At 47.1% G+C, this 72089-nt stretch overlaps 1 pseudogene; it reads left to right on the plus strand.

Annotated features, from left to right (window-relative positions):
• Positions 1–34081: 34081 nt before the first annotated feature.
• On the plus strand, positions 34082–35010 carry LOC131479289 (transcription factor SOX-2-like; annotated as a pseudogene).
• Positions 35011–72089: the final 37079 nt, after the last annotated feature.

The raw sequence follows: 72089 nt of genomic DNA on the forward strand, positions 1-72089 counted from the left end.
TTTCAGAAAATCCTCTCATAATCTTGTGAACGATTACAAGTTTTATGAAGAATTGTGTTTATATTCCAGAAATTGATTATTTACATGGCATTTCTTTCTTAATGACTTCCAATAATTTATTTTGATATTTAGTTATTTAGTGGAAAGACAGATTTACATAGAGAAGGAGAGACAGAGAGCAAAGGCTTGAATCTGCTTGTTCCCTTCACAAGTGGACACAACAGCCAGAACTGAGCTGATGAGAAGCCAGGAGCCTCATCCAGGTACTCCATGTGTGTGCAGGGTCCCAAGGCTTGGTACCATCCTCAACTGCTTTCCCAGGCCACAGCAGGGAGCTAGGTGGGAAGTGGAGCAGCTGGGTATGAACAGGCACCATTATGGGATCCCAGCACATAGGCAAGCCGAGGATTTAGCAGCTGAGCCATCATGCCAGACCCCTAATTTTGATAATTTTGTTAATGGATTGCCTCAATGGCTGGTTTTCACTAAATACAACACAAACTTGAGACTATAAATGGATCCCCACCTACTGTGCTGGTTTATGTGACATGTTCTGCATTTCTTCCTGTGTTTTAGAAACTTATCCAAGCCTTGTCTGCCTCCTCATGTCTCGAGCCCTATATGCCTGTAGCTGGGCCTAGATGTGTATATCTCTGACCTTGTTCCTGGGACTTCAGGTTTTCTGCAGGTTCAACACCTCACATGAATGTGACCTGTGCTCATCCTTGCAGTTTGTCATTAAAGAAATCTATCATTTGTGCCTGGCACAGTAGCCTAGTGGTTAGAAGTCCTTGCCTTACACTAGCAAAGATCCCATCTGAGCAATGGTTCCAGTTCTGGTTCCCCCACTTCCCATCCAGCTCCCTGCTTGTGGCCTGTGAATGCAGTTGAGGATGGCCCAAAGTCTTGGGACCATGCACCTACGTGGGAGACATGGAAGAAGTTCCAGGCACCTAGCTTCGGAATGGTGCAGTCCAACCATTGCGGTCACTTGCGGAGTGAATCATCAGACAAATCTCTGTGTTTCCTCCTCTCTGTATATTTTAGTTGCTATAAAAATAAAATAAGTCTTTAAACATTTTTTATTTGAGATAAATATTGTCTAAATAAAAACATAAGAATAACTAGCCTCTTGTGACCTATGAATAATGTTTGTTCATGATTAAATACAATTCTATGCTTTTTTGTAAAACATTGATTTATTTTTATTGCTAAGTAAGATACAGAGACAGGGGAATCTAATCTGTACCCTTTTATGTAAACAGATTCTATTGCAATCAGATAATTTCTGCCTTCAAGGCATTCTTGACAGGCATTCAGAAATCCATAAGCTTCAAACTCTGGCACTTTATTTAACTTCTGTAACAAGATAAATATTGGAATTAGCACTTGTTATTTTTTTTAAAGATTTATTTGTTTTTTTTACAAAGTCAGATATACAGAGAGGAGGAGAGACAGACAGGAAGATCTTCCATCCAATGATTCACTCCCCAAGTGACCGCAATTGCTGATGTTGTGTTGATCCAAAGCCAGGAGCCAGAAACCTCCTCTGGGTCTCCCACATGGGTGCAGGGTCCCAAAGGCTTTTTGCCATCCTCGACTGCTTTCCCAGGCCACAGCATGGAGCTGGATGGGAAGTGGAGAGGCTGGGATTAGAACCAGTGCTCATATGGGATCCTGGCTCATTCAAGGTGAGGACTTTAGCCACTAGGCCACGCAGCCAAGCCCTTGGAATTAGCACTTGTAAAAATAGTTTAGGCAAGTTGTGAAAGCCAAGTGCAAATGTCCTTTCCTTGCACATGCTGGGATCCCATATGGGTGTCAGTTCATATCCCAGCTGCTCCACTTCGCTTCCATCTTCCTGTTTGTGGCCTGGGAAAGCAGTAGAGGATGGCCCGAGGCCTTGGGACCATGCACTCATATGGGAAACCTGGTGAAGGCTCCTGGCTCCTAGCTTTGGATCATCTCAGCTCCAGTGGAGGCTGCCACTTGGGGAGTGAACCAGCAGATGGAAGACCTTCCTCCATATTTCTTATTATCTCTGAAATCTGACTCTCTAATAGGAAGCAAATAAATCTTTTTTAAAAATAATCTTTTTATAATGCACTTTGAAGCATGTATAAATCTCTGTGATGTTGAAATCATGTGAAACAAAAATCTGTACATGTATAAAATATGCGTTTAAATTAACTTCAAAGGGCTGAGGTAATATATACACCTATTCAATGTAAATTTTGAAAGGTTTATTGACAGGTACACTTTTAGACAAGTATGATGAGTCTCTATATAAAGCCCAATAAACCAACCAGAAACACAATTGTGTTCTCAGTGCTGACTGAATGACTGGGCTAATTCTCAACTCCAACTGAGAAGTATGCCTGTGGCTCTGACAGAACCCAGTATTAGCTCACAGCTCTGCTGTGGAATCAGTCAGCACACAGCTGGGTCGCCAGACCAGACGCTGCCCTGCCCACATCTTACCATTGATGCTGAACAAGCAAGGCAGTGGTCCAATGATGGCCAGTCAAGTGAAAGGCCAGGGGCGGGAGGAGGGGAATCCAGGAGATCCCTGACACTGATGGAATTAGAAGTTTGGACATCCTGTTCTGGATGTAATAAGATATATCCTAAATGTAATTATAAGCAGCAGTCGGGCCTGGCGGCGTGGCCTAGCGGCTAAAGTCCTCACCTTGAATGTGCCAGGATCCCATATGAGCACTGGTTCTAATCCCAGCCTCTCCACTTCCCATCCAGCTCCATGCTGTGGCCTGGGAAAGCAGTCGAGGATGGCAAAAAGTCTTTGGGACCCTGCACCCATGTGGGAGACCCAGAAGAGGTTCCTGGTTCCTGGCTTTGGATCGACACAGCATCAGCAATTGCAGTCACTTGGGGAATGAATCATTGGATGGAAGATCTTCCTGTCTGTCTCTCCTCCTCTCTGTATATCTGACTTTGTAATAAGAACAAATAAATCTTTACAAAACAATAAGCAGCAGTCAAGTGAATGATTTTCACCACAGCCTCTGCCTCTTTTTGATGCAAGGCTGTCTCTGCCAGTGTCACTGTCCTGGTAGCTGGTTTCCTCTGGAAAGTACTAGCAACATCAGCCCCCAGTGACCATGCCAGTCACTTCATGTGCAGCCTTGCTCAGCACCTGAGCGGCTCACCTCTAGGTTGCGGTCCCTACATGCCACTCCAGGATAAGTGTTTGTGCCTAGGTCCCCAATGACCATAACCTGAAGGTCAGCCCTTCCAGGCAGAGCTTGGCTGTGCTGGCCCAGTGAGTCTCTACAATGACCCCTCCCACAAGCCATCTGCAACATGGCTAGTAGTTTTTTTTTTTTTTTTTTGGATTATTAAATTTTTTTATTGTATTTTTGTTGACAATATTTACATAGTTAATTACGGTAAAAAAAAAACTGTTCAGGGGGTATAGGGAAGTGGGTAATAGTATTATGTCCATATTGTTTCCATCATGTATCTGAGGTAAAGGGGGGTATTGACGGAGAAGCCCCACCCAGTTTCCCACCCACCCCAAGTCCCGGATGTGGGGTATGCTCTGAGATCCTTGTTCAAATGGTTTTAATAGTTCTCCAGTTATGAATCGCTGCCAGTTTCACTCGATGAGGTCATCCACTGATTGACACAGTCCATCATAGAGTCTTCATTTGCCCAGTATTTCGCTGCCAACATATAGCTGAGATGGTTGATTGACTTGCTCTGTCCTCTGTCTTTTCTTGGCTAGGGTTCTGAGTCCTGCAGTTCGATTGGGGAGATCTCCAAAGAAACTTTGAGGTATTCCCAGATTAGTTTCTTGTATGTTCTTAGCAAGCACAGGGCCCGGCACAGTCCATCACCCCGATCAGCTGGTGGTTTCAATTGCTGGGTTGGTTCTGTTTTCAGTCCTGATTTCCACTGGAACCAATGGGTGTTGCAGTCCAGCCTGGTTCTGCCCAGCACACACTCGGCCCTTGCATCAACCAGTGAGAGCTGCAGCCTAGTCGGGGCGACCCACAATAACCCCCACCAGGCCCGCCCCCTACCCTGGTTTGCCAGTATGTATAGCAGACTAGTCCAGTCTGTTCCACATCCTATTTGGCTCTTGTACTTGTCAGTGGGTATTAAAGCTTAGTTCCATCTAACCAACTCAATTCTCCAGCCCTCACAGATGTTGTTGAGTGCCTCTCTGTCTAGCCACCCCAGCCCCCACCTTAGTTTTCATGCCCTCCCTTGGCAGTAGTGACCCAAGAGGGGGGAACCCACTATTTCCCTCTCAGGTCTCTCTCAGTCCCGGTTTATGCACACTTCGGGTGGTTCTGTGATTTGACTTGACAGAATTAGTCCCCAGTGCCAGCTTCTGCCAGTTGATGCTGTGGCTAGGCCCAAACATCCCTCACCCACTCTAATTTATGCTTGCACCAGCAGGAATCATCCACCCAGCCTGGCTTTTCCCTGATCTAGTCCACGTGCAGCGCACAGGTGTTGCCGCCTTGCTTAGTCTGGTCTGTCCCCATCCCAGCTCAAGTTCTCCAGTGGGAGTAGCTGTCTGGCGAGGGGACCAGCCCCTTAATCCTCCCGCTGGCTCTGCACCTCCCTTCCTGGATCTTGCGCATGCTGGATGGGTGCTGCAGTCAAATCCAGTACAGGCAATCTCACGCTAGCGTTCCATAGTGTGCACTGGTTTTGTCGCGACCAGTCCCAGCTCAACCCACACTCTGTTCTGGTGTTCGGATTTACCAGTTTATGACATGAACTGACTCAGCCCGGTCTGCCCCTGACCTATGCCAGATGTATGCCAGTGGGAAACTTTCCATGGCCTATTCTGGGCTGTTTCCTATCATGCTTCTTGCACTTACCTGCAGGGACTGTGTCCTGCCAGAGGAGTTGCCCAAGCTCCTCCATCAGAACCTCTCCCAATGCCAGATTTTGCACATACCAGGGGGTCCTTGAGCCAGCCCTTTTCAGCTCACTCATGTCCTAGCAGGAACAGTGGCTTTTCCTGACTGGCTTTCACCCCATTCTGGTTCTTGTTGTTGGACGTTTCAGCCCAGCCATGGATCGTCCATACCCACGTACAGCTCACACATGGCTCAGTACGGGGTTGCGACCCAGCCTAGTCAGTCCCACATCCACCCTGGTTCTCCAGGACACCAGATGATGTTGGGGTCTGGCCTGGCCTAGTGCATCCAATCCCAGTCCACACTAGTGCCTCAGGAGATTGCAACTGTTTCCTAGATAGAACGCAACCCCATTCCAGCACACGCGCCCCTTGGTGGGAACCTCAACCCAGTTAAGGTGTCCCCTTACCTCCCAAACTGGGCCTGTTCCTAGCCATAGATCATGCGCCTGCCAGTGGTTGCTCTGACTCAGCTTGTCTCAGTCCCTCACTTGTCCTGGCCTCTGCCTTAGACTGTGTGGCTTAGTATCCTTGACACAAATAGACCAGTAGGTGTGGGGAGCCATGCAGTTGGGTCGGATGGCATGGGTGTGTGATGAGCACTGCTCCTTGGTTAGCAAGGCTACGAGGAGTTTCTAGCAGCGAGGCAAGGCCCGGCGGAATGTCTCTGGTCACCTCATTGCTGCCTCACCCCGTTGTATGGACACTCAATTACCTCTCTGATGTTTCATAGAATTCTCCTGAGGGTGTTGTTGCTGTTTTTCTACTAATGGGAAGTGATTCCTGTAACTAGTATGACACCTCAAATTGATCAATCATGTTATGATAAAAACATCTTTAGCGACGTAAGGCTATGACACACAGCTAAAAGTATACAATAGTACAATTGAGCCCACAATGTCTCCAAACATCCTGTTATGTGCCCACTTTTGTCCTGGAATTTGCCCTAGTATAAGTAATGTTTTCCTTAAGAAATGGCTTGATAATATCTTGCAACTGATGGCAATAATGGAGGAACAAAGAGTTTGTTTACCATGCGCCTCGAACTGTTACAACACATGATATGACGCATTCTAGTTTCTCACCATAGAAAGCAAAAGTATATGTGGCATCTCCTAAAGGGAAACAAATGTGAACCCCCTCAAAGTGGCTTAAAATCTCTATCTTATATTGGCACTTATGTTTAGGGAAAGAAATCAGTTTATAAAAACTTTTGTCTTATATTGGCACTTATATTAAGGGAAAGAAAGCAGTTTATATAGATAAAAGGAAGTTTTTTGTAAAGGCCCTCTGTAGATTGGCTGAGCTGCCTTGATCCCCTTCACTGCCGTTTAACAAAAGAACAAAAAACAATTGAATCATTACTAGGTGAAGGTGACGGTAATTAATGCATGACTTGATTATAAGATTTAGCAAAGAATCTATGTTATATGCTTTTATAAGATCCTTTTATGATCTTTTAATTCTGTACTCTTAATATTCTAAGCAATATTAGTTTGTTTGTGTTTAGTAAAAATTGATTTTAAGTATAAGTAAATCATTTGTCACTATGTAACCACATGCACTGCCATCTGTGGAGTTCCTGGCTTTAGCCAGGTGATTACAGGTTTCAGTGAGTAATGATTGTTGAAAATGTTTTTCTTAGGATTGTTTTTTGTATTCTCTTAATCATGATGTAAAAATGAAAGAAGTGGATATTGTGCAAAAGCTTGTGATGATTTGTGTATAAATAAAGAAGGCAGCTTTTCTGAGTTGTCCATTATGAGCATCAAGCCATAGTGGTCCGTGTCTTATCTTTTCCTCTTACAGTCTCGCCGATCCACGCATCCTTTGCAAGCTCTCAGTCAGCTGGAGCTGGTCTCCGGCAAGTAGGTGCCAGAGCATGGCTCGGCATGACCTGTGCTCCATGCTGGTTTCTAGTTTTGCTTGTAGGCTAAGGTTTGCTCAGTCCTACCCAGTACATTCTGTTCCGTTACCAATTTCTTCAAAGGAGGAGTTACCGCCATTGGGAACTTTAAGGATTGACTGAGATCCCAGAAGCACAGTGGGATCAACCTGGAGCTACCCAAGCAGCGATTCAGACAACCAATACCCCAGAGCTCCCTGGCCGGGCGGCCAGCAGGCAGAGCCTGGCACCACATGGTGCACTGGCCGCCTTGGGGGAGGCCGAGGACTCGTTCACTGCCTTGTGACAGTGTCTTTGGCGTGAGCCCCCAGCATTGGGTCCGACCCGGCAGGGGCACCCCCCACAGCCGCAACACTGTGAGGAGCTTCACTTGCCCCCGTCTCCAAGGCCCGCGGCCAGGTAGTCTTAGCCAGCACCTCAAGTGCTCACAGCCACTGCTGCACCTCTCTTGGGCCAGGACAGTTTTGCCAAAGTCCGTAGCACCGCTTCTCAGCCTACACTGACTCCCCACATGCTGCTCTAGGGCCAGGTTGGCTTGGCCACTGCCACCCCTACAGAAGAATAGGTGAACCCGGCGGACATGACTGGCACTCCAGGGCCCAGCGGCCTTGGCCATGCACCTCTTTTTCCGCTTCCACTATGAACCCATAACATGTCTGCCAGGTCCACAGCTGGGCGAGCTGGGCCACGATCCTGTTCATTCACACAGCTGCTCCTGGGTCGGCTATGCTGGGCTGGCCACTGGCCCTGGGTTCCCATCACTATGCCCACTGCTCCAGGGTGGAACCAGTCTCTCTCAGCCCTCCTGCATGATACTCTGCCTGCATTCCAGGGGCAGATTCCTCCACCCACCTACAATGGCTCTAGCACTCCTGCCCTGTCCCTTGATGCAGGTACAGGCCTACTTGGAAGGAGACCCCTAACTTCCAGTCCTCCCAGTCCCCTTGCCCCTCAGGTGGATTTGAAGGCAAGCACAATCAGTCAGCACTGCCTGCTTACCCTGAACCTCTAGCGCCCATCAGGATGGCACTCCGGGGTCAGGCCAGTGTACATGGAGCCCACGCTCCCCTAGCCTGCCTGCTGAGTGCTCCAGAGCTTCAAGGACTAGGTTGATGATCTCCGTGCCTCTAACCCTCCCACTATGCCCACTGCTCTAGGGTCAGGCAAATTCTGCCTGCAATCCATCACCACCCACCAACACACACACACACACACACACACACACACACACACACACACAGAGCAGGCTTCTCTGCTTGCTGCAGCAGAACCAGGTAGGCACTGCCAGTCATCCAGTGCCTCCAGCAGGCTGCTTTCCCACCTGCCACTCCAGGAACTTGCCATGCTCAGGCAGCCCATACACCACTGCTGAAATGACCTGCTGTTTCAGACGGAGTCCCCTGTACCCCCAGCCTGCCTGCTGCCCATTTCACCAACAACCAATCCTCCAGCCCCCTCTTCCTGGTTTGTCTGTAAGTCACTCCAGGTTCAGGTGGACTCAGCTGGTGCCTCACACCCATCTAGGTCTTCCTCCTCCATAGCCTCCTCCTGAGGTTCTAAGGTTAGGCCTATTCAGAGGTTGTTTCATGGGCCTCCGCAAGCACGCCATCCACTTTAGGGTCACATCATCCAAGCCACCTAGGCCAGTGCATCCTGCACAGCACCCTTAGCTCACAGGCCATGCAGCCCCAACCACTGTTTGCTCCAGGGTTAGCCAAGCTCACCTAGCATCACACATCCCGTGGCTCTTCTCTGGGCTTTTGCTTGCGCCCTATCAGACACCATGCCACGCAACCCCAGTCCTCCCACTGTGCCAGCTGCTCACTCAGACCACACTCTGTGAGTCCCCAGACTGCCCGCCATCCAATGTCTCTTCCAGGGCCATGCCATCCTGATTACCACTGAAAAACCAGGCTGAGGACAAACCCCATCAGCTGCAACCCATCTGCCAGGCGCTCCAGGGCCACGTGTGCTTAAACAGGGACTCCACCCTGCCCGCTGTCCACTCCTGGGCCAAAAGGGCTTAGCTGGTACCCCCATGTGTGCCGGGCACACACACTGTTGTGCTCCAGGGACAAGGGGTCAAGACAACAAGCCAAGAACCAAAGTCGCCCACTGACCACTTGTTCCAGGGCCAGGCCAGACAAGCCAGTACACTCTATACCTGCTGCCCTCCCACCATCTACTTCAGAATCAAGTCATTCTGCCCAGTGTCCCTGCTCCCACAGCACTGTAGCTGTCTACTTCAGGGCCAAATTGTGCTGGGGGAAGGCTGCACCTCTAACACGCTTCCTCCATTGCCCACTTGCCCATCCAGGGCCAGGCTTGTAGAGCCAGCGCCAGTGCACCTCTGGCTCAAGCGCACTGTCACACTGTCTGCCATCTGTTGCTGAGAGCCAGTTGGGCTCAGACAGTGATCTTGTTCCCTCAGTGCTCGGTCCCTTCTGCCAGCCACCCTGCATGCCTTGAGTCCCCCACCCCACAACATGCCCACCCTGTCACCTTATTTATCTTTCTAGTGGCTTCTCCCACATTAATAGCCCTCCTGCCAGCTGCTCCAGGCCCAGGCCAGAAGGGCAGCCCCAACATTCAACTCTAGCCTGTCTGCCCAGGAGGACTTGCTGCTGCCCCAGGACAAGGTGGGTTAGAGCTGCAAGGAATTTGAAGCAAAACACTGCAGAAACAACCTTGTTTCTTGTCTCACATGACACACTTTTCATACAGACAACTCTAGATTGCAAAGCAGGATTTATTTAATAAGAGGAAGGAGAACAGTTGCTGTCCTAGTGGCAGGACAGGCTCCAAAGGAGGAAAGCCCTGAAGAAAATGGTGGAAATAGTGTCTTTTATGCACCGTTGAGGGGAGGGTTTCACGTGAGTCACCCACAATGGGCAGTAATGTCTACCACCTAGCCCAGAAAAAAGAGGGTCAGACTTGTGGCTTCCTTCTTGTAGCTAGGGTAGGCAGCCAGTTCAGGATCACCAGCTTGGAAGACACAGCCCCACTCCATCTAGGCTTTCCCTTCTGCCCACCTGGGACACTCACCTATCATCACCTGGAACCTGAGAGGGCTGCGGTTTTTTGTAACCACTCCCCTCACAAACCCAAATAAAGGCTCCTGACCGGGTGTGGCACACTCTTTTGGTCATGTGCTTCCGTTGCTCCAACACTCTGACTCTTAGTCTTCCCAGAACCTGCTTGCTCTATGTCTTCCTGCAGACAATCTCTGAGGACAGGTAGCCCCTGTGCATGGCCTCTGTATGTCTGTGTTCCTCATTTTCCGTTCACTGTTTGAACATGACTGTAAAGATGTTAATTCCAAGATGCATTGTATTACTAACTTGTCTACTTTCCAAAGTTCCAGGAGAGGTGAGACCTAGCAGTAATGGAATGTGGGCAAAAAAGGCAGGGAAATGTGAATGTCTACAGCCTTGTAAGCCTGTTCAGGCTGTTCGCTGTATGTCTCTTAGGATAACTTATATTGATGGGGAAGCTGAGACATAAGTCTTCAGAGTAACAGACAGATTTGTGAGTAATGACCATTTCTGCCTCTTGGGGTTTCCATTCAGACTGGATTGTCACATGGACTTGGCATTTGTTAATTTCTAGTAGGCCCTGTTATCACCAAACTTGGTTAACAAAGACTCCTTAATACACCCTAGACTTGTCTGGCATGATCTTGCTTGCACCGCACAACACCATCCTGAAGATAAGCTGAAATCTTAGCACAGTTACTTTGGCCGTAACCCAGAGATGAGGTTAGTGTGACCCACATCTCACTGCGTTTGATATGGCAACAGCTGTGAGGGATGATTAATATGCTGATTCTATCCCTGTGTTCCCTCCCCAGAGGAAGGGAACAGGAAGGAACATGGAAATAGGGGAGGACCCTGTTCTCACATTTTAAAGGATAATTTTACTAGGGACTGGAGATTCAGTCTGACTTCTGACACACTACTCCAGAACCTTCATGTCCACAACCGTCCTCTGCTTGCTCCAGGGCCAGGCAAGGTAGGCCAGCCTCTCCTTTCATTAGGCATGCCTGCTGAACATCCTGCTTGGCACTTAGGGACCACGCCGGCTTAGGTGGTGCCCACTGTGTCCCCCAGCCTACCTGCTGGTGGCTATAGGGCCAGGCCAGGTGGAAAACTGTCCATAAGCCTCCAACACTCAGGCCCTCGAGCCCTGCTCACTGCTTGAGGCCGAAGCCAACTCTGTAGACCACCCACGCACACAAAGCAGTCCACCAGCTGCCCTGTTTGCTGCTTCAGGTCTAGGCTGGCTCTGCCACAGACCCTGCCACTCCTGCCCTCCATCTTGCTCCTTAGGGCTAGGCTCACTCTCTGGACCCACAGTGCTTCTAGAATTCCCACCTTGGTTTTTGCAGCAGGCACAGGTCTTCTGTGCAGGAAAATCCTGTGCTTCTAGCCTGCCTGTCACGCCTCCCTCAGGCTACTCCGGGTGGCTCTGTCTGCCACTCCAGGAACAGACAGGCTTGGCCAGAATAACCTGCCACAAAACACAGCCACCAAATCAAGCAGCCTTGGCATGCCAGGTCAGATGAGCCCAGAGGTCACTTTCAATGCTCCCAGCCTGCTTGTCAAATACTCCAGGGTTTGGAAGGCTCTGCCACCATCCTGTCAACCCCAAACATGCCTGTAGCATGCCTGTCCATCTGCCCCATCAGCTGCTGAAGACCTGCCTGGCTCAGCCAGCAACCTGCTCTCTCCAACAGATGCTGACCCATCAGACTCCTCAGGACTGGTCGGGACTGCTCAGCTGCCAACCCCTTAGCACTCTGCGCCTCTGACTATCAGCCCTGATAACATGCCCACTGTTCCAAGGCCAGGACAGGCCACTTGGGCCAGTGTACAGGCACTGCATCCTGCAGGCACCACACTCTTTTTGAAGCTCCAGGCCTGCTTGCTCTGATCGCACCATGCCTCTAGCACTCCTGCCAGTGCCTCTAGTGCCAACCCCCCATGAGTCTGCTCCAGGGTCAGACCAACTGCCCCATGTCCCTGTTCTGCCCGCCCTCTACCATCTGCTTCAGGGCAACACAGGCCCTTCCAGCATCCCCACACACTCAGCACAATTGCCCTGCTGCTCCACTGGCTGTTGCAGGACCAGACCAACTTGGATGGCAACCCTACACACAGGCCTACCAGCCAGGCTCTCCAGGTCCAGGTGTGCTTAGCCAGCAATGCCTGCACCACCACCACCGCCCCAGGACTCAATGCCATCTGCTATGTCACCAGGGCCTCAAACCTGGCACCCCCAGCACAACTAGCCAGCCTGACCTTCCTCACAGCAGCTGCCCCAGGGCCAGGCACAGTCACTCAGCCATCCTGCACTCACAGCAGACCATTGGCCCACCTGCTGCTTTCCCTGTGCCAGTTGCAAATCTAGCACTCCTACCCTGCTCATTCCTACAAGCACAGGCTGGCTGCGCTGACCACCCTGGGACTCTAGCCTGCCCAGTCCATGGCAGTGGCTGTTGTTACAGAGCCAAGGCAGTTTGGGCAGTGCCCCCTCTGCCCTTGACCCCCAGCTGCCCACTCCAGGGTCAGACCACATCACTAACAACAATAAATCCCCTATGCCGCTGCACTCCACATCCCCAGCCAGCCTGCAAGCCACTCCAGGGCCAGGCTGACTTAGCTGGATCCCAGCTTCCTGCTCTAGGGCCAGACCTGTTCTGTGGGTGCATCACAAGCCCTCCACCCCAAGACTGTGGACATGACTATGGTCCTCTCAGGTGTAGCCTGCCCACTGCCCTGCTGGTATTCCAGGACCAGGGAGACTTGGCCAGTGACACAGTGCCATCTTCAGGGGACTCACCTGCCTGCCACTCCAGAGCCAGCTCTGTTCACCCTGCACCCACCATGCATTAGCCACTTCCACCATAACTGCTACTCCAGGTCCAGGTAAGGGACTAACTCTGGGATCAGGGGCTGGAGTCTCTCAGGGCCCATGTTGCTTCCCTCCATTAACTACCACTCTCCTATTCCCCACCAACCAGCTGTCTGGGCTATAGTCTTCCAGAAATGGGTACAGTTTCCCTGTGGGTAGTTTCCTCTGTTTTTGCTCAATGACCCCTGCCTTTTCTGTACGTGTGTGTGGCTGGATGCAGAGACTCATCACCCTTACTCTGCTGGTGCTTGCAAGATGGACTCCTGGTGCCATTTCAGCGTGACTTCATCCCACAGCCTGCTGTGACCCAGCACAAGATTTGACCCAGGGCCAGCTGCACACTCCTCTCTACCTGTCTCAGGCCATGCTAGTGGGCATCTGCACCTTCCTGGAGGTCACAGTGCAGGGAACAAGGGACCCTCCACTGAAGGCAATGCAGATTGATCGATTTGAAAGGCATTGTAACAGAAGGAAAGAGATCTTCCATCAGCTGGTTTACCAACTGTCTCAGAAACTTGGGGATATTACAGCCAAGTGTTGAGGCCATTAACATCAGCAAAAAAGAGAGATTGTTTGTAAAATGTCTTAGTTAAGAAAAAGATCAAATGACATGTCAAGATTCCAGAGAATCGTAATGGTGGAATAAACATCAAACTGATTGACGGTAAAGACCCTGAATCAAAGACACCAGCTTGGACCCAGCACAATAGCCTAGTGGCTAAATCCTAGCCTGGCATGCCTGGAATTCAACAGGGGTGGCAGTTTGAGTGTCAGCAGCTCTACTTACTTTCCAGCTTCCTGCTTGTGGCCTGAGAGAGCAGTAGTGTTTGGGTAAAAGCCTTGAAACTCTTCAACCATGTGGGAGATCTGGAACAGGCTGCTGGCTCCTGGCTCCTGGCTTCAGATCGGCTCAGTTTTGGCTATGGCTGCCACTTGGGGAGTGAACCAGTGGATGGAGGATATTTATCTCTCCTTCTTTCTGTAGATCTAACTCTACAATAAAAATAAAACAGAACCTGTAATGTCACTAATATTCTCCTGCAACACACACACATTCTCTCTCAACCTCTCTCTGCATATATATGTATATATAGTAGAGAGTCTGTCAGTTAAGAAAACACTTGGATCCAAAGGGCTCAAAATGCAATAGGAGATCAGTTACGTATGTTTGTTCCTTGTGGCTCATGTGCACATCACAAAGATCTAGACTGGGCAGCACCAAGTGGCCCATCAGGCTCTGTCTTCGCCCTTCTTGCACTGGCACAGTGCAACATTACTACCCAACATTACTGGAGACTTTCAGGGAAGTTCTAAAACAACAGCTTCTGTACAATCCCTTTGAGCCTTTACTAATGCTCCACCAGCCTCACCACCACACAGAGGTGTGCTCCTCTAAGACAATTCCTTAAGACTAACTGCAGAGCTTTGCCTTATATCCTGTCTCAAGGCTAGTATTTTTGGTGTGGATACTGAATTGTTTTGAGATCTTGATAAACCTTTGCTCATTTTCTTTTTGTTTAGGAAAATTCCTGAAATGTGACTGACAGCCAAAGTGATAAGCCAATTTCCCACAGGAAAAAAATGTGGCTATTGGACTGCCTCATTTGGATTCATAATGACTTGTAGACACTATGTGGCACAACACTTAACAGTAAAGGACACTTAATATTAAAAAAAAAAAAAGACTAACTGCAAAGCTGCAGCACCATTTTATGGCCATTGTAAGCCACAACAAGGAGGAAGTGATTATATGGGAGAGAATCAGATTATGGCAAATTACTTAAACAGCAAAGTGTCTGATGTTATAATACACTGTACTCTAGGCAGGCATCAGGCTCCACTCCCTCAGTGAAGAAAGCTGCAACCAAACAACTTCTCAGCTATACACTCTAAGGCCTGGACTTAACAAAACATAAGCAAACCAAACGCCTTAAACTGATTGAGGAAGAGACAAGAGAGAACTACATAACAGGGCCACTGCTGCTACAGGATTTCTCTAAGTAGTCAGAAAGAACTTCACATCTCTGCTTTCGCAAACCCAGTTTATTTTTAAATTTCTGCATGTGCAGAATAAATGAGGCTTCACTTCCTTCCGCTGCAAAGAAAAACTAGACAAGGAGAGGGACAAAGGTTTCAGTAAGGTACCCTGAGGTTCAAATTCCCACCTCTAATAAGTACAAGCTAAGTAAATTGTCTAATTTAAAAAGCAATTCCATTTCTTTAACTGTGAGTTAGTGATACCATTAAATAGCTAATGTGGTTATGGGCAGGGTAAATGAGATAATAGGGTGTTTGACTTGCTGCCTGATTTACACTAAGTCCCTTTTCATCTCATTTATTGTTTGTGTTTCCAGGGACAGGCACTGTGGCACACCACATAGAGCTGCTGGCTGCTAGAGGCACCCACTTCCCGTATGAGCACTGGTTCAAGTTCTGGAGGTTCCACATCGGATGCAGCTCTCTGATGTGTCTGAGAAAGCAGTGGAAAATGGTCAAGAGCTTGGTCCCTGCAGCCTTGTGGAAGGCCCTGAAGAAGCTCCTGAATCTTGGTGCTGCACCAGCCCTGTTTCAGCCATTGCAGTTATTTGGTTTGGGGAGTGAACTAGCACATGGAAGACCCCTTTTTTTATCCCTCCCTTTATTTTTCCAAATACAAAAACAAATGTAAAAATTTAGGGCCCAGCATGGAGGCCTAGCAGCTGAATTCCTCGCTTTGCACATGAGTGCTGGTTCTAATATTAGTGGCAGTGGGGGACAGTCCAAAGCCTTGGGATCCTGCACCCATGTGGGAGACCAAGAAGAATCTCTAGCTCCTGGCTTCAGGTTGGCTCATCTCCAGCCAATGCAGTATTTGGGAATGAATCATCGCATGGAAAATCTTCCCCTCTGTCTCTCCTCTCTGTATATCTGACTTTGCAATAAACATCAATAAATCTTTTTTAAAAACTAAAATTCTGGCCCAGTGGCATGGCCTAGCGGCTAAAGTCCTCGCCTTGAACGCCCCAGGATTCCATATGGACGCCAGTTCTAATCCCGGCATCTCCACTTCCCATCCAGCTCCCTGCTTGTGGCCTGGGAAAGCAGTCGAGGATGGCCCAAAGCTTTGGGACACTGCACCCACGTGGGAGACCTGCAAGAGGTTCTAGGTTCCCAACTTCGGATCGGCACAGCACCGGCCAGTGCGGCTCACTTGGGGAGTGAATCATCAGATGGAAGATCTTCCTCTCTCTCCTCCTCTCTTTATATCCGGCTTTCCAATAAAAACGAATAAATCTTTAAAAAAAAACCCAAAATTGTAAACAAAGGCATCTTTTTAAAATATGGAAATTCATACAGTTTTTTATAATATCCATTTGCATAAATTTCCAAACACTATGTCATATGCATGCAGTTAAAATGCAAAATGAACATAATCAATGTTGAAATATCAGTCTATATTAATTTGTTGGCCAGGAGCTAAGGAAGTAGATATATTCCAAGGTCCAAAGTCTTAAGGATTACTGCTGCTATTTAAGAATTTACCCAACTGGACTCTAGCATGTGGCCTGCTGCCACATAGAAAAACAAGCTTTTGAAATCCCAATATTCTTTCTGCATTTTCTGCTTTGTTTTTGTTTGCTTGTTTCTAGTTAACTGTATCATGCCCATATTTCTCCACAGAAACAGAGTAAAAGACTCTAGAATGAAAAGTGTTCATTCCTCCATTCCACATACAGAAATGGCATCTCCTCTACATACCACAAACTAAGGGTTAGCAAATGCACAAAAAATGAAAACCTCAGTTACACCCAGCTTTTATCAAGCCACCGTGTATTTGAATTTCAGAATGTTGGGCAAACACTAGTATTTCATAAACATGCAAATGTTGGAAGACAAATTTAGGAAAACTCTCACTACCAAGCCTAGCACGGTAGCCTAGTGACTCAAGTACTTGTCCTAAATGCACCAAATTCCCATACAGGTGATGGTTCATGTCCCGGCTGCCCCACTTGCCATCTAGGTCCATACTTGTGGCCTGGGAAAGCAGTTGAAAATGGCCCAGAGCCTTGGGAACCTGAACTTGTGTGGGGGATACGAAAAAGGCTCCTGGGTCTGGATCACTTCAACTCTGGCCTTTGCAGCTACTTGGAGAATCAACTATCAGACAGAAGACTTTTGTCTCTGTCTCTCTTCCTTTCTGTAAATCTGACTTTCCTAAATTTTTTTTTAATCTTAAAAAAATTCTCAATACCATGAACTTACTCTTTTATGAGAAATATAAATCTTTACACTTTATAATGAATTTGCACAAAATCTAGAAATGAGAAATGTTATCATTTACCATCAGGGTATGTGGCCCAAAAAGTCAGTTGCTCTGTGTCCTAGTTTCTTCATTTAAACAACACGCACGCACACACACACACACACACACACACACACACATTCTCCTATCATGTTCTCATTGTACTGAAGTGATACAGCCAAAGGAACCCTGAGAAAAGCTGGCTCCATACTATTAATATTTTCTGTCCCTAAACTCTGAACAAATATCTTTATGCATTATTTATCCTCTAATATTTTATTTCAGTAAGATAATACAGTGACTGGCACCATGGCATAATGTGTAAGGCACCATCTGCAGCACCAGCATTCTATGGGATGCTCCACTTATGATCCAGCTCCCTGCTAAGGTACTTGGGAAAGCAGCACATCAGGGCGCAAGGGCTTGGGTCCCTGCACCCATGCAGGGGACCTGGAAGAAGCTATGTGCTCCTGGCTTAGGACCAGCCCAGCTCTAGCCATTGTGTTGATTAAATGAGGAGTGAACCATAAGATGGAAGACTCTCTCCCTCTCTTTCTCTCTCTAGGCAACTCTTTACTTAAAATAAATGATTTTCTGAAAATGAAATATTTTGTAGAGTTCTCTCTTCCATCCATTCCACCCTAGCCTGTAAGAAACAAACTTAGTGAAAATAATTTGGGCCCAGCACAGTGGGTCAGTGACCAAATCCTCACCTTGCATGAGGTGGGATCCCATAGGAGTGCCAGGTTGTTTCCTGGCTGCTCCACTTCCCTGCCAGATTTCTGTTCGTGGCCTGGGAAAGCAGAAGAGGAGGAACCAAAGCCTTGGAACACTGCACCAACAGGGGAGTAGAAAAAAAAGTTTTCTGGCTTTTCTTTTTCATTGTGGTCACTTGGAGAGGGAACCAGGGCACAGAAGATCATTTTCTCAGATATAGAGAGGAGGAGAGAGAGAATAAGAACTTCTGTCTGCTGGTTTGCTCCACAATTGACCACAATGCCTGGAGCAGAGTTGATCTGAAGCCAAGAGCCAATTTTTAGAGGCAAGTGAGATACCCAGAGAGGAAGAGAGACAGAGAGAGAGAAAAAGAATCTTCCACCCACTGGCTTATTCCTCTAGCACCTGCAATGGCCGAAGCTGAGCTGATCCAAAGCCAGCAGCCAGAAACTGTTTCCTGGTCTCCATGTGGGTTCAACATTGCAAGACTTTGGGCCATCCTTGACTGCTTCCCAAGGTCATAAGCAGGAAACTGGATGTGAAATCCAGCAACCAAAACATAAACCAACACCCATATGGAAACCTGGCACTTGCAAGTACTTTAGCCACTCGGCTACCATGCTGGGTCCTAAACAGTAATCTTGAAGAAAAATGAAAATGATTTGAGGAAGCACACAAGGGAATGGTCCACTATGAATTGGAGTCGGAGAGTGCCCTGAATGCATTGGGGGAGAGCTCAGCTCCATCTGCCCACCCAGATAGAGACCAGAAAATTTTACACCAGTTGCTTTCAAAGTTTCCCTTACACTGAAAAAAAAAAAAAAAAAAAAAAAAAAACAATAAAAAAAAAATCCCCACTTCTTTTCAGATTATCAAGATCTGACATGTAATTCTAACAGTTTTAGAAATTTTTTAAAAATGATGAAGAAAATATCACTCATTTTCCCTCCTCTCAGAAACTGTTCTGGAATTCTTCTGCCCTGGTTCAAGCTGATACCTACAACACCACCATCTCACATCAGAGCACTGGTTTGAGCCCTGGCTGCTCCACTTCCCATTCCAACTCTCTGATAATGCTCCTGGGAAATGTCCCTGCACCCACATGGGAGACCTGCATGAACCACCTGGTTCCTAGCTTTAGCTTAGCCTAACCACGACTGTCCTGGTCAACCAGGGAGTAAAACCAGCTGATGCAAGATCTCTTTCCCTCTGTCACCATGCCTTTCAAATCAATCAATCTGCCATGCCTTCAGTGGAGGATCTCTTGTTCCTTCTACTGTGGCCCCCAAGAGGGCATGGGTGCCTGACAGCTCAGCCTTAGACAGGCAGATAGGAGTGTGCAGCTGGCCCTGGGTCAAACCCTGCACTGGGTCACAGCAGGCTGTGGGATGAAGTCACACAGGAAATGGCACCAGGAGTCCATCTTGCAAGCACCACCAGAGTAAGAGTGACGAGTTTCCACATCCAGCCATGCATAGAGGCAGCAAAGGCAGGGGCCAAAGGTCAAGAACAAAGGACACTACACACAGGGAAGCTCAACCCACTTTTTAAGATTATAGCACTGATGTTCAGGAACTGGGGTAGAGGGGAAGGGGAGATGAGGGAGGGGAAACAGCAGGACCCCTGGAATATTCCAGTCCCTGACTCGGTGGGGAGCAGGGGGTAGATGGAAGCAGATCTACCACTGGAAGAACCCAGTCCCCAACATGGCCCTGGAAAGTGGGTGCGGTACGGATGTGGGAGATGCATGGTGGGTGCAGGGCAAGTAGACCTGGCTCTGGAGCTGCAGGCAGGCAAGCAGCCTGATGCAGACACCATGTCACTGGCCAAGGCTTCTGGTCCTGGAGCAGCAGGCAAGGTGCTGGGAGGACTACAGGTGCAGGGACCCTGGCTGTGCCCCCCAATCCTGGAGCAGATATAGTGGATGCTGGGGGCTGGTGGAGCACCCACGGAACAGGTCTGGCCCTAGAGCAGAGGACTGGGCAGCAGCTAAGCCTGCCTGGTCCTGGAGTGGCTTACAGGTAGGCTGGGAACTTGGGGTGGGGTGAGATGGGGGATGTATTGGTGTTAGTGAGCTGGCCTGACCCTGAAGTGAATGGCTGGCAGTCGAGAGCAGAGGAGGCACCGCCCAAATTAGCCTGGTTCTGGAACAGTGGCCGTGGCGGTGGACCAGGAAGGCTAGAGCCCCGGGGTCAAAGTGCAGCTAGCCTGTCCTGGTAGTAATGGTGGAGTTGGCATTTTAGATGTGTGGCTGGCACAGAGAAAAGTGGCAGGTGGGCCAGAGCCCAAACTTGCCTGTCCTTGGGGCAGCGAGAAGGGAGGAAGGACTGAATGACTAGATTTGTAGGGTTGCCAGGCTTGGGACCCTGGAGGAACATCAGATGGTGTTGAGTGCTGGGGGAACATGGCTGGCTGAGTATGAATGGCCCTGGAGTCAATGGTAGGCAGATGGGGACCAAGGATCCCAACCAAGCTGGCCTGGTTCTGCAGCAATGAGTAGGACAGCAGGGTAGTTGTGTTGGGTGTGTGGGGGATTCTGGAAGAGCTATCGTGATTCAGGAGCAGGTGGTAGAGCTCAGCCAGGATGGGGGTCCTGCGGAACTGGCCTGGCCCTGGAAGGCCTCATGGGGGCTTGCTAGATTCACTGGCAGGAGTGCTAGAGGCACAGAGTACACAGGGAAAGCAGGGCTTGCCCTGGAACTGTAGGCAGAGCATGGTGCCTGCAGGATGGGGGCGTTTGTACACTCGCTAAGCTGACCTGTCCTGGCACTGGAGCAGTGGGCATGGTGGCAGGGCTCCAGACAGAAGCACAGGGTGCAAAGAAAGCAGTAGCATAATGTTCCTGGTTAGAAAGTGGCTGGTTGATCAATGGCTGTCAGACAGAGAGGGTTGCTGGCTGAGCCAGCCTGACCCTCGAGTTGGGGATGGGGTGGGCAGGACAAGCCAAGCCTTCCAAACCCTGAAGGGTTTGATAAGCAGGCTGGGGCATGGAAGTTCCACCTGGAATCATCTGACCTGGCATTGGCAAGGCTGGGTGGCACAGTGGGTGTGTTGTTGTACATGTTGCTCTGGCCAAGCTGGTCCATCCGTGGTGTGACAGGCAGTGTGCCTGGAGAAGCCTGAGGGACGCGTGATAGGCAGGCTAGAAGCATAGGCTTTGCCAGCTCTGAAGAGCTGTGCTTGCTGCAGCAGCCAAGGCAGGAACTCAAGAGGTGCTGAGGGTCCAGGGAAAATGAGGAGCAAGATGGAGAACAGGGATGCCAAGGTTCCTGGCAGAGCCAGCCTAGAGCTAACACCCTCCTGCAGTGTTACCGCCCACCCAATGTGCACCCATTGAAAACATGGCAACCTCCTGTGGCTGTCCAGTGCACCTGGTTCCTAAGGCTTTATACTCACTCTTTCCACAAAAATGTATTTAACTTTCACACTAATGTCACCCTCTGAAAGACAAAGAGCTGACCCATGCTAGTTAATCTGTTTACCTGCCTCCTTCATAAACTTTGCTGTTTAGCAAATAGGCTGGAACCACAGGGTCATGGGAATAAGGGGCCCAGGCCTGGGCTGCACTTCTTGAAAAGAGGCTCAGGCTGCAGACATCCACCTTTCCCTGGTTTCTCTGCCCACATTCCATTACTGCTAGTCCTCACCTCTCCTGGAACTCTTGAAAGTACAAATTAGAAATACAAGACATGCTAGAATTAGCATCTTCACTGTCCCACCCACACTGTGACATAGGGTAAGGAATACAAACATACAGGGGACATGCACAGGGGCTTCCTGTCCTCAAAGACTGCACGAATCGAGAGAATAGCAGATACTGGAGAGACAAAAAGTCAGAGTACCAGAGTGATGGCAGCATGAGACCAAGAGAGTGAGCCCTCCCTATCAGGGGCCATTGTGGGGGCTTGTGAAGGGCATGGTTACACAACGATGCAATACTTCCCCCACTCAAGTTCCAGGTGATGATAGGAGAGTGTCAAAAGTGGGCAGAAGGGTGGGCCTATGTGCTGGGGTGGGGTTTGGCTTCCAAGCTGGTGACCATGAACGAGCTACCTACCCCACAACACTGGGAAAAGGAAGCCACATGTCTCACCTCTTTTTTCTATGTGAGTTAGTAGCCATTACTGGAAATTGAGAATAAGTTTCTTTCTCTCTGCCCTTGGGGTGAGTCATGTGAACCCCTCCCTGAGATGGTGCTGAATGGACACAATTTCCACCATTAACTCAGGTTTTTCCTCCCTTGGTGCCCCTCCTGTTGCTAGGCCAGGCCACCTTCCTTTTGCTTCTTAAATAAACCCTGCTTTGCAAACTGGAGCTGTCTACATGCACATATTTTCATGAGACAGGAATAGGTTGTTGCAGTGTTTTGTATTGATTTCCCTACCACACTAGCCACTTTGCCCTGCAGCAGCAGGATGGCTATGGGGCAGACAGGCTAGAAATGAGTGTTGTGGGGCCAAGCCCTCCTGGCCCTAGAGGAGCTTCCAGGCAGGCCAGGGGTGTGGGAGATGAATTGGAGGGTCAGGTAAAACAGCAGAGTGCGTGTGTTGTTTGACTTGGGACTCAAGGTGTGCAGGCTGGGGCTGCAGGGTCACCGGCAAAAGGGGCTCAGCCCTGGAGTGGCTGGCAAGCACACTGCCTGCCGAGGGAGTGGGGTCACTGGCTGTGCCTGACTGGCTCTCGAGCTGCGGACAGTGGATGGTGTGGCAGTGCTCCTGGGCTAGAGGTGTGCTGGTGCTAGCTATCTGAGCCTGGCTGTGGATGGGCAAGTGGAGCAACTGAATGCATATGTTGGAAGAAGGCCCTTCTTTCTGCTCTCCTCCCATGCAATTCCATGAAATGGAGGACTACAGTGCCATAGGAGCAGGGACACCAGCCAGGATGACTTGGCTATAAAGCAGGTGGCAGGCAGAGAGGGGACGCACAGTGCACCCACTTCTCCAGCTTGTCCCTGGAATAGCAGCCAGTGGGCTCCTTGGGCTCTGGGCTTACTGCCATGATCCATTGGCTCTGGAATGCAATGTGTACTAGGGCAGAAGGGGATACTGACCAAGCAGCATGTGCGGCTGTGCAGCCTGCTAGCTAGGGCTGAGGAGTACACTGGCCTAGGAAGCTTGGGCGACATGTCCCTGGAGCAGATGGAGTGTGTGCTCAGGACTGTGAAGTGCTGTCTGAACAGGTCTGGCCCTAGATCAATGGTAGAGGGCAATGGTGAGGTTGGGTTAGAGGTGTGTGGAGCACCAGTTGAGCCCACCTGACCCTGGAGTAGCTTACATCCAAGCTGGGAATGGGGAGCGGTGTTAAGGGGAGCAGGGTTGTAAGCAGAGTGGACATATGTCAGGCTGGAGGCACAGGTGATGCCAGCTAAACGTGCAACAGTGGTCTATGAGCTACCTGGCAAGGCAAGCCAACATTGCCCTGTTGTGGAAGGTGGGCAAGCAGCCTGTTGGGGGTGCCAAGTGACTGGCAGAGTCCACCTGGTTCTGCTGCAGCAAGTGGAACAGCTGGGCAGGCATGCTGGGGTCTTGGGAAGAGTGGGCCTGACCGGGAAGCAGTGGGAGACCTAGAGGTATAGGGGTCATCAGACTGCCCCTTTTGGCTCTGGAGCAGGTAGCAAGTGGGCAAAGGGAGCGGGGGGCACCATCCAAGCTGGTCATGCCCCGGAGTGACCATCCTGGGTCATATTAGAGGTGCAAGATAGGAGGCAAGCATTGGCTGATTCTACCTGCTCTTGAGATACCTGTGGCAAGGAGGGTCAGGTGGGCTAGAGTTAGGGTGTCTCGCCAAGCAAGCCTGTCCCTGCAGCAGGCGACAAGGCAGGAGTGCTGGGGAAATGTAGGTACTGGGGGGGGGGTGGTTGGCATTGGAATGCACGCCGTGTGGTGCATGAAGGCTGGGATCCATATACTCTGGCCCAAGCAGCCTGGCTTCACCCTGGACAAGAGGTCATTGTGTTGGGTGGGGTGGGGGTGCAGGGGAGGCAGAGATCAGCCCAAGCTACCGAGCAGGGCAGCAGCTGGTAGGCAAGAGGCTGTCTGAAAAAATACGTGGCTGAACCCACCTGGCCATAAAGCTGTGGACTGGGTGGGTGTGCTACAGCCTCATTGGGGATGTAGGCAGGGGATGGGCGCAGTCTAACAGCCTGGGCCTGGATCCAGCACCAGCAGGTTGGCAGGGTGTACTTGCCAAGGGGCAGGTTGCTGTGTCAAAGATGACCTAGCCCTAGAGAGCCTGCGGAGTGACAGGGTAGGCTGAGAGGTGGCGCAGGGGACACTGACAGAGCTGTCTTGGAGCAGGCAAGGACGGCTGTGTGCAAATAAGGCGCTGGCTGAGATCATGTGGCCCTGGTGCAGTGGGCTTATGGGAGGGGGCATAGTAGAGACTCACTGTGGGCCAGCATAGCCCAGCTGGTCCTGGAAGGGCTGGCATGTGGCTTAGGGAAGTTGGTGATGCTGGCAGAACCTCATGAGCCTGGAATGGCAGGCAGGGCAGGCTGGCCACAGATGCACCTTGCGGTGGCTCAGCCATGAAGTGAGCAAACTAGATATCAAAGCACCAGGACAGGACAGAGAATGAGCTCTGGGAAGAGTCTGCTTACACTTCCCAGGGAGATCCTCACTTACCTGATTTCCCACGGTTCCAGGCTTGGGGCATCACTCTCACTGGGGACACAGTGCCCAAGGGGGGTTCACTGCAGTGATGGAGGGAATCCTAAGCAGCCAGAAATGTAATAGTGAGGATCTGGGAATGCTTCACAGCCTGCAGTGTCTCCTCCAGCTTCTTAGCTCTCCGATGCAACCACACATTCAAGATCAAGTAAATGCTGTGGCCTCTGTGAATTTCTTTTAACATCAGATGTGCTATATTTGCCTAATACCATATTACTGTCAACAACTAATCACAACACAATTCCATTATTTCATCATCTGCAATTAGTAGTGGCTTCAGAGTTAAGTTTGAACTCGACACACTGGTGCAGGTTAATGTTAGTGGACAGCAGTGTTAGCCCTTTCAGGTCTTTTTCAGCCCTTTCAGCTATCTAGGGAGGTCCGTGTCAGTATCTCTGCAGTTAAAATTCTCCTCTTGCATGGGACAGTATCCCAAGTAGGTGCCGGTTTTAACCCCAATGACCCTGCTTCCCATTCAACACCCTGCTTGTCCCCTGGGAAAGCAGTGGAGGACAGCCAAAAGCCTTGGAACCTGCACCCATGTGGGAGACCCAGAAGAGGCTCTGGGCTCCTGGTATTGGATTGGCGCAGCTCAGGCCTTTGCAGTTACTTGGGGACTGAATCAATGAACAGAAGATCTTCCTCTCTGTGTCTCTCCACTCTGTGTATCTGCTTTCCAAAAATAAAATGGAATTTAACAGACTCTTATCCCAGACACTGAGCACAAATGATATTAACTTTTTATTAAAACAGTCAAATACACTCACAATTTTTTACCCTTTCTACCACCAGAATTGGAAAATTGCAAATATTTGTAGGAATTGCATGACAACAGTCACAAATACACTCACAAACTGATAAGTGCTCTAGGCTACCAAAATTTTACTGTCACACTGATTCTTTGCTAGTACAAATTATCCTCTGACTAAACCAACCTGTGGATGCAAAATGAAACTGCTGTGTATTCCAACCTCACTACCCAGGAGTTACCTGGGTCTTTGCCAAGGTTTTACTCCCTAGGTAGCCAAGGCTGAGACAACCCAGAGTGCATCAATCATTTCTTTAGGTGACATTAATATGTCACCAAGAAATGGAGCTCTGGATGGGTAAAGAAAATATTAATGCTCCAAGGGGTTAACTACATGAACTAAATGGAACACAACAGATGCCCTCCAGTTTTAGGGCATCAGCTGCCACTCTGAATGGCAACCGCCCATTCTACTGCTATCTTTCAGGGGGAATTAGTGAGCCAGAGGATAAGATAGACATGTTTGTTTGTTATAAGTATTTTGAAACTCAGAAAATCTAAAAGAGTGTAGTGAGAACCATGTAACTGTTTCAATAGGGGATCGAAATTTGAGGAGTTTCCAACAGCTTAATTTAGTTTTTTCCTTACTTACAGGCAGACTTTTTCCTCCACTCTGTCACTTCCCATATGTCTGTAACAGCCACAGGATGAAAAATAAGTCAGATTTTTCACACTGGTACGCAAGCCACTGTCTGCTGCTTCCCAGCCTGTCCAGTAGCTGCACACTGCATTTGCACAGAACTGAAACCCAGGCATTCTGATGGAGACACAGGAGTCCCAATGTCATCTTAACCACTGTCACACATACCCACAGGGCAGTGATGCCTTCCTATCCTGTGTCAGGTGGGCATTCACTGCTTTTCTCCCATGCCTACTGTTCACAGCAAACAGTTCTTTTAAACAGCTAATGCTAATTTTGTGACATAGGGGAAAAAAGAAAACAACTTACTGAAGTGTATCTTGGGAGAAACAGTGACTCCTGTTGTGATTTTTCAGGACAGAGAGCAGCACTTGGCATTGAGGCAAGAGTTCTGGACATTCACAGATTTATTCCCTGCCTTAATGCTATCTACTGAATCTGACTTATTCCCTCTACAACTCATGGGGACATTCAATCCTATTTGTGAGAATTTAAGGGAATGGGTGACAACATACCAGAAGCCATCAGGATAAATCAGTAGTGCTGCCTTAACAGCTCCTTTGTCAGGTTCTCCTAGAGAAGCCCCTTTGTGTGAGTCCCCGTGCATTCCCTTGGCTTGTCTACAAGGGCGCTGTGCCACCCCAGGCCTCTGCCAAACACAACGCCAGCACCACATGCTGCCCCTCAACCTTGCAGCAAAACTCGGAGGAAAACAAGGCTGTTTGTTCTAACTGCTGGAGTCTGTGCTGCTCTGGTGTCAGCAACAAGAAAACTGCCCCAGACCCTTAGGAGGAGCTTCAATGAGGACTGAGCTGGGGGCCTGAGACGCTCTTCATCAACTCAAAAAAATTAGGACAATAACAACAACAACAACACCAAAAAGCAACAACAACAAAAAGCTTTAAATAAAGAAAAAAGGAAATCATGCCCAACATGAAGGTCGAACTGTCCCTGGGCACCCCCCCCTCCTCACTGCACAATGGGTTCAACTGGGAGTCCTAGTGTTCAAGGTCAGTGCTGCAGAGTGAGGAACCCAAGCTCCCCCTCCTGGCCCCCTCCCGCCCTGGGGCCTCAGGAGATACTCTCACACACTCACCCTTCCCAGCTTCCGACGAGTCGGGGGTCCTGCTGAGGCTCCTGCGGGGAGGGAGCTCATGGGGCAGCACTGCCTCAACCACCTGTGTCTCTCCACCAGCACAACCAGCAACGCGGATATGGCAGCACCCCACCAACCTCCCACCTGCTGCCACAGGGCTTCTTGGGCTCCCTGATTGGACCACTCCCACAGAACTTGACTACGCATGACATCACAATGCGCAGCCAATCAGAATCACAACGTGTAGAGGGGCAGTCAGGTAGGATTCTGGAGTGAGGGGAAGTGAGGGGCGGGGCTTCACCTCAGGCTGGAAGTGGCCTCTTCTCTTGCAGCTTGAGCCTTCCAAAAGCAGGGGCTGCTGTCGCCTCTCGCATCAGTCCACCTCCTGGCCTCTCTGCATACTGATCAAGCCTGGAAACCAAGAAATGTAGGACAATAGTCTGCAGATACACTTCACCGAATTTTCATTAGTCTGCTACTTTTCTTCTTTATATTGGCAGTTTTTTCCATTAGTTCATTTCACTTTTTTAAAAAATATTTATTTATTTTATTACAAAGTCAGATATACAGAGAGGAGGAGAGACAGAGAGGAACATCTTCCATCTGATGATTCACTCCCCAAGTGACCACATAGGCCGGTGCTGTGCAAATCCAAAGCCAGGAACCAGGAACTTCTTCCAGGTCTCCCACACGGGTCCAGGGTCCCATTGCACTGGGCCATCCTCGACTGCTATCCCAGGCACAAGCAGGGAGCTGGAGGGGAAGTGGAGCTGCCGGGATTAGAACTGGTGCCCATATGGTATTCCGACGTGTTCAAGGCAAGGACTTATGCTGCTAGGCCACGCTGCCACACCCAGTTCATTTCACTTTTTAAAGTGCAGATTACACAATCACAAAAATGTGTAAGACACAGCCAGAAGAGGACTTGTCCAGATTCGATCTAGCAAAAGACAACTTGCAGTGATATATGTAATTCATATTATATCTGTATTTCATATTTTATGCACTATATATGTATTTCTACACTTGATCTTAGCCAAAAGGCTGACAAGCGATTATATATGTATTTCTGTACCTCGGTTTCCACAATTTGTGATTTTTGGTTTATGTTCTAAAACATTTTTTAAGGGATATTTTAAAATTTTTTGTGGGAAAGTCAGACATACAGAGAGAAGGAGAGACAGAGAGGAAGGTCTTGCATCCACTGATTCACTCCCCAAACAGCTGCAATGGTCGGTACTGCACCAGTCTGAAGCCAGGTGCCTAGAACCTCTTTCAGCTCTCCCACACAGCTGTAGGGATGCAAGGCTTTGGGCTGTCCTAAACTGAACTCCCAGGCCATGACCAGGGAAATGGGAAATAGGGTTGCTGGGATTAGAACTGGTGCCTAAATGCAATCCTGGAAGGTACAAGGCAAGGACTTAGGCCACTAGGCTGCTGTGCTGAGCCCTGTTTTAAAATAAATTCTAAGTATTTCAGAAATTCTTCCCATAATCGTGTGAATGATTACATGTTTTATGAAGGGTGATGTTTATATCCCAGAAATGGGTTATTTGCAGGGCGTTTCTTTCTTAATGACTTTTACTATTTTTTTATTTTGATGTTTGTTTGTTTATTTATTTATTTGTTTGTTTGTTTATTTAGAGACAGATTACATAGAGAAGGAGAGACAAAAAAATGAATCTTGTCTCTGCTGGTTCCCTTCACAAGTGGACACAACAGCCAAAATTGAGTTGATCTAAAGTCAAGAATCTCATCCAGGTATTTTATGTTTGTGCAGGGTCCGAAGGCTTTATACCATCCTCAACTGCTTTCCCATGCCACACACAGGGAGCAGGATGGGAAGTGGAGCAGCTATGAATGAACAGGCACCAATATGGGATCCCAGCTTTTGCAAGCTAACACTTTAGCCACTGAGTGATTGTGCCAGACCCCCTAATTTTTACTAATTTTATTAACAGATTGCCACAATAGCTAGTTTTCAGTATATGCAAGCACTCATTTGAGGCTATAAATGGATCCTCACCTACTGGGATTAGCCTTGGAAATTTTGCTCGTATTGGAAACCTGGAAGAAGTTCCTGGTTCCTAGGTTAGGATCAGCTCAGCTCTGGCCATTGCAGCCACTTAGATATTCCTTGTGCCTACAGCATAAGCTACTTGGGTGTAAATGATAATGAACTGTGTGACCAATAATCAATATTTCCCTCCACTCTCTCCCATCTAAGTCACACTGTGCTCCAGCTACTTCTCACATCTCACTCCTTCCTTCACCCTCCTCTGTCTGAAGTTCCCTAGCTAGCTTTCCTCACTGAGAACCTGAGCAGCCACAACCACTTATCCCTCTCCTTCTCCCTCTTCCTCTGCTTGAAACTAGTTATTCCAAGATTTAAGCATTTTCTTTTACTTTTCTATGCTTCACCCACCCCACCCCTAATCCAGAGGGGTGGGGTACAGAATAAGCTAAGTAACATCTACTTACAAACAAAACAAAACAAAATGTTACTTGCCAAGCTTGTTCAGTAACTTGCTAGAACAGAGCCCTCCAAAAGTAATAAACATTCAATTAGATTTCTACGCCTTAAATTTTGATTTAGGGCCCAGCGTGGAGGCCTAGCAGCTAAAGTCCTCACCTTGAAAGCACCAGGATCCCCTATGGGCACCAGTTCTAATCCCGGCAGTCCTGTTTTCTATACTGCTCCCTCTTGTGGCCTGGGAAAGCAGTGGAGGATGATGACCCAAAGTCTTGGGACCATGCACCCGCATGGGAGTCCTGTAAGGAGGTTCTTGTATACTGGTTTTGGGTTGGCGCAACACCAGCCATTGCGGTCACTTGGAAAGTGAACCATTGGAAGGAATATCTTCTTCAGTGTCTTTCCTCTTCTCTGTATAACTCACTGTGCTCTAAAATTAAAATAAAATTTTTAAAAAATGTATTTAAGTGAGATAAATATTTTCTTTTGTTAATTATTATTTCATTTTATGACACGGTATCATAGGCTCTGGGATTCCCGCAATCCCTCCTCAGCCATCCCCCCATATTGAATTCCTCCATATTGTTACAGTGGCACAGTTCATATCCAGCCATGATTCTGTCATTGTGGGCAAAATCCATGCAGAGAGTCCAGCATCCCATTGTCCAGCTAAATTCAACAGTTTCAATTGGTGACCCTCCTTGGTACAAAAGTAGAGCTGGCAGAATATCATCCCCTTCAATGAAAAGCCACTACACAACTTCAACAACACAAAGAAACATGGAAATTCACAACATCATGAAGTTAATTAACATGGTATTGAGTAACCCATTTGTTAGGAATTGCAAGTTCTTAATCACATCCTGTAACTACTTCATTACATCACAATTGTAGTATATACACAGTCAGTTGCTAAAAGCCTCAAAATGCTTATATGGTATGATTCAGCTGGCTCATGTCTATTTTCATTTTTATATTTAGCAGCTTATAGTATTCAAGTGTGATTTTTACTGAACTTTGCAAAATTTAGGATAGTCCAAACAGGCTTATAGCTTTCATAGCCATATGTGAACTATCCAGCACAGAGCAAATTTTGGAGGGGTGTGCAGAGAAATCTTCTATGCCTTAGTGAGGAGTAACTGATCTTTGTGTTCTACCTAGTAAGGTATATGGAAGTCCAAGCTTTTTCCTAACTGTTCTAAGCTTTCCTTATTGGTCTGTCTCTGTCTATCTGATCTAATTTTTTTTTTGGGGGGGGGGCAGGTGGATTTACAGAGCGACCCTGATGGCCATTGCCAGAGAGGATGGAGAGAAAAAGTTGGAACTAAGTAAAGACCAGAGAGAGCTCCTCTCCTGAGTCCTGATAGAAGTTTACTGTTCTTCTGTTTCTGAGGACTGCTCAAGGCTCCTCGTTGTTGCTCTGATGATGTTAGATCCCGTGAGGAAGGATCTGGGCCTCTTCCATCCAATGTGGGAAATCTGATAGGTAATAGTTGTCCTCAGAGTTTTTGGCTTATGAGGGTGTCCCAATTCCCTGTGATCTCCTTGGCAGTTGGGATATAGTCCTTGGTACACATATTGATATTTCTTGGTGATGTACTGGGAGTCTCTGGGATCCCCTCCTGCTCCGTGCATATGACCTCCTGTTAAGAGGCTGTCAGGATCCAGGATCACTCTTGGATTCCACTGTATGTCTTTATAGTTTTTGCTAATGTCAAATGCAGATTCGAGTCTGGTGTCTGTAAATTACCTGTTACAATCTTGATAGATTGTATTTAACTTCTTCCTCACACATTCTAAGAAGGAGGAAGATTTCTCTGCTCTCCTGAGCCATTGAAGATTAACATAGAGTATAAAAAGCATATCAAGCGTTTCAGTTCTTTTTTTTCTTTTATACATACATATATTTAATTTTAAATATTTGAATTATGTGTTACAATTTCATATTGACTGGTATTTTCCCCCAAAGTCCCACCCCCGACAGATATTCCCCATTTTACTACAGTGGTACAATCCTCCATGAGAAATTGTAATTCCATCAGTCTCTTATTTAAGTGTATCCGAACATTGCTGGAGCAGACAAACTCAAACTGTCCAGCATCCCATTCTCTACACTTTTCCCAGAATTTCATTGGAAATCCATCTTTAATCTGGATACAGGGATGCATGTTGCATTATATCCTCACATCTGGATATGGTAGGCCCCACTACCCCATCACTATACATTTCCATAATTGAGAAACCATGAAACAAGGTCAACAACTGGTATGAGCTAGAACAACAGCCTCAACAACAACAATGACAACAACAAACTACAGCTCCATGAACAAACACACCACTGAGTAACCAACACATGGGTGACAAGAAGGAGATGCAAAAGTCTCTTGGGAAAAATGATGCCATCATATAGTCCTGAGCTGGCAATGAATTCAACAAGAGAAAAGAGCATTTTTGCTGGGATCCTATATGGGCACCCAGTTCTAATCCCAGCAGCTCCATTTCCCCTCTAGCTCCCTGCTTGTGGCCTGGGAAAGCAGTGGAAGATGGCCCAAAGCCTTGGGACCCTGCACCCGCATGGGAGACCTGGAGGAAGTTCATGGTTCCTGACTCCGGGCTCCAGATCGGCACAGCACCGGCCATTGTGCTCACTTGGGGAATGAATGATCAGACAGAAGATCTTCCTCTCTGTCTTTCCTCCTCTCTGTATATCCAACTTTGCAATAAGGATAAATACATCTTAAAATAAAGAGAGAGAGTATTTGGAACAAATACAACTGAAATAATAAACTTCAAAACACATGGAATGCAGCCAAAACAAAACAAAAACAGTATCGATTGGATTATTGAAGTTACATATTCCACACTGGTTTCCTTATATAAGAGAGAATATGTGATTTTTGTTCTTTTGTGACTGAGTTATTTCACTGAGCATAATGGTCTCTAGTTGGGACCACCTGGTTGTAAATAGAATGGTTTCATTGTTCTTAATAGCTGAATAATATTCCATGGATTAGGTGTACCCCAGTGTCTAACCACTCTTCTTTGGATGCACATCTAGATTGTTTTCATGTCTTTGCTATTGTAGCTTGTGCTATTGTAAATAGGATTACAGATCCCCTTCTCATATGCAAATTTCATTTCCATTGGGTATATTCCCAGCAGCAGGATAGCTGGGTTGTATTGCAGATTTATTTGCAATTCTCCAACCATTCTCCATGCTGATTTCCACAGTGGTTGTATTAGCCTATACTCCCACCAGCAGTGAAGGAGGGTGTGTTTCTCCCCACATCCAAAGTATTTGGCACGATTCACCAGTCCCAACCTGTCTTCACTTCCCGAGCTCCCCATGTGAACCCAAGTTCTCACCTGGCTGCTGCAAGGGCTGATCTGTGGCTGCTTCTGGGTCTCTGGTTGTCCTTTGAGTCCGAATCACAGCTCATCAGTGGCTGCTGGATTTTCTGTTCCCTAAACACCGCTCAGCTGTTGTCACCTCTTCTCTGTGTGCAGGGGTTCTCCAAGTACCTCCCTGCTGACTTCCTGGCCCCTTACTTTTTCTGTAATCTGCTTTCTATACCTTAGCCTATCTAATAATTTTCTGTCATCTCAAACATGTCTACGCCCTTTGCCGACCAGTGAGATTTTCTAAATGTAAACTTAAGAATTCCTAGCCTCTTGTGCCCTAAGAGCAATGTTTGTGCCTGATTAAGTACAACTCTTTTTTTTTAAGATTTAGTTTATTTTTATTGCAAAGTCAGGTATACAGATAGGAGGGGAGACAGAGAGGAAGCTCTTCTGTAGGACGATTCATTCCCCAAGTGGCCACAAAGGCTGGTGCTTGCCGATCCGGAGCCAGGAGTCAGGAACTTCCTCCATGTCTCCCACATGTGTGCAGGGTCCCAAGGCTTTCTCAGTCCACAAGCAGGAAGCTGGATGCGAAGCAGGACTCCCAGGATTAGAATCAGCACTCGGACGGCTGTCTATTAACTTGTTCAAAAAAGTATCAGGAGTTGTAAAGGCAGAGAAAGAGTGTTTGCAAAAGGGAGAAAGTAGTTTGCTACCTCTTTAAGGACTGAGGGGACAAGAAGAGGAGAGAAAGAAAGGCAGAAAGAAGTTTGAGTCAGGGGCTTAAGCCTTTCCAAAAAAATAATCACAACAACAATAATAATAATAATCGCAGTCGGTGGCGGCGGCATGGGCCTGAGGCGGAGGGAAACACTGCTTTTTTGAACCCGATTCCAGTTCGCTTCCCTTTCTCTCTCTCTCTCTATCTCTCTCTCTCTCTCCCTCCTCTGTCCCCTTCCTTCCTCCCCTCCCCAAATTGCTCTCCTCCACCTGGTCTTCTCTCCCAACCCGTGATCCCCAATCACCTGCCGGCCCGCCTCCCCTACACTTCCTCCTCCTCCTGCGGTCCCCCCACCCTCCAGTTTCCTGTCCCGCCGAGGGTCTCCGGCCTTCAGCGGGCCGGGCCCACGCGCACAGCGCCCGCATGTACAACAGATGGAGATGGGGCTTGGCAGCGTGGCCTAGTGGCTAAGGTCCTCGCCTTGATCCCATATGGCCGCTGGTTCTAATCCCGGCAGCTCCACTTCCTCTCTATCTCTCCTCCTCTCAGTATATCTGACTTTGTAATAAAAATAAAATAAATCTTTTAAAAAAAAATTAAATGGCCTAGTGACAACAGATGGAGACAGAGCTCAAGCCGCTGGGCCCGCAGCTGAATTCGGGGGGTGGCAGCGATGGCAACGCCATGGAAGCGGTGGTCGGCAATGGCAACCTAAAGGCCCAGGAACACCTTCATGGTGTGGTCCCATGGACAAAGTCGCAAGATGGGCCAGGAGAACCCCAAGATGCACAAGTCTGAGATCAGCAAGTGTCTGAGCCCCGAGTGGAAACAGTTGGAGATGGCGAAGCGGCCCTTCATCGCGAAGGCCAAGCGGCTGAGGGGGCTGCACAAGAAGGAGCACCTGGATTATAAATATTGGCCAAGGCGGAAAACCAAGACTCTCATGAAGAAGGATAAGTACACGCAGCCCAGAGGCCTGCTGGCCCCCAGCAGCAACAGCATGGCCAGCGGGTTTGGGGTGGGCAGCGGCCTGGGCGCGGGCGTGAACCAGCGCATGGACAGCTATGTGCTCGTGAAGGCCTGCAGCAATGGCAGCTACAGCATGATGCAGGACCAGTTTGGCTGCCCGCAGCATCGGGGCCTCAATGCGCATGGCGTGGCTCAGATGCAGCCCATGCACCGCTATGACGTGAGCACGCTGCAGTACAACTCCATGAGCAGCTCGCAGACCTACATGAACGGCTGTCCCACCCACAGCATGTCCTAGTTGCAGCATGACACCCCCGCAATGGTACTGAGCTCCATGGGCTCGGTAGTCAAGTCCAAGACCAGTTCCAGACCCCCCCCACACACTCCTGGTTACCTCTTCCTCCCACTCCAGGGCACCCTGCCAGGCCGGGGACCTCCAGAACAAGATCATCATGTACCTCCCTGGAGCAGAGGTGCCAGAGCCTGCCCCCAGGTGAGTGCACACGTCACAGCGCTACCAGAGCAGCTTGGTGCCCAGCACGGCCATTAACAGCACACTGCCTCTCTCGCACATGTGAGGGGCGCCCACAGGACAGCGGACTGGAGAAGGACTGGGGGTGGGAGGGGAGCTTGGAGGGTGATAGTGAAGTGGGGAGTAGGGGGAATGACATATTCAGGGGAAAATGGAAACAAACAAAACAACAACAACAAAATAGGAAATGAGAGGGGTGCAACAGTAGAGAGTGAGAAGGAAGCATGACAATAAAACAAGCGCATGCAACAAAAATCCTGGTATGTTGACAAAGATGCAAATTTCATTACCCACAGCAAATGACAGGTTCAGAGGGGGCTACCAAATGTGAAGAGAATTAATTAGATTTGGACATTTTTAAAAAGATTTATTTATTTTTATTACAAAGTCAGATATACAAATAGGAGAGACAGAGGGAAGATCTTCCCTCCGATGATTCACTCCCCAATAACACAATGGCCGGTGCTGTGCCAATCCGGAGCCAGGAACCTCCCAGAGGGATGCAGGATCCCAAAACGTTTGGGACTGCTTTCCCAGGCCACAAGCAGGGAGCTGGATGGGAAGTGGAGCAGTCAGGAACTGGCGCCCATATGGAATCCTGGCACACTCAAGGCGAGGACTTTAGCTGCTAGTCCATGCCGCCAGGCCCAGATTTGGACATTTTAATTATTTTAAAAATTGTATAAAAGGGCCCTGCGGCGTGGCCTAGCAGCTAAAGTCCTCGCCTTGAAAGCCCCGGGATCCCATATGGGCGCCAGTTCTAATCCCAGCAGCTCCACTTCCCATCCAGCTCCCTGCTTGTGGCCTGGGAAGGCAGTCGAGGACGGCCCAATGCATTGGGACCCTGCACCCGTGTGGGAGACCTGGAAGAGGTTCCAGGTTCCCGACTTCGGATCGGCGTGCACCGGCCCGTTGTGGCTCACTTGGGGAGTGAATCATCGGACAGAAGATCTTCCTCTCTGTCTCTCCTCCTCTGTGTATATCTGGCTGTAATAAAACGAATAAATCTTTTTAAAAAATTGTATAAAAGGAAAAAAATTTATAATAAGTAACTGGGAAAACTATCTCCGTGGTCTGGTTTTAAAATGGGCAAGAGTTTCAGATTGTACTAAATTTCTTTTAACTTTCTGTTAAGCAAAAATGGCCATGCAGATTGACATCATTGGTAATCGATAATAGTTTTTGTTCAATCCCAAACTTTCCATTTTGTTCAGATGAAAGAGCACTGACATAAAATTACTGTTTGAATTATTTTCAGATGGTTTGTAATATTTCTGTAAGTTTATTGTGATATTTTCAGGTTTCCTTCACACCCCTCTTCCTGTTTTGTTTTTCCCATAGTATATTTTAAAAGATTTGGCTCTGTATTATTTGAATCACTCTGCCGAGAATCCGTATATATATTTGAACCGATACCATTCTTATAACAGGTACATTTTCAACTTAAGTTTTTACTCCATTATGCACAGTTTGAGATAAATAAATTTTTAAAATATGAAAAAAAAAAAGAACCAGTGCCATATGGGATTCCGACGAACTCAAGGCAAAGAGTTTAGCCACTAGGCCCTCCTGGCTGGGCTCTAAATACAACTCTTGATGTAATCTCTAAAGCATGTAACAGTTATGTCAAGAATAAATTGGCATAGATTTAAAATGTAATCCACTGTTACATTGTTCCAAGGTAAGAGGGGAACTCATGTTCTCTATCTCCTAGATTTTATATTAGCATGCAGACTGGTAACAAGAATGGAAATGTGTTGTTGATGGGAAAGATTGTGAATTAAAATCTATGCTTAATATAATTGATTATAGTCCTTAAGGTATAAGTTGCAGGACCTGGCAGCGTGGCCTAGTGGCTTGATGTCCTTGCCTTGAACATGCCAGGATCCCATGTGGGCGCCAGTTCTAATCCCGGCAGCTTCACTTCTCATCCAGCTCCCTGCTTGTGGCCTGGGTAAGCAGTGCAGGATGGCCCAAAGTCTTGGGACCCTGCACCCATGTTGGAAACCAGGAAGCTCCTGGTTCCTGGCCTCAGATACATGCAGCACCGGCCGTTGCAGTCACTTGGGGATGAATCATCGGACAGAAGATCTTCCTCTCTGTCTCTCCTCCACTATGTATATCTGACTTTCCAATAAAAAAAATAAATACATCTTTAAAAAAAAAGATGAATTTTGGAATTCAGATTTATAAAATTCGGTTTTGGACAAGGTGTGGTAGCTTAGTGGCAGAAGTCCTTTCCTTGCATGTGCTGGGATCCCATATGAATGCCAGCTCATGTTTCAGCTGTTACACTTCCCTTCCAGCTTCCTGCTTGTAGCCTGGGAAAGCAGTAGACAATGGCCCAAAGCCTTGGGACCATGTACTCTTGTGTAAAACCTAGTGAAGGCTCTTGGCTCCTGGCTTTGGAGTTTCTCAGCTACAGGCACTGCAGCAACTTGCGGAGTAAACCAGCAGATGGAAGATCTTCCTCTCTGTCTCTTCTTATCTCTGAAATCTGACTTTCTAACAATAAATAAATAAATCTTTTTTAAAAATAATCTTTTTATGATGCACTTTGAAGTTTTCATAAATCTCTGTGATGGTGCAATCATGTGAAACAAAAATGTGTACACGCATAAAATATGCATTTAAATAACTAAATGACATAAATTATATATACATTTACTCAATGTAAATTTTGAAAGGTTTATTGACAGGTACACTTTTAGACAAGTATGATGAGTCTCTATATAAAGTCCAATAAAACAAGCAGAAACAAAATTGTGTTGTTCTCAGTGTTGACTGAATGGGTGGGCTAATTCTCCAACTGATATGTATGCCTGTGGCTCTGACAGAACCCAGTATTAGCTAGCAGCAATGCTATGGAATCAGTCAGCACCCAGCTGGGTCACCGGACCAGAGCCTGCTCTGCCCACATCTTACCATTGATGCTGAACAAGCAAGACAGTGGCCCAATGATGGCCAGTCAAGTGAAAGGCCAGGGGCGGGGAGGAGGGGAATCTAGGAGATCCCTGACACTGATGGAATTAGAAGTTCAGACATCCTGCTCTAGATGTGGACTCCATGAAGAATGATACAAGGTGAGCATAGGTATCATTGTTGAAAAGGTTTCTGTTGCTACCAAATAGGACTCCTGAGAGAACACACTGTGATTCTGCAAAGGTACACAACTTGGCTTAGAATTAATCCTACAAAATAAGCAAGATTCATTTTAAGAGAACATATCACAGACACAAACCTCACTGTTTATTAGGATGCTTATAATCAGTTACTTTGTAAATGTAATTGTAAGCAGCGGTCAAGTGAATGATTTCCTCACCACAGAATCTGCCCCTGTTTGGTGCATGGCTGTTTCTGCCAGTGCCACTATTCCAGTAGTTGACTTCCCTTGGAAGTTACCAGCGAGTCTGACACCCAGCGGCAACACCAGTTACTACATATGCAAGCCTGCTCAGCTGCCAGGCCCTGCACCTCTAGCCCACCCAGCCCACATGCCACTCCATGCTCAGAGGGGTTGAGTCCACATCCCTAACAACCCTAACCCGCATGCCAGCCCTTCCAAAGCCAGCTGGGCTGTGCTGTTGCTCAAGCCTACTGCACCATGGCCAGGTGGTCTCAGCCAGTGTCCCATGTGCTTACAGCCAGCCTTGCCTGTTCCAGGGCCAAGACAGCTCTGCTGCCATCCCCAGCACCACTTCTGAAACCACCCTGTCACCCCACACGCTATTCTAAGGCTATGTTGGCTTGGCTAGAGCAACCTGCCCACAGCGGATATACCTCGCCCAGCTTTCTGGTGCTCCAAGGGCAAGCTGTTTGGCTGCATCCTCTCTTATCCTTCATCCCCAATGAGCCTGTAGCATGCCCGCTTGGTCTGCAGCTCTAGTGCCAGGCAAGCTAGGCCACCAACTTCTTCACTCAGACAACCTCTCTCCCACCAGCCAGTCCCAGACCAGGTACTCTGGGCTGGCCTCTGCTTACCCTGTCCCATCACCCCACCACCTGTCAAGATGACTGCTGTTCCTGGGTGGAGCCAGACTGCCTGGGCCAGCATACATGATCGCAGCCCTCATGTACCACACTCTGCCTGTGTTCCAATGCCAGACCCTTTTACCCAGCACCTACACTGCTTCTAACACTCCTGCCTTGTGTCCTGCTGCAGGGACAGGACTGCTTGAACAGAGACCCCCTTACATCTAGCCCACCTGACCCTCCACATCGCAGGTATCTCGTGGGCATGTAGAATCAGCCAGCGTTTGCCACCCACCCTGCACCTCTAATACCCCCAAGGATGGCCACTCCAAGGCCAGGAAAAGTTGGACTGTGCCCATGCTCCCCTAGCTCACCTGCCACCTGCTCCAGAGGCACAAGTATTAGGCTGATGATCCCTGCACCTCTAGGTCTCTCGTTGCTCCAGGCCCAGGCCTAGGCCCACTCTGCCCAAGACACCAGCACACCTGCCCCACTGCTCCAGTTGCTGCTGTAGAACCAGATGGGCACTACCAGCCACCTGGCACCCCCAACAGCCTGCTCATAGACCAAACAGCATGTGGGAATTGCCCTGCCGAGAAGCTCATAGACCACTGCTGCAAGGACTGGCCAGTTCAGCTGGCATCCCCTATGCCCTTAGCCCGCTGGATGTCCACTCTACTAACAACCCAGCCCCCCATTCCCAGCTTGATTGTAAGCTACTCCAGGGTCAGGTGGGCTCAACTGGTGCTCCACATGCCTCTAAACCAACCTCACCATCGCCCCCTACCACTGATCTAGGGCCAGGCCTGTTCAGACAGCATTCATGGCCCTGAGCATGCACTCCATCTGCTTCAGGGCCACATTGTCCCAGTTGCCTAGGCCAGTGCATCCCTCAGCCCTAGATTGCAGGCAGTTCAGCCCCACATGCTACTTGGTCGGTATCCACATGTGCCCCCAGTACACATACTTTGTATTCCAGAGCCAATGGGTCATGGCAGTAAGCCCAGAGCCCAAGGAGCCGATTGGCCACTATTCCAGGGCCAAGTCGGACAAATCGGTGCACTGTGCGTCCCCTCTCTGTCTGCCATCTGCTTCATAGCCAAGTCATCCTGGCCAGTGTCCCTGCTCTTACGGCACTGTAGTTCCCCATTTCTTGACCAGACCAGATTGCATGGGGGTAGGGTAGCGGAAGTGCTTCTTTAAGATAATACCATTGGGAAGACTCGCAAGATGGCCGACATAGGAGGAAGACTGTGAGAGAGCTCACAGACAGAGAGGGCTAGAACGCGACAAAAGAGTAAGTGAAGCAGCATAGAACTACAGGGAGAAGAACGTGAAGTTCCCTGGACAGTGTGGAACCAAAAAAATCCACACAACTCAGAAGAGCAACCAGGGAAAAACAAAAGAAAGGACAGGGGAGACGACTTTCCGCTCCTGACCTGCTGAGTCACTTCTGAGTGCAGACACTGAAAGCCGCAGACCGATCCGGAGACCGACCTGCAAACCGACCCGCAAACCGACCTGCAGACGCAGTGGCCGTGAGGACCAGCGGTGATTGGGACCCGCTGGCATCTGCTCACCCTGGTCACCACGACCCTGAATCACCGGGACCCGCCGGCATCCGCCCAACCTGGTCGTCAAGCTCCGCCGGGACCTGCCCCAGCCGCAGCCTCCAGGTTCCAGCCGCCTGCACCCGCTGCGACCAGCAAGGGACACAGCAGTCGGGAGACGCACCTGCGGCGAGGATTCCGACCAGAGGAAGAGGCAGACTGCAAGAACCTGAGGTTTGAGTGAGTTGGGTGGGGACAGTGGTGGGTTGGAGGCTTCGGGAGTTGGCCCCCCAGGGGCATACACAGAGCCTGAACACAATTGGTGCTCGTCTCCCCGCCCCTCCCCCACCCCCAGACTCCAGCGTCTAGAGACACAGGGAGAGTGCCTTGAAACTGCCAAAGCTGTGTCTGGGAGAAAGGCAAAAGGCACACTGAATACTCCCCCGTGCCTTTGCGGTCTGGCACTCAGCTGGGCGGTGCTATCCCACAGGAACCCAAGCACGCCTCTGGGCTGGGCAGTCCTGTGCTAGCGCTGGGGCAGTCGGTCCCCTGCAAGTGCTGGGGTGGGCGGGCCTGTGCAGGAGGTGCTTCCAGAGAGCACCTGGAACACCCCAAGCCCTATAGTCCCGTGCTCCGAGCCCTGTGATCCCGCGCACAGGGGGCGCGCACAGAGAGTGCCTTCACTCCCCGACACCCTGTGGTAGCATACCTGTAGGGGACGAGCTGAGAGTGCGCTTTGAATCCGCTGGGCCCTGGAAGTGGCGCCCTGAGGTCCAGTGTTCTGGAGACGCACCAAAAGTGCCTTGAAAATTCCCACACCCTGCTACTCCACGCCTGCAGACTCCGATCTCTACAGGATAGTGCTTGGAGATCCCTCAGCACACTGGTGCCTAGATCTCTCAATAAAGAAACACTAACACAATGGGAAGAAATACCAGAAAAGGTAATGATCCAGACGAGAGTGCCAACACCCTACCAATAAAGGATCGAAAGCCAATGTCTATTTCGGAGATGCGAGATGAAGACATAGAAGATCTACCAGACAAGGAATTCAAAAAAATAATGTTAAAATATGTCAGAGACAATGAGAAGAATTGGGAGGACTTCAAGGAATTCAAGAACCACATAGCCTCAGAAATACAACAAATGAAAAGTAAAATCCTTGACTTAGAGCACAAAATTGAGAGCCTAACCAACAGAACAAATACAGCAGAAGAGAGGATCTCTGAAACAGAAGACACACAAAACGAACATACCCAGTTCATTAAACGGCTGGAGACAAGTCTGAACAAAGCCAATAAGACTATACAAGAAATGAAAGACAACCTCAGAAAATCAAATATTAGGATTATTGGCCTTCCTGAAGGAGCGGAAAAAGAGTCAGGAATGCAAATGGTGCTCGACGAAATTATACAGGAAAACTTTCAAAACACTTGGAACATGAACCCAGCCCAAATCCAGGACGGTCAGAGGACTCCCAGCAGATATGACCCAAAGCGATCTTCACCCAGACATATGGTGCTCAAGTTCCACTCCAACGAAGACAAAGAAAGAATCCTAAGACAAGTACGAAGCAGAGAAAAGATCACATACTGGGGAAAACCAATCAGGATCACTGCTGACTTCTCTGAAGAGACTTTACAAGCAAGAAGAGAATGGACAAAGATCTTCCAAATCCTGAATCAGAACAACTGTCAACCAAGAATATTGTACCCAGCAAAGATCTCATTCGTATTTGAGAACGAAATCAAATACTTTGACAGCAAAGAGAAATTAGAAGAATATGCCAGCACAAAACCAGCTCTACAAAATCTCCTTAGAAATGCACTAAATCCAGAAAAAAAGGAGGTGAATCACAAGCAAAGATGGCAAACAGGAAGATCTCCCCACTAAAGTCCACACAAGGAAGGGCAATTACACAGATATCAACACCCACAAAAACAAGTATGGCAGGGCAAAATCACAACCTCTCAATTTTAACTCTTAACACAAATGGCCTGAACTCACCAATCAAAAGGCATAGATTAACAGAATGGATTATCAAACAACACCCAACTATCTGTTGCCTACAAGAGACACATCTAACCAGAAGAGATTCGAAGAAGCTGAAAGTGAAAGGTTGGAAACAGATATTTCATGCCAATGGACGAGAAAAAAAGGCTGGGGTAGCTGTCTTAATTTCAGATGATGTGGACTTCAATCTGACACACATCAAAAAGGACAGGGAAGGACACTATATATTGGTGAAGGGACTGATCCATCAGGAAGTAATTACCATTGTGAACATATATGCACCAAATTCAAACGCACCTAGCTACGTGAAGCAATTACTTACGGACTTAAGGGGAGACATAGATATGCACACAATAATAGTGGGTGATCTTAACACCCCACTAACAACTATAGACAGATCAACAAAACAAAAACTCAACAAAGAAACAACAGAGCTCATACAAACAATAGAACAACTGGACTTGGTTGACATTTATAGAATTTTTTACCCTAAGGCCACAGATTATACATTTTTTTCAGCAGTGCATGGCACCTTCTCCAGGATCGACCACATGATAGGACACAAAGCAAACCTAAATAACTTCAAAAAGATAGGAATCATACCATGTACCCTCTCAGACCACCACAGAATGAAGCTGGAAATCAGCAATTCAAAATGTCCCAGGAAATACAGAAACTCTTGGAGGCTGAACAATATGCTATTAAACGAACAATGGATCAGAGAAGAAATTAAAGATGAGATCAAAAAATTTATGGAAACCAATGAAAACTCTGACACAACATTCCAAAATTTGTGGGACACTGCCAAAGCAGTGCTATGGGGTAAACTCATTGCAATTGGAGCTCATGTCAAGGCCCAAGAGAGGCGCCAAATACAGGAACTAAACACACACCTCCAGGAATTGGAAAAGCAGCAGCAGAAGAGCCCCACACACAATAGGAAACAAGAAATCATCAAAACAAGGGAGGAAATCAACCAGATAGAAATTTAAAAAACCATACACAAAATCAATGAATCAAAAGGCTGGTTTTTTGAGAAGATAAACAAGATAGACACCCCACTGGCCCGACTGATGAAGAAAAAACAAGAGAAGGCAAGAATTAACAGCATCAAAGAGGAAAAAGGCAACATAACAACAGACACCGCATCCATTAAGGCCATAATTAGAAATTACTACAAAGCAGTGTACTCCAACAAATCAGAAGATCACCAAGAAATGGAAAAGTTCTTAGACTTCTACCACCTGCCAAAACTTAGCCCAGAGGCAACAAACGACCTGAACAAACCCATAACTGAAGTAGAGATTGAATCAGTGATTAAAGACCTCCCAACAAAGAAAAGCCCAGGCCCAGACGGCTTCACTCCAGAATTCTACAAAACATTCCGAACAGAACTGACCCCAATCCTCTACAAACTCTTCAAAACAATAGAAAAAGAGGCAACCCTTCCAAACTCATTCTATGAAGCCAACATTACCTTAATCCCAAAACCAGACAGAGAACTAACAGAGAAGGAAAACTACAGACCTATCTCTTTGATGAACATTGATGCTAAGCTTCTCAACAAAATCCTAGCCAACAGAATTCAAAAACACATCAGACAGATCATTCATCCAGATCAAGTAGGATTCATCCCTGGAATGCAGGGATGGTTCAACATTCGGAAATCCATAAATGTGATACACCACATCCAAAAACTGAAAAACAAGAATCACATGATAGTATCAATAGATGCAGAAAAAGCTTTTGACAAAATCCAACACTACTTCCTACTAAAAACTCTAACCAAGGTAGGCATAGATGGAAAAATCCACAACATAATTAAACCCATATATGAAAAACCCAACGCCAGCATCATACTGAATGGAGAAAAACTGGAACCCTTCCCACTGAGATCTGGAACAAGACAGGGATGTCCACTTTCTCCACTACTATTCAACATAGTCCTAGAGGTACTCGCTGAGGCCATAAGACAAGAAAAAGAAATCAGAGGAATCCAAATGGGAAACGAAGAAGTTAAACTCTCACTATATGCAGATGATATGATTCTTTATGTAGAAGAGCCAAGAGACTCAATACAGAGACTGCTAGAACTTGTACGAGAGTTTGGTAGAGTGGCAGGGTACAAAATTAATGAACAAAAATCAACTGCCATAGTGTATGCGAACAGCCCCAAGATGGAAAAAGACTTAACCACCAAGATACCATTCAAAATAACAGAGAAAAGTATGAAATATCTGGGAATAAATCTAACCAAAAATGTAAGAGACTTATTTGAAGAAAACTACAAACTACTTAAAAAAGAAATTGAACAAGACCTCAAAAGATGGAGTAACATCCCATGCTCCTGGATAGGTAAAATCAATATCATTAAAATGTCTATACTGCCAAAAGCAATATATACATTCAATGCAATCCCAATCAAATTGCCCAAAACATTCTTCATGGAACTGGAAACAATGATCCAAAGGTTCATCTGGAAGCACAAAAAACCACGGATAGCTAGAACCATCCTGAAGAACAGGAAGTTAGCAGGGTGAATCGCAGTTCCGGACCTCTGGACATACTATAGGGCAGTGGTTATCAAAACAGCGTGGTACTGGCACAAAGATAGAGAGGAAGATCAATGGAGCAGAATAGAAACACCAGAAGGAAACCCACACAGATACAGCCAAATAATCTTTGACAAAAAGACAAACGACAATCCAGGCAAATGGGAAGGTCTGTTCAATAAATGCTGTTGGGACAACTGGTTGATAGCCTGCAGAAACAAAAAAATAGATCCACATCTCTCACCATACACTAAGATCAGATCTAAATGGATAACAGATCTAAACCTACATCCAGAAACCTTCAAACTTTTGGAAGAAAATGTTGGAAACACTCTGGAACACTTAGGGGTTTGCCCTCACTTCCTAAAAAAGACTCCAAATGCAGTAGAAATCGAGACCAAAATAAACAATTGGGACCTCATCAAACTAAGAAGCTTCTGTACAGCTAGAGAAACAATCAACAATGTAAAAAGGCAACCCACAGAATGGGAGAAGATCTTCGCACACGACATAGGTGATAGAGGGCTGATCTCCAGAATATACAAAGAGCTACAAAACAACCAAAATGTCAAAACAAACAACCCACTCAAGAAATGGGCATGGGAAATAGGCAAACACTTCACAAAAGAACAAACCCAAATGGCAAATAAACATATGAAAAAATGCTCAAGTTCCCTGGCAATAAGGGAAATCCAAATTAAAACATCAATGAGGTACCACCTAACTCCAGTAAGACTGGCCCACATGAATAAAAGCACCAACAACACTTCTTGGCGAGGTTGCGGGGAAAAGGGATCCCTACTCCACTGCTGGTGGGGCTGCAGGTTGGTACAGCCTCTATGGAAATCAGTATGGAGAATATTCAAACAACTCAAATTCAACATACCGTATGATCCAGCAATAGCACTCCTAGGAATATATCCAGAACACTTGTTTTATGAGAAACCAACATGCACCCCTATGCTCATAGCAGCACAATCAGTAATTGCAAAAACATGGAAGCAACCAAAATGCCCATCAACAGAGGATTGGATAAGAAAGCTATGGTTCATCTACTCCATGGAATACTACTCGGCTATTAAAAAAAACAAAATGCAGTTCTTTGTGGCCAAATGGGCCAAACTGGAAACCATAATGCTAAGGGAAATGAGCCAATCACAAAAGGTTAAATACCACATGTTTGCCATAATTTAAGATGATATGATGTTATGTATAACATGTTATGTTTTGAATGTTATATGTTGTGTATAAACTAAAATTGAAGTATAGGTGAGGTGGTCACAGAAGGTGAGTGGGAACTCGCATTTACTTTAAACATATTGGTTACTCATTACTATGTCAATTAATTCCATAATGATGTAAATTTTTGCTGATGGTATGTTGGAGCTTTCAATTGACTGGGATGATACTCTGCTGGCTCTGTCTTCAGACCAGAGAGGGTATACCTAAGAAGCCGTTGAACTTGACTGGACAATAAGATGCTGGACTCTATGTTTGGTATACGCTTGCAATGGGGGAATCTCAACTGAACTTGAGCTGTGGTTATGCAACTAGGTGGAGGACTCCACCATGGTGGGGGGGTTTGGGGAGGGGTGGGGAGAACCCAAGTATCTATGTAATTGTGTCACATAATACAATGTAATTACTGAAGTTAAATAATAAACAATTAAAAAACAAAAAAACAAACAAAAAATAAATAAATAAAATAAATAAATAAATAAAATAAAATGGAATGGAAAAAAAAAATAGTTGGTGAAATACAAATTAAAATCACAGTGATGTCTGAGCTCAAAAAAAAAAAAAAAAAAAAAAAAAAAAAAAAAAGATAATACCATTGCCCCACCTGCCAATCCAGGGCCAGGTTCAGTTAGCTGGCCCCAGTACACCTCTAGCCCAGGAGCACTGCCACACCGTGCACTGCTCGAGAGACAGTCGGGCTCAGCCAGTTATCCCACTCCCTTAGTAGAGAGTGTGTTTGCCAGCCGCTTCAGGGCTGAGCCCCTTCTGCCAGTGACCCTGCAGCCCCAGCCTGCACATCTTGAGTCCCCACCCCACAACATGCACAATTTGCAGCATCACCTAACCCTCCAGTGCCATCTCCCACACCCCTGGCCTGCCTAGAATCTCCTCCAGGGCCAGGAGGGCTTGGCCCCACAACACTCATTTCCAGCTTGCCCGCCCCCATAGCCTTTCCGCTGCTGCAGGGCAAAGCAGGCTAGTGTGGTAGGGAAATCAGCACGAAACACTGCAACAATCTATTTCCTGTCTCATGAAAAAATGTTCTTGTAGACAACTCTAGTTTGCAAAGCAGGATTTACTTAAGAAGCGGAAAGAAGGTGGCCTGCCCTAGCAGCAGCAGGAGGGACTCCAAGGAAGGAAAGACCCAAGAAAAAGATGGAAATTGTGTCCATACAGTGCTATCTCAGGGAGGGGTTGACATGAGTCACACCAAGGGCAGAGAGAAAGAAACTTTTTCGCAATGGGCAGTAATGTCTGCTGCATCAACCAAAAATGAAAGGCTGAAATGTGTGTCTTCCTTCTCCCAATGTTGTGGGCTAGGCAGCTAGTTCAGGATCACCAGTTTGGAAGCCACACCCCACCCCACCTCCTAGGTGTTTCCTCCTGCCCAAATGTGATGCTCCCCTATCTGTAACCTGAGAGGGGCCGGAATTGCATTGTTGTGTAACCACTCCCCTCACAAGGCCCACCGTGACCCCTGATTGCAGGGAGGGGGAGGGTGGACTCTCTCTCTTGGTCACGTGCTTTCATTGCTTTGGCACTCTGACTCTTGCTCTCCGCAGTACGTTTTTGGTTTCAGGTCTTCAGGTAGCCCTTGAACATGGCACCTGTATGTGTGTATTCCTCACAATCTGTTTACTGCTTGGGTGGGACAGGAAAGATATTAATTCTAAGATGTTTTGTATTTATAATTTGTGTACTTTCCAGAGTTTCAGGAGATGTAAGGCCTAGCAGTAATGGAATGTGGCCAGAGAAGCCAGGGAAAGGTGGATGTCTGCAGTCCGAGCCCCTCTCTTTTTGTTTTTTCTTTTGTTTTGTTTTTAATTTATTTTGTTTTTATCACAAACTCAGATAGACAGAGGAGGAGAGACAAAGGAATATCCTCTGTCTGATGATTCTCTCCCCAAGTGACCACAATGGCCAGTGCTGCACTGATCTGAAGCCAGGAGCCAGTAACTTTCTCCAGTCTGCCACATGGGTGCAGTGTCCCAAGTCTTTCTCAGGCCACAAGCAGGGAGCTGGATGCCAAGTGTAGCTGCCGGGATTAGAACTGGTGCCCATATGGGATCCTGCCACGTTCAAGGTGAGTACTTTAGTAGCTAGGCCATCTCACCTGGCCCTCTCCATTGCATTTGGAGCCCTTTGGATCAAAGTGTTTTCTTATCTGACAGACTCTCTACTAAAAATACATACACATGTAAAGAGAGGTTGAGAGAGAATGTATGTATACTACGTGAGAATATTAGAGACATCACAAGCTTTGTTTTGTTTTTATTGTAAAGTCAGATCTACAGAAAGAAGGACAGAGATAAATATCCTCCATCCACTGGTTCACTCCCCAAGTGGCAGCCACAGCCACAGCTGAGCCATCTGAAGCCAGGATCCAGGAGTCTCTTCCTGATATGCCACTTGAGTGCAGAGTTTCAAGGCTCTGCCCAACCACTACTGCTTTCTCAGGCCACAAGCAGGAAGTTGGAAGGTAAATAGAGCTACAGGCACACACACACTGGCACCCATATTGGATCCCATTCATGCCAGGTTAAGATTTAACCACTAGGCCTTTTTGCTGGGTCCAATCTGATGTCTTTGATTCAGGGTCTTTACCATCAATCAGTTTGATGTTGTTTATTTCACAATTAAGATTTTCTGGAGTCTTAATATGTCACTTGATCTTTTTTTTAACAGACTAAGACTTTGCACAACCACTCTCTCTTTGTTGATGATGTTAATGGCCTCAACACTTCGTTGTAATACCCCCAAGATTTTGAAACAGTTGAAAAGCAGCTGAGGGAAGATCTCTTTCCCTCTTGTACCATGCCTTTCAAATTGATCAATCTGCCATGCCTTCAGTGGAGGGTCATTTGTTCCCCGTACTGTGGTGGGGAAAGGTGCAGGTGCCCACCAGCATGGACTTAGACAGACAGAAAGGAATGTGCGGCTGGTCCTGGGTCAAACCCTATGCTGGGTCACAGCAGGCTGCGAGATGAAGTCACACAGGAAATGGCACCAGGAGTCCATCTTGCAAGCACCAACGGAGTAAGGGTCTCCGCATCCAGCCACACAAAGAGACAGCAAAGGCAGGAGCCACAGAGCAAAAACAGAGGGAACTACCCACAGGGAAGCAGGACCCACCTCTGGAAGTACAAAGCCCAGATAGCTGGATTTTGGGGAATAGGAGATGGGAGAGGCATAGAGGGAAGCAGCAGAGTCCCTGGAACATTCCAGCCCCTGATCCCAGAGTAGGGGCCTGGAAGCCAGATCTACCCCTGGAAGATCCCAGCCCCCAATATGTCCCTGAGTAGCAGGCATGGTGGAAGTGGTAGAGGCATGGTGGGTGCAGGGTGGACAGAGCTGGCTCTGGAGTGACAGGCGGATGAGTGGTCTGAAGTAGACACCATGTCACTGGCCAAGTCTGCCTGGTCCTGGAGCACGAGGCAGGGCAGTGGGCAGGCTAGCCGTGAGGGAACCACAGCTGTGCACCCAGTCTGGAGAGGACTGCATGGGTGCTGGGGGCTGGTGGAGCACCCACGGCACAGGTCTAGTCCTAGAGCAGTGGACTGGGTAAAAGCTAAGTTAGTCTGGTCCTGGAACGGATTGCAGATTGTTTGGGAATGTGGGGTGAAGTGGGATGTGGGATGTACTAATATTATTGAGCTGGCCTGGCCCTGCAGTGGGCGGCTGTCAGGCAAGGGAAGAGGTGGCACAGCCCAAACTGCCTTGACTCTGTAACAGTGGCCGCAGCCATTGCCACAGGCTGGGCAGGCTAGAGTCCCGGGGTGGCGAGCACAGCCAGCTAGCCCTGGTAGGACAGTCAGGGCGGGATGGGAGTGCTGGTTGTGCCACTGGCATAGGAGAAACAGTAGGTAGGCCAGCAGTCTGCTTGGTGTGCTGGGTGGCTCAGTGACTGTGCCTGGCTCTGGGGCAGCTGCCATGATGCAAGTCAACTGGCTAGATGCACTGGGGATGCCGGATTTGAGGCCCTGGTGGGGCAGCGGATGGCATTGAATGCTGGGGCAGTTGTGGTGGGGAACATGGCTGGCTGAGCACACCTAAACCTGGAGAGATTGGCAGGTGGACTTGGGCCTGAGGTTGCCATCCAAGTCAGTCTGGTTCTGAAACAGCAAGCAGGCCAGCAGGGCAGTTGTGCTGGGCATGTGGGGATGCTGGAAGGGCCTGTGTGGCCCTGAAGCAGGTGGAGGGCAGGTGGACTGGGGGCATGGGGCAGTTGGCCTGACCCTGGAGCAGTCTCATGGGAGCTTGGCGCTAGAGGCCCTGGCAAGAATGCTAGAGGCATGGTGGCACAGGGACTTGAACGAGTGTGGTGCCTGCAGGATGGAGTGCTTGATGCTGGCCCAAATGGCCTGTCCTGGCCTTGGAACAGTGGGCATGTTATCAGGACTGATAGAGGCACAGAGTGCCAAGGGGGTCGGCAGCTGAGCAGTCCCTGTCCGGAACTGGCTTTGGGTCAGCAGCTGTCGGAGGAAGCAGGTTGCTGGCTGAGCCAGCCTGGTCTTGAGCAACTGATGGGGCAGATGGACAGGCATGCTACAGGCATGTATGGGGTTGATGGGATGGTGGCAGAGCCTCCCGAACCCTGGAGGGTTTGACAAGCAGGCTGGGAGCATTGAAAGTGAATCTGGGCCCATCTGACCTGGCATGCCAAGGCTGGTTGGTTTGGTGGCTGCGTTTTGCAGCTTGTTATTCTGGCCAAGCCAGTCTGTTCCTGGAGTGGCAGGCAGAGCCACTTGGAGTTGCCCGAGGGAGGCATGACAGGCAGGTTAGACGCACAGGATTTTCCTGCACAGAAGACCTGTGCCTGCTGCAAAAACCAAGGTGGGAATTCTAGAGGCGCTGTGGGTCCAGGGAGAATGAGGCTAACCCTAAGGAGCAAGATGGAGGACAGGGGTGGCAGGGTCCCTGGCAGAGCCAACCTAGACCTGAAAATGCAAACAGGGCAGCTGGTGGACTGCTTTGTGTGTGTGAATGGTCCAAAGAGCTGGCTTCGGCCTCAAGCAGTGAGCAGGGCTCGAGGGCCTGAGTGTTGGAGGCTGTGGATGCTCTTTCACCTGGCCTGGCCCTATAGCCACCAGCAGGTAGGCTGGAGGACATGGTAGGCACCACCTGAGCTGGCGTCGTCCCTCAGTGAAAAGCATGATGATGGGCAGGCATGCCTAATGAAAGGAGAGGCTGGTCTACCCTGCCTGGCCCTGGAGCAAGCAGAGGGCGGTTGTGAACATGAAGGCACTGGAGTAGTATGTGAGGAGTCAGGCTGGATCTCCTGGTCCCTAGTAAAATTATCCTTTAAAATGTGAGAACAGGGTCTTCCCCTATTTCCATGTTCCTTCCTGTTCCCTTCTCTGGGGAGGGAACACAGGGATAGAATCAGCACATTAATCATCCCTCACAGCTGTTGCCATATCAAACGCAGTGAGATGTGGGTCACACTAACCTCATCTCTGGGTTATGGCCAAAGGAACTGTGCTAAGATTTCAGCTTATCTTCAGGATGGTGTTGTGCGGTGCAAGCAAGATCATGCCAGACAAGTCTAGGGTGTATTAAGGAGTCTTTGTTAACCAAGTTTGGTGATAACAGGGCCCACTAGAAATTAACAAATGACAAGTTTATGTGATAATACAGTCTGAATGGAAACCCCAAGAGGAAGAAATGGTCATTACCCTGAAGTCTGTGTGTTAATCTGAAGACCTATGTCCCAGATTCCCCAGCAATATAGATTATCCTAAGAGACATGCAGCCAACAGCCTGGACAGGCTTACAAGGCTGCAGACACTCACCTTTCCCTGCCTTCTCTGTGCACATTCCATTACTGCTAGGCCTCACCTCTCCTGGAAATCTGGACAGTACACAAATTAGAAATACAAAATATCTTAGAAGTAACATCTTTACTGTCCAACACAATCTGTGACCAGGGGGTGAGAAGTACAGACATTCAGGGGCCATGTTTAGGGCTACCTCTCCTCATGGTCTTTGTGCTGGCATGCGGAGAGCTAGCAGGTACTGGGGAGGCTGAGAGTCAGAGTGCCAGAGCAATGGAAGTAGGTAACCAAGAGAGTGAGCCCCTTCCTATCATGGGTTTCATTGGGGTTTGTGAGGCCAGTGGTTGCATAACAATGCAACAATGCAATACCACCCCCTCTCAGGTTCCAGGTGATGATAGGTGAGCATCTCAGGTGGTCAGAAGGGAAAGTCTGCGTGGTGTGGGGTGTGTCTTTCAAGCTGGTGACCCAGAACTGGCTGCCTACCCTACAACATTGGAAGAAGACGCCACAAGTCTGACCCTCTTTTTTTCTGGGTGAGGTGATAGACATTACTGCCCATTGTGAATAAGTTTCTTTCTCTCTGTCCTTGGGGTGACTCATGTGAACCCCTCCCTGAGAAAGTGCATAAAAAACACCATTTCCACTATTGTCTTGGGTCTCTTTTCCCTTGGAGCCTGTCCTGCCACTAGGGCAGCAGCCGTTCTCCTTCTCCTTATTAAATAAATCCTGCTTTGCAAACTAGAATTTTCTGCATGAAAATTGTATCATGTGAGACAAAAAATGAGGTTTTTGCTGCAGTGTTTTGCTTCAAATTCCTTGCAACTCTAGCCCTCCTTGCCCTGGGGCAGCAGGAAAGCTACTGGGGCAGGCAGGCTAGAGGTGAGTGTTGGAGCTGCCCAGCTGGCCTGGGCCTGGAGCAGCTTGCAGAAGGAATATGAATGTGGGAAATGCCACTGGAGTGTCAGGTAGCGTCTGGTAAGGTGACAGGGTGGACGTGTCATGGGGTAGGGGATTCAAGGCATGCAGGCTGAGGCTGACAAGGGCTAGGTGGCCAGCAGAAGAAACCCAGCGCTGAGGGAACAGGATCACTGGCTGAGCCCAACTGGCTCTCAGCAGCGGATGGTGGACAGTGTGACAGTGTGCTTGGGTTAGAGGTGCACTGCCTCTGGCTCACCAAGCCTGGCCCTGGATGGGCAAGTGGGGAAACAGAGGGAGAGTGTTAAAGGCACACCCTTCGCCCAGCACGATTAGGCTCTGAAGTGGACAACTACGGTGCTATGGCAGCAGGGATACTGGCCAGGATGACTTGGCTGTGAAGTAGATGGTGGGAGGAAAGCGGGTGTAGAGTGCACGGGCTTCTCTGGCCTGGCCCTGGGCGAAGCAGCCGGTGGGTGCCTTTGGTTCTTGACTTGTCCTAACTCCTTGTCCCTGGAGCACACTGTGCATGCCTGGCACGCTTGGGGGTACCAGCCAAGCCCTCTTAGCCCAGGAGTGGATCGCAGGCTGAGGAGTGGACAGTGGGCCGGGTGGAGTCTCTGTTCAAGCACACGTGGCCCTGTCCCCAGCCTGTTTTCGCTGTGGCAATCAGGGCAGCATGGCTAACTGGGTGTGGTCCAAATTAGCAGGTGGCACGGTGGGAAAACTGGGGGGGCATGGCATGCACTCTGATAGGGCCCAGGCCCAGAGGAAGGGTGCGGTGAGTGTGACACTGGCTGAAGCTGCATAACCCTGTAGCAAACAGTGAGCAGGGCTGCACGGCATGTGTACTACGGTTGCTGTGCAGGATGCACTGGCCTAAGTGGCTTGGATGACATGCCCTAGAATGGATGGTGTGCATGTTGGGGCCGGTGAAGCGACCTCTGAACAGGCCTGGCGCTATAGCAGCAGGAGGGGACAGTGGCAGACAAATGCCTAGAGGGCATGAGGCACCAGCTGAGTCCACCTGACCCTGGAGTGGCTTGCAGGCAAGCCAGGAACAAGGGTTTGGAGGGTGGGTTGTTAGCGAAGTAAACAGCATGCAGCCTGGGGGCCCCGGGGATGCTGGCTGAATCAGCAGGTCATTTCAGCAGTGGTGTATGAGCTGCCTGAGCAGGGCAAGCTCCTGGAGTGGCAGGTGGGCGAGCAATGTGCTGGGGGCACTGGGTGGCTGGCAGAGCCCATCTGGTTCTGCTGCAGCAAGCAGAGTAGCCTGCCGTGTGTGTGTGTGTGTGTGTGTGTGTGTGTGTGTGTGTGTTTGGGGGGTGAGGGTGGGTTGCAGGCAGAGTGTGCCTGACCCCTGGAGCAGAGGGCATAGTGGGAGGGTTAGAGGCGCGGGTATCATCGACCTAGTCCTTGAAGCTCTGGAGCACTAGGCAAGTGGGTTAGCAGAGTGTGGGCTCCATCTACACTGGCCTGAACCTGAAGTGCCATCCTGACGGGCGCTAGAGGTACACGGTGAGCGGGGAGCACTGACTGATTCTCTCTGCCTTCGAGACACCTGTGGAGCAGAGGCCCAGGCAAACTGGAGGTTAGGGATCTCCCTCCAAGTAGACCTGTCCCTGCATCAGGGGACAGGGCAGGAGTGCTGGATGCAGTGTAGGTGGGTGGGCAGGTTTGGCCCTGGAATTCAGGCAGAGTGCCATGCAGGAGGGCTGGGACACACTGGTTCCACACTGGAGCAGCGGGCATAGTGATGGGGACCCGGGGGCCGTGGCCAACCTGGTGTACCCAACCTGGGAGTGGCTGTTGGCAGAGCAGTTGTGTGAGTGAACAGGTTCGCGGTCCTGGCCGCCTGACACTAGAGCTGCGAACCGGGCGGGCAGCTACAGGTTCATAGGGGAAGAGGGTTTGTGGGGCACGAAGCCAAGGCTGGGCCCTGGAGCTGAAGGCATGTCCACGGGGTGCACCTATTCTGGAGGGCGGTTGACTGTGGTCAAGTCTACCTGGCCTTAGAGTAGCATATGGGGTGTCAGGGTGGGCTGAGAAGCGGTGCTTGGGATACTGGCAGAGCTGTTGTGGCCCAAGAGGGGGGCGGCAGCAACAACGAGCCTTTGGGGCAGTGGCTGAAACCACCTGGTCCTGGTGCAGTCGGCTTGTGGGAGGGGGCATGCTAGAGGCTCACAGTGCTCCAGCACAGCACAGCTCACCCTGGAAGGGCTGGTATACAGTTTAGGGTCGTTGGGGACGCAGGCATAACCTCACGAGACTGGAGTGGCGCACAGGGTGGGCGGCTAGAATTGCAGGGCCTGGCAGCTGAGCAGAACTGCATATATAGTGTTTTTCATTAACACCGAAGTGGTCGCATTTGCTGGCACCTTTCAGAAGAAGTCAGCCAGCAGGACAGTGGCACTGGCTGAGACAGCCATGTTCCAAAAAAGGGGCAGAGGCTGTGGTGAGGAAATCATTTATTTGACTGCTGCTTACAATGACCTTGACAAAGTAACTGATTATAAGTGTCATAATAAACCATGAGGCTTTTGTCTGGGCCATGTTTCCTTAAAAAACAAAATAAAACAAAAGCAAAAACAAAAGAAGAACCAGGTTCATATGGTATCCTGGCGCATGTAAGGTAAAGACTTTCGTCACTAGGCTACCGCGCCAGATCTCACTACTTGCCTCTTAAACATTGTTTTGAATGTGCAATGAGAAAATTAAACAGAGAAAGGAAATTATATGCATAGTTGTGACGTTTGAAGTAGCAAAACTGTCAATATATACCAATGACTCACTTATGCAAAATCAAACTTAAACTGATGAGAGAATCAACACAATTTCTGGGTAGGAGATCGATATAAACAATCTAGCTGGTATTACTAATAAAAAACAGATATGGATCAGTATGAAAACAAAAATATAGAGCAGGAAATAACATCAGAGAGAGAAATGAGATCTGAAATATTAATTCACACTGTATTTTCAAATATCTATCTGCTCTGTATTTTAAGGTGTCAAATGAACTAACAGCAAAAAGCGAACAAAAGGAAGAAAATTCTCAGAATCTACTGAACATTAAATGAAGAGTAACTCGAGATTATTGTCCTACATTTCTGTTTTTCCAGACTTGAATGGGATCCTGAAGCAGAGGGAAGGAGAGGCGGTAGCTGCCCCTGCTGTTGGAAGGCTCAAACTGCAAGAGAGGAGGTCACGCCCAGCCTGAGGTGAAGCCCCGCCCCTCCTTCTATCTCCCTCCAGAATCCTACCTGACTGCCCTTCTGCCCTTTGTGATGCTGATTGGCGGCGCATTGTCTGACGCCATGCGTAGTCAAGGTCTGTGGGAACGGTCCAATCAGGCGCGCACCCAGGAAGCCCTGTGGCAGCAGGCTGGAGGTTGTTGTGTGGCGCCGCCATATCCACGTTGCTGGTTGTGCTGGTGGAGAGGCGCAGGTGGCTGAGCCAGTGCTGCCCTGTGAGCTCCCCCCCCCCCAGGAGCCTCTGCAGGACCCCCGACTCATCAGAAGCTGGGAAGGGTGAGTGTGTGAGAGCATCTCCTGAGGCCCCGGGGCGGGCGGGGGCCAGAAGGGGGACCTTGGGGTCCTCACTCTGCAGCACTGACCTTGAACGCTAGGACTCCCAGTTGAACCCATTGTGCAGTGAGGAGGAGGGGAGTGCCCAGGGACAGTTCGACCTTCATGTTGGGCATGATTTCCTTTTTTTATTTAAAGGTCTTGATTTGAACAACAGCGTGTCGAGCCCTCAGCTCAGTCGTCAGTGAAGCTCCTCCTAAGGGTCTGGGGCAGTTTTCTTGTTGCTGACACCAGCAGTTGCACAGACTCCAGCAGTTAGAACCAACAGCCTTGTTTTCCTCCGAGTTTTGCTGCAAGGTTGAGGGGCAGCATGTGGTGCTGGCATTGTGTTTGGCAGAGGCCTGGGGTGGCACAGCGCCCTTGTAGACAAGCCAAGGGAGTGCACGGGGACTCACACAAAGAGGCTTCTCTGGAAGAACCTGATGTAGGAGCTGTTAAGGCAGCACTACTGATTTATCCTGATGGCTTCTGGTATGTTGTCATGTGCTTTCTTAAGTTCTCATGATTGGGATTAAATGTCCGCATGAGTTGTAGAGGGACTAAGTCAGGCTCAACAGAGAGCATTAAGGCAGGGAATAAATCTGTGAATATCCAGAGCTCTTGCCTCAATGCCAAGTGCTGCTCTCTGCCCTGAAAAATCACAACAGAAGTGACTGTTTCCCCCAAGATACACTCCAGTAAGCTCTCTCTCTGTCTCTCTCTCTCTCTCTGTCTCTCTCTCTTTCTCTGTCTCTCTCTCTCTCTCTTTTCTACTTTTCTATCTCACACAATAAGCAATAGCTGTTTAAAAGAACTGTTTGCTGTGAACAGTAGGCATGGGATAAAGGCAGTGAATGCCCACCTGACACAGCACAGGAAGGCATCACTGCCCTGTGGGTGTGTGTGACAATGGTTAAGATGACATTGGGACTCCTGTGTCTCCATCAGAATGCCTGGGTTTCAGTTCTGTGCAAATGCAGTGTGCAGTCAATGCCTAGGCTGGGAGGCAGCAGACAGTGGCTTGGATACCAGTGTAAAAAGTTGACTTATTGCTGGTGTTGTGGCTGTTGCAGGCATGTGGGAAGTGAGAGAGTGGATGAGAAATTCTGCTCAGCAAATAAGAAAAAAAGGAAATGAGACTTCAAAAGTCTTAGTACATCTCCTTTTCCTAATTTAACTGCATACATTTCATTAGAATGTCCTCAACTTGAGATCCACCATTAAAACATTTACATGATCCTCACTATTTTTTGTTGTTGTTTTTCTGAATTTCCAAAACACTTTGTAACAAACAGACATGACTAACTTCTCCTCTGACTCACTCATTCCCCCTGAAAGATAGCGGTAGAATGGGGGTTGCCATTCAGAGTGGCAGCTGATGCCCTAAAACTGGAGGGCATCTGTTGTGTTCCATCTGTTGTATATAGTTAACTCCTCGGAGCATGAACATTTTCTTTACCCATCCAGAGCTCCATTTCTTGGTGACATATTAATGTCATCTAAAGGAATGATTGATGCACTCTGGGTCCTCTCATCCTTGGCTACCTAGGGAGTAAAAACCTTGACTAAGGCACAGGTAAATGCTAGGATAATGTGCTTGGGATACACAGCAGTTTAATTTTGCATCCACAGGTTGGTTTAGTCAGAGGATAATTTGTACCAACAGCAAATCTTTGTGAAGTTAAAATTTTGGTATTTGAGAACACTTAAACTTTTGTGAGTGTATTTATGACTGGTTTCATAAGTTATTTCAGGGAATATTGGCAGTGGTCCTTTCTGGTGGCAGAAAGGGTACAAAAAGTTGTCAATGTATTAGAATGGTTTAATAAAAAGTTAGTATTATTTGTGCTCAATATCTGGGACAAGGGTCTTTTTCTAAATTTAATTTTATTTTTATTGGAAAGCAGAGATACAGAGAGGAAAATCTTCTGTTAATTGACTGCAAAGTGACCCCAAGTGACTGCAAAGGCCTATGCTGCACTTATCCAAATGCAGGAGCCCAGAGCCTCTTCTGGGTCTCCCATGTAGGTTCCCAAAGCTTTGGGCTGTCCTCAATTGCTTTCCCAGCCCACAGGCAGGGAGTTGAATGGGAAGTTGAGTCACAGGGATTAGAAGAAGTACGTACTTGGTATCCTGGCCCATGCAAGGTGAGATATTTAATCACTAGGATATCATGCTTGGCGCCCTAGATAACTTCTTAATGGTGACAAACGACCAGAAGGAGCTAACACCTGCTATCCGCTAACATTAACCTGCACCTGTGTATAGACTAAGTCTTGACCCTGAGGCCTCTACTAATTTCAGATGACAAAATAATTGAATTGTGTTGTGATTACTTTTTGGTGGCAAATTGTATTAAGCAAACATAACACATGTGGTGTTAAAAAAAAATCAGAGGCCACGGCTTTCACTTGATCTTAAATGTGTGGTTGCATCAGAGAGCTAAGATGCTGGAGGAGACACTGCAGGCTGTGAGGAATTCCCAGGTCCACACTGTCACATTTCTGGCTGCTTGGGATTCTCAGTCAATTCAGTGACTCCCCTGGGCACTGTGTCCTCAGTAAGAGTGATCCCCAAGGCCTGGGAACATGGGGAAGCTGCTGAGTGTGGGTCTCCCTGTGAAGTGTAAGCAGGCTGCTTCCCAGAGCTCATTCTCTGTCATGTCCTGGTGCTTTGATTTCCAGTTTGCTCACTTAGGCAGGGATGCTGTACTCTGAGTGGAATGTCATATCTTTGCTTTCTTGCATGGAATCAGAGTTTATGTAATGGTCTTGGTCAAAGAAAAGTAAATTCTTTTTTTTAAGATTTATTTTTATTTTATTACAAAGTCATATACAGAGAGGAGGAGAGACAGAGAGGAAGATCTTCCGTCTGATGATTCACTCCCCAAGTGAGCAGCAATGGCCGGTGCGCGCCGATCTGATGCCAGGAACCAAGAACCTCTTCCAGGTCTCCCACACGGGTGCAGGGTCCCAAAGCTTTGGCATGCCGTCCTCGACTGCTTTCCTAGGCCACAAGCAGGGAACTGGATGGGAAGTGGAGCTGCCGGGATTAGAACCGGCACCCATATGAGATCCCTTGGGCGTTCAAGGTGAGGACTTTAGCCGCTAGGCCACGCCACTGGGTCCGGAAAGTAAATTCTTGACAGCTTTATTTTCTGCCAAGTTTTCAGTGAGACTGTAAACAATATAAATTGCATATCCATTGAGAAAAAAGCCTTTGTCCATTCAGGTCTTGACCTCTTTGATCTTCCATCCCCAGAGGTGACTGCATCCTAGTACTGTCTGATCATTGATCTTTGTGATTTCTTAAACTGAATTTTTTTGAGTGATATGATTTGGTAAACAAATCTTATAAATATCTGTTTATTTTCTTTTTAAAAGTTTTTGGATGTTTTATTTATTTATGCTCAAATTAGAGTTCAAGTAATACACAGGGCCCGGCGCCATGGCCTAGCAGCTAAAGTCCCTTCTTTTTTTTTTTTTTAAATAAAGGTTTATTCATTTTATTACAAAGTGAGATATACAGAAAGGAGAAGAGACAGAGAGGAAGATCTTCTGTCCGATGATTCACTCCCCAAGTGAGCCACAACGGTTGGTGCGTGCCGATCCGAAGCTGGGAACCTGGAACCTCCTCCGGGTCTCCCACGTGGGTGCAGGGTCCCAAAGCTTTGGGCTGTCCTCGACTGCTTTCCCAGGCCACAAGCAGGGAGCTGGATGGGAAGTGGAGCTGCTGGGATTAGAACCGGCACCCATATGGGATCCCGGGGCTTTCAACGCGAGGACTTTAGCCACTAGACCATGCCGCAGGGCCCTAAAGTCCCTTCTTAAGTGTCCTGGGATCCCATATGGGGGGCTGTTCTAATACCTGTAGTTCCACTTTCCACACAACTCTGTTTGTGGCCTGGGAAAGCAGTTGAGGACAGACCAATGCCTTGGCAACCTGCATCCACATGGGAGACCCTGAAGAGCTCCTGGGTTTGGATTGACACTGCACCTGCCATTGTGGTCACTTGTGGAGTGAATTAGCCAGTGGAAGATATTTCTGTCTTCTCTCTCTCTCTTGAACTTTGCAATAAAAATAAATAAGTCTCTTTAAAAATAATTTGAAACAGAGCTCTTCTATACACTGGCTCACTACACAGGTGACTAAAATAACCAGTGCTGGACCAAATTGAGTCCTGGAACCTGCAGCTTCCTCCAGGTCTTGCATGTGGGTGATCAGGGCCCAGGCAATTGGATGATCTTCCACTGCTTTTCCCAGGAGATGAACAGAGAGCTGGCTGGAAGTGGAACAGCTGATTCCATATGGGACGCTGGTGTTGCAGTTGGAACTTTACATATTATACCCCAATGCTGGCCTTTGCTTTTGTTTTTGATATGATGACAGTATTTTTCTTGCTTTTTATTTCTCTTGTTAATTCATTGCAAGTGTTTTGCATATGGGGCAATATTATGTTATAGACAGTGAATAAATTCTGATGGTGTATGAAGTATGGACAGGGTAGAATGATTGCATTCTAACATTTCCTCTGGTACACTTACTTTGTGTTTCTCTAGAATTCAATTTGACTTTATTTTCTTCATCTAGTGTTAACTCAGATCTCTGATTTCATTGCTAACTAGCAGTTACCACTGGCTCAGTAGTTATACTGTTGTATTAACTCGTACTCATTACTGCCAGTCGGTGTGTACTTTCCTTTGCCTTTCTATGAGATGTTCCTTCACATAATATGCTGCTCTATTTAGAATCACTGGGAAGAAACATATGGTCCTCAGAATTGTGTGTGAAAAGCTGCACTAAGCATCCATGCCAATTCTTGTTTTGAAATTATTGAAATTATTTCTTTTTCTCATCATGTTTTAAAATAATTCTTGTTAGTATATTCCTTTTTTGAATGTCATGGAGACAGAGTGATCCATAATCTGCTGGTTAACTCCTTAAAGTCCTTCAGGATTGTGACATGATAAGGCCAAATACAGGAGCCAGGCACTAAATCTGTGTCCATTTTAGCAGGTGCAAAGACTCGCATACTTGAGAAATTTCTTGCTTGCATCCAGAGAGAGTTTTCAGCAAGATGGAATTTGTTGTGGAGTGATAACACAAACACAGAAAGTCCAGTGTTGGGTGAGGGTGTCCTAAGAAATTTCTCATCTGCTCTACTAGATGCCCACATCTCCTCATCTTAACAAAATATTGTAGATGGTGCATATTTTTTCCTCTACTAACATGTCAAGGATGTATCTCTTAAATTTTTTCTTTGAGTAGTTTCCCTAGAGTATGTAAAGTATATTTGCAAATTATCTAAACCCAATTGTAAATAGCACTGTCTCATTTTTTTTTGGAAATTCAGGTATACTCTCAATTTCTTGAGAAGTTCACGTATAGTCTCAACTGTTTTCACCTATCCTGTATGTGACTCTTGTCATTCTTTTTACTTAGTATCAAGAGAAACAATTTTGTTCATTTTTGGTAGTATCATTCTGAATAAAGATTTATATGTTAAAAGGTATCAGAATGGAGAAAGTGAATGTTTGTACCATCATTTGGTGTCAAACACTTCTTTCAATGACCTGACTTCCAAAAACCACATTGTACTTTTTGATTAATTTCTCTATTACTTGGTGAAAAGAATGTGAGAGACATCAGTTGTAATGTGATGTTCACTTTCTGGTGTAGTTCCCTGCTCATGTGCTTGAAGATATAATAAAATGCCCCAGCTCCTTGGACGTCTTCAGGCCTGTGAGGATCAGAATAGAGTTCAGGCTCCTGGTTTTGGCCTGGACCTTGCTGCCTCTTGTGGCCACATGGGGAGTAAACAAGTGGAGGGAAGACCTCACTCTGTCTTTGGCTCGTGCTGTGTAATTTTCACGTTTAAGCACATAAATGAATTGTTTTTAAATAATTAAAAAGGAGGGGGTAAGGAAGATCCCAGGGCCTATGGAAATTTCTCATAAAATGATAATAATAAAAGGTAAAAAAATAAAATTAAAATTACGTTTTCTTGGAAAAAAGGAACCTAGCATGATAGCCTGTTTGCTAAAGTCCTAACCTTCATGTGTCAGGTTCCCATAAGGACACAAGTTCTTGTCCCAGCTGCTCCAATTGCTATCCAGCTCTGTGCTTGTGACCTGGGAAAAAGTAGAGGACAGCCCAAAGTCTTGAGACCCTGCATGTGCATGAGAGACCCAGAAGAAGCTCTTGGCTCCTGGCTTCAGATCAGCTCAACTCCGGCTGTTATAGTCACGTGGGCAGTGAACCGGTGAATAGGAGATGTTTCTGTCTGGTCTCTTCTCTGTAAATCTGAATTTCCAGTGAAAATGACTCATGCTTTAAAAAATAAAATACAATAAACAATTTACAAAGCACTAAATGTATTTTATACTGTGTAGACCGGGACAGTTTAAATTGTTACTGTGAAGGGATGATTCTGATTTTTAAAACTTCTGCATAATTTTGATCAACATATACTTGAATACTGTCTCAAGGTACAGTGCAGTATTTGAGTACCTATACAGCCTAAGCTGAGTAAACCAGGTAACCAGGGTTTCTATGTATCTTTGTTTTTACAGCATACAGGGTGCTCCCTTCCAGTTTCCTGCATAAGCTTATCGTATTGTGAACTGTAGTCACCACACACTGGGATGGGTAACTGGATCTTGTTCCTTCTCTCTCGCTTTCTTTGCTACCTGTTCTACCTCCTTCCTTTCCCCAGGCCTCACTCTTCTCAGTCTGTAATATATATATATAGATCTAATATATATAAAATATTAGATCTATTTGTACATTTTACTGATTTTATCCTATCCAGTTTCATCTCTTTTTGCAGCAAATAACAATATTTCATTTTTAATGGCTGAATACAGTCTTGGTGTTCATTAAGTTTCATTATTAACACAATCAGGGAAAAACATTTGAAAAGCAAACAAAAAATTGAGTCTCTTTATTCCTATTTCTGTGCATTTTATTTCCTTCCCTTATTTACTTTCTTGGGGAAAATATTAAATGACAATGAGAAGTTGGTATTCTTACTTACAAATACTGGAGGAAATGTATCAATATATCTCAATTGAGGTATATTTGATTGTTTGTCTCAACTTTTATATATATGATATTATAAATTAAGTATAGCATTTTCCCAAACGTTTTCAGTAAGATGGTTTTAATAATACCTAGCCTTCATCGTGCTTCTGTGAAGTATTTGGGGTGTTGATTTGCATTTGTTGCCCCATTTTCTACATCTTTGGGCTAGATGTGCTTTGATTATCATGTGTGCATTTATTGGTGGTGTTGAATTCACTTTATGTGTAGTATGTTAGGAATTTTGCCTTTATTTTAAAAATTTTTTTTAAGATGTATTTATTTTCATTACAAAGTCAGATGTACAGCGAGGAGGAGAGACAGAGAGGAAGATCTTCCATCTGATGATTTACTTCCCAAGTGAGCGCAATGGTCGGTGCTGTGCCGATCCAAACCCTGGAACCAGGAACCTTTTCCGGGTCTCCCACGCGGGTGCAGGGTCCCAAGGCTTTGGGCCATCCTTGACTGCTTTCCCAGGCCACAAGCAGGGAGCTGGATGGTAAGTGGAGCTGCCGGGATTAGAACTGGTACCCATATGGGATCCTGGCATGCTCAAGGCAAGGACTTTAGCTGCTAGGCTACACCGCCGGGCCCGGAATATTACATTTATTTTTATCAAGCATACTGGTTTATGATTTTCTTAAGCTAGACTTCTGGAGTATGAAGTTACTTCAGAGGAAGCATTAAAAATAAATACACCGAACTCGAACCATGCTGTAATGAGATTGTATTTTAACTGAGCAATTACATTGTGTTTCTCAATTTAAAACACAGTCAGATGTATGTTAAGTCACCCACTGTTGATTCAGTCTAGTTTTGGAATCTGGGCCCAGGATAAGTTTGAGACTGTTTTTTTCCCATTCAATGTTTTACAATAATTCTAGAAAATTTGCTGTTAGTTTGGTATAATTTAGTAATGGAAACACCTGGTGTTGACCTTCGGTTAGAAGAGATTGTATTTCTGATTCATTGTTACTTACTTTGGCTTTTGTCAGGTGTTTTAGTGTCTTTCTAATTCACTTTGGTAGGCTAATACTAAGTATCCAGAAATTATGAATTTATTTGTTTATAATTACTGTTGTTACTCCCTAGTGATCCATTGTATTTTTTTCCAGTAAAGATCATTTTTGTCAGTATGAAAGGTAGATTTCTAGAGAAAGAGGGAGAGTTAGAATGCAAGATCTCCATCTGCTTTATCCCTCTCCAAATGCCCACAATGGCTAAAGCAGGACCAGGTTGAAAGCAGGAGTCAGTGGATTCTTCCAGTTCCCCCACATTACCACAGGACTCAAGTCCATGGGCCATCCTCTGCATTCCAACATGCATTAGCAGGGACCTGGATCAGAAATGAAGCAACCAGGACTTGGAGTGGCATCCACATGGGATGTTCACATCACAAGCTGTGGCAGAACCCACTTGGTCTGGATAGCCCTGATCCACTATACTTCTGTGAAAGCAGCTTTTATATGTCCCTTTTCTAGTTTTATGTGCTTGAATCTACCTTTTTTCTTTCTTGTTTAGATTTATTTTACTTTATTTTAAAGATTTATTTATTTTTGCTGTAAAGTCAGGTATATATATAGAGAGAGTTAGAGACAGAGAAATATCTTCCATCCTCTTATTCACTCCCCAAGTGACTGGAATGGCCCGAACTGTGCTGATCTGAAGCCAGGAGCTTGGAACACTTCTGCATCTCCCAAACAGGTCCAGGATCCCAAGGCTTTGGGCCATCCTTGACTGCTTTCCCAGGCCACAAGCAGAGAACTCAATGGGGAGTGGGGCTGCCCGGATTAGAATTGGTGCCTATATGGGATTCTGGCATCGAGGCAAGGACTTTAGCCACTAGTCTACCATGCAGGGCCATACTTTTTCTTATTCTAGATAAAAGTTTATTAATTTTGTCTTTACAAAATCAGTATGTCGATTGTCTTCAGTATTTCTTAATATGGTTTTTACATTTCTTCACCAATCATTATTTTAAATTTCATTTGACAACTCCTAGATTTTTTTAAAAAATTTTTTTTCTGGGCCATTGAGATCACTACTTAAGTTGCTTATTTGACTTTCAGTTGTTGCTGTTGTTATCTTCCTTTAGTGTTAGGCATCTAAAGTCATAACCTTTGATTTCTATATTGCTCTGATGGTGGATTCTTTCTCTTTGGCATTAGAAAGTATAGTGGAAAATAAGAGTATACTGTGGTTGCCATAAAAATACACTATAGAATGTCTGTCATGAATCACAGTAATTCATTTTTTGTGTTTTTTTTTAGTGATTTATTCATTAATTACATTGTATTATGTGACACAGTTTCATAGGTACTGGGATTCTCCCCCCTCTTACCCGAAACCCTCCCCCCCGATGGATTCCTCCATCTTGATGCATAACCACAGCTTAAGTTCCATTGGGATTCACTCATTGCAAGCATATGCCATATATAGAGTCCAGCATCCTATTGTCCAGTCAAGTTCAACGGCCTCTTAGGGATGCCCTCTCTGGTTTGAAGGCAGAGCCAGCAGAGCATCATCCTGATCAATTAGAAGCTTCAACATACCATCAGCAACAATCCAGGTACAACGAGGTTGGTGCAGAGTCCACTGATTGACATAGTCCATAAAAGAGTCTCCCCTTGTCCAGTATTTCGCTGCCAACATATAGCTGAGGTGGTTGATTGATCTACTCCATCTTCCATCTTTTCTTGCTTAATGTTCTGATTCCTCCATTTTGATTGAGGGGATCCCCAAAGAAACTTTGAGGTGTTCCCAGTCCAGGTTCCTACATGTACTAGCAAGCACAGTCTGCGCCACAGTCCATCACCCTGATCAGCTGGTGGTTGCAGTTGCTGGGTTGGTTCTATTCTCAGCCCCGACCTCCACTGGAACCAATGAGTACTGCAGTCCATCCTGGTTCTGCCCATTACACACTCGGCCCTCACCTAAACCAGTGGGAGGTGTGCTGGTTGGGTGCTGCATTCCTATTTGGCACAGGCAGCCTCGCCTTGGCATTTTGCGTTGTGTACTGCTTTTATCGCACTGAACCTGACCCGACCCCCACCCAGCTCCGGTGCTTGGACTTGCCAGTGGATGATGCGAGCTGACTCAGCTGGTCCGCCCCCAACCCGAGCCAAATGTATGCAAGTGGGACACTTTCCGTAGTGTCTTCTGGGTTGTTTGCCCTCCATGCTTCCTGCGTTTATTTGTAGGGTCAGTGTTCTGTCAGAGGAACTGTTCAGGTTCCTCCATCAGACACCCTCCTGGTGTCAGGTTTTGCGCATACCAGCTGGTTCATGGGACAGCACTGCTCATTTCGTCTCTTGCCCCAGGAGGAGCAGCGGCCTTTCTTAACTGGTCTTCAACCCATTCTGGTTCCTGCTGTTGGAAGTTTCAGCCCAGCCACGGCTTGTCCATACCCACATATAGTTCATATATGGCTCAGTCGGGGTTGAAACCTAGTGTAGTCTTTCCCACATCTACCCTGGTCCTCCAGAACACCAAACTGTGCTGCAGTCTAACCTGGCCCGGTGCATCAAGTCCCAGTCCACACTGTGCCAAGGGAGACTACAACTGTGACCTGGCCAGAATGCAGCCCCATTCCAGCTCCTGTGCCCCTTAGTGGGAAACTCCACCCAGCCAGGGCCTCCCCCAGCTCCCCAACCAGGCATGTTCCCAGCCAGTGTTAAGCGTGCCAGTGGTTGCTCTGGGTCAGCTCAGCACACCCCATAGCCTGTCATGCCTCCTGCATTGTCTCCACTGGCCCTTCTAAACCATCCAGTGGGGTCAGAATTCCCACGGGATTTGGCCCACACTTGCCTGACACATTCTACCCCCGGGTATGGTTCTCAAATGCCAGTCAATGTCGTGGTCTTGCCTACTGTGACCCCTCTGCTGATCCCTCATCATGTTAGGCAATGGAGACATCCTGCTGGACAAGCCCAGAATTTTGGCTTTTGAATGAACTGGTGTTCAGTAATCTGCATTATAAAGTGATCACAGGTTCTTCAGAGGAAGATTTACTGCCATTGAGAATCTTTAGGAATGATTCACATCCCCAGAGCACTATGGGTTCAGCATGGAGCTACTCACGCAGCATATCAAAGAACCAAAATTCCAGAACTCCCTGGCCAGCCGGCCAGCAGGTGGAGCCTGGCGCCAAAATAGCGCACTGGCCGCCTGGGAGCCGCTCACCAGGTGTACATACATGGTGGCAGGCGTGTGTGTTCCAGGCTTGAGATGCGGCCATCCCATGGCCCCCCTGGGCAGTCAGGCTGCTGCCTGGAGGTTGAATTTCTTGGGCCCCAGTTCCTCCCCTCCTGGCTCCTCTCCTAGCTCCAACCACATGGCGAGCAATGGAAAGGCCCAGTCCCACTACATACAGCCCCATGACTCACCCCAAAATAGGGTAGTCCACCCGGTTCCGGCAAGTCTGGCAGCCGCTCACCACATGTATGTACGTACATGGTGGCAGGCTTGTGTGTTCCAGGCTTGAGACGCAGCCATCCCGAGGCCCCCTGAGGTTGAATTCCTGAGGTCCCCCATTTCTTGTGTTTCTAATGATTAAAAATTTAAGAGCAAGGTGGTAATCAATTTGGTTTCTGCTGAGATCACTCCCTGGCTGACTCACAGTTTCCATCTTTCTGTACCCTCACTTGGTGTTCCCTCTTTCCATGTGCATCCTTTTCTAAAGGAATCTAAGGTATTTTGACACATTCTTACTTTACATAGTTTCTGGTAAATATATTCTTCTAAAAACATATTTTTGGCCTGATACCGTGGCCTAGTGGCTAAAGCCCTCGACTTGAATGCGCTGGGGTCCCATATGGGTGTTGGTTCTAATTCCTGGCAGCGCCACTTACTGTCCAGCTCCCTGCTTGTGGCCTGGGAAAGCAGTTGAGGATGGCCCAAAGCTTTGGGACCCTGTGCCCGCGTGGGAGACCTGGAAAGAAGTTCATGGCTCCTGGCTTTGGACCAACACAGCACTGGCCATTGTGGTCACTTGGGAAGTGAATCATTGGATGGAAGATCTTCCTCTCTGTCTCTCCTTCTCTCGGTATATCTGAATTTTTTTAAGAAAAATAAACTAATCTTTTTGAAAAAGAACATATTTGAAGAAAATTCAAGATTTGATCAAGGCAGTAAGACTCAATATTATTTGACCTTTGAACTGGTTCCTCCCTCCTGCATCATGACCAGGTCAAGTGTGAATTGGACTCCAGGCAATTGCAGCTGAGAACATAGACCTCCACCTCCTGTTGACTGCCAGCAGATGACCTCTGCTTTTTCTATCCTATGTTGCCTGTTGCCAGAACCATGCTCTGGCTGAGTGGTGCTGAAAGGTATGGGCCCAGGGCCTTTAAAGGTGATGAGGCTCTTTATTGATCATGAGGACACCTAGATCCCATCTTCACCATATGCAGTGTCCACTGTGGGTGAATCTCTATAGAAGCAGCACATTTGCAGTGACTTTTATTAGAAATACTAAAGGTGTTAGGGAGAAGTCCAGAGAGGACTGGTTTTTTTTTTTTTCTTTTGTTTGAAATAATCATTCTTTTAAAATGTATATTTATTTGAAAGGCAGCATTAGAAGCAAAGACAGCAGCATTAGAAGCAAAGAAGCAAAGACAGAGAGGGATCTTCCATCTGGTGGTTCCCTTCCTAAATGTCCTAATTAGCTAAAGGTGGCTGGTGCTAGTTACAAGCTTGGAGTTTATCCTAGCCCTCCAACATAAACACAGCTACTGAAGGACTTGGAGCATCCTTACTTCTTTCCTAACCAGTAGAAGCAAGCTGGATTGTAAGCAGAGCATCCCAAGTTGAAACAGCAGTCATATGGGATGACACAACTGATGGTGGATGCTTAGCCACAGAATGCTGGTGCCATCTTGCTGTGTGTTTTTGTTTTAGAGTCCAGGACAGAGACAATGGAGAGAGATACTCTCAGAAGCTGGCTCCCTACCCAAATTCTTGTACCTTATTAGATTAAGTTAAAACTGGGAGCTAATGAGGCATGTATGGCATCACAGCAAATTTATCAAGTGATATGGATACCCATGTTATCTTTCAAGATTGCTAGCTCAGGATTTGGCTACTTCTAATTAGTATCTTCCTGGATGGACAGTAAAAATATGCCACCAAACTGGGTTTCTAACTATCCCTATGGGAGCATGGATAGAATTCCTCATTTCTAGCTCTGGCTTGACTCATTTATACATCTGACTTTTCAGAAAATATAAATAAGAAATCTGTAACAATCATTGTGGAAATCCATATGGAGAGTGCTTGGAAAATTGCAAATAAACCTGCCATATGACCCAGCAATCCTGCTCTTAGGAATATACCCAACAGAAGTGAAATCTGCATACGAGAAGGGGCTCTGTAATCCATTTATTCACAGCAGCACAATCCACAATAACAATGTCATGGAAACAAACCAGATGTGCGTCTAAGGAAGAATGGTTAAAAAAACTGTGGTACATCTATTCAATGGAATATTATTCAGCTGTCAAGAAGAACGATATTATTCTATTCAAAACCAGGTGGTCCCGACTAGAAACTATTATGCTCAGCGAAATGAGTCAATCACAAAAGAATAAATACCATATATTCTCTCTCATATAAGGAAGCCAACATGGAAAGGTCGAGTTCATCAAGTGCCCATGGAGTTCTGATCTAAATATAGATTGCTGTAAGTCAGGTCCCACGGCAAGAGAAGGTAAAAATTCTCTGTTCTAGGCATGTAGGCATTCCATGGATGAAGTAACAGCAGAGTATATTTAGCATGTTGTGAACGTGAATATGGCAAATTGGCAGTTTCCGTCAGTTGCTGGCAATAGTTTAGAGTGATGACAAATATTATTTTGATTTTTTGTGTGTTATTTAGTTATGAGGAAAGTGTATGGTAAGCAGTCCATTTGATGGTTTACTAATTTCCTCATTGTTGAGAAGTCCGAGTTGATTATGTATTTAATATGATAACCATTTGTGTGCTGCGAATTGCATTAAGAGTTATGTAGGGCAGAGATGATACTTACTAAATGTACAAAATGGATTGATGAGATTAGCCAGTTAAATCTTTTCACCAGTAAGGCACTCAACAGCACATGAGATATTTATTAAAAATGTCAAGTAAATCCTCTTATTTTTGTATCATAGTGTCAAATAGCAGTAAAATAAACATGTTAAGATCCTTAATCTACTGCTATGTTTCACTGTAAAATTTATCTTTGTTAAAATTTGCTTCTGTTCAAATTTGTTGAGATCGCACGTAAAAGTATCCTAATATTACTTTGGCTGGTATTTTCTAATTACTGTATAATATTTTGGGAATGCAAATTTTATTTGAATGTCAACTACAGTTAAGCATGTGCCATTTGTTTTTCTTGCTCAGGTTTTTGTAATTTGATGGAATGTTTTTATTACAGTTTAATAAATGTTTGCTTTATTTAAAAAAAAAAAAAAGAGTTCCTCCTTTCTAACTTTGGCTTGATTCAGTTTGGCTCTTGTACATGTGGGTAGCATGAACAACCAGATGTCAGCTCTGTTTGCATTTCAAATAAATAAAAAATTGCTTCCAGTTGGAAGCTATGTGTTAATCTGTGTGTCCAACAAAACTGAAATGTCTACTTGAACTTCATGTTTCATTGATGCCCCAGAGTAGACTTGTGCTGGCAGCTGTAAGGAAATCAGGCATGGTGCTTGCATTCAAATCAGGCACTCTGGGTTTCGTTGATCCTAAGCAGAAAGTTTGCCACTGTGATCAACTCCAACAGTTTTCAGAAGCTAAAAGTAGCTGAAAATTGGTGATGGTGCTGGTCATAATTGAAGAACAATGAGTTTAATTTATAAATTTTCTGATGAGTTCTTAGGTTATTTTTGACATTGTAAAAGGATGCAATAAATCATTTCAAAATTTTCAAGTGTATTTTACCATGTATTTTACTCCAGTCTGCGTGAAAAATGATTTTCCTCTATAGGGTGTTTTGCATTTGAATATAAATGTAACCATAAGGGATGGTCACACAATCAGTTACATGAATTACAGTGACTGTTTCAGGTGCAGAGTTTTTCGGGAAAAGAACATTAATGTGCTTGTCTTTTGAAGAATGGGTTATAAAATGAATTGATTAAAAAAACCTGATGAGACAACAAATGTATATGAGAGTATTTTTAGTAGTAATGAGTCAAAAGACTAATTTAATCTTTCAGGCTTGCATTGCGGTGTAGTGTGTTGGATCACTGCTGGTCATTCTGCATAGAATACTGCAGTGCCAGAGGATAAAGGAAATCCCAGAGCCCATGGAATTGTATCATAAAATTAAAAATAAAATAGAGGGAGAAAAAAAGAAGTAGAATGCTCAAATATGTATAAAAATGTCAATGAAAGAAGTGTCTGTGAAGTTCTCTTAATTGAATTTGAAATGTAATTATTACCAAGATAGATCCACAAATCAACTTAAAATATGTTGTT

Source organism: Ochotona princeps, unplaced genomic scaffold (genome assembly GCF_030435755.1).
Source record: "Ochotona princeps isolate mOchPri1 unplaced genomic scaffold, mOchPri1.hap1 HAP1_SCAFFOLD_293, whole genome shotgun sequence".
NCBI lineage: Eukaryota > Metazoa > Chordata > Mammalia > Lagomorpha > Ochotonidae > Ochotona > Ochotona princeps.